This window comes from Rattus norvegicus, chromosome 9 (genome assembly GCF_036323735.1).
Source record: "Rattus norvegicus strain BN/NHsdMcwi chromosome 9, GRCr8, whole genome shotgun sequence".
Lineage (NCBI taxonomy): Eukaryota > Metazoa > Chordata > Mammalia > Rodentia > Muridae > Rattus > Rattus norvegicus.
Genome location: NC_086027.1, coordinates 33,378,635 through 33,450,723, shown reverse-complemented (window position 1 = coordinate 33,450,723; position 72,089 = coordinate 33,378,635). Strand labels below are relative to the sequence as shown.

The 72,089-nt window shown below is 40.3% G+C and overlaps 1 long non-coding RNA gene and 1 pseudogene across 1 annotated transcript; one reads left to right on the top strand and one right to left on the bottom strand.

Moving 5' to 3' along the window:
• The first annotated feature begins 21,889 nt into the window (after window positions 1-21,889).
• Window positions 21,890-67,529, top strand: LOC120094843 (uncharacterized). The gene is made up of 4 exons (XR_005489536.2): window positions 21,890-22,239; window positions 55,921-56,225; window positions 60,753-60,942; window positions 65,030-67,529. It is a non-coding gene; the product is annotated as an uncharacterized LOC120094843 (long non-coding RNA).
• LOC108352020 (60S ribosomal protein L23a pseudogene) lies at window positions 56,449-56,978 on the bottom strand (annotated as a pseudogene).
• Window positions 67,530-72,089: the final 4,560 nt, after the last annotated feature.

Here is a 72,089-nt window from a genome sequence, read left to right as displayed (position 1 = left end):
GGTATTCCAAGTTTTGGGGCTGATGTCCGCTTATCAGCGAGTGCGTACCATGTGTGTTCTTTTGTGGTTGGGTTACCTCACTCAGGATATTTTTCTTCTATTTCTCTTGCTTTCTCTGTCCCTAGGATACCAAGAAATAAACAGGTTTCATCCATGTGATGGCTAATCTTGGTTGTCAACTTGACACACCTGGGAAAGGGACACCTCAATTAAAGAATTACCTGTATCTGATTGGCCTGCGGTTACAGCTTGGGGTGGGGGATTTTCTTGATTACTAATTGATGTGGGAATGGGAGAGCATATATGCAAGAGAACCCGTTGTGAGGAATCCCATACCTTAGCATGTGGGCCTGGGCCATATAAGAAACATGAGCCAGAGAGCAAGCTATTAAGCAGGATTATCTGTGGTTTCTGTGGCAAGTACATGCTTCTGCTTCCCTCAGTGATAGACTGTAACCTGTACGATGTAATAGAGCTTTTTGTCCCAAAGTTGTTTTGGGCCATGGTGTTTACAACATGAAAACATAAAAGCAAACTTTCATTTCCCATCATGCCACAAATCTAAAATGATGGAGCCAGCCTGGGACCAGATTGCTGGACTCATGAGCCCAGGTAAGTGTTTTAGGGATTTTTCTCAGGTTTTCACAAGGATGAACTTCTTATCATTCTCTCCAACTCAAGAGATGAAAATTATTGTTAACATTGATAGCACAGCATTATGTAGTCAGTGCAGGAAGTTACACATCGGAGGATTTGAGACCCAGCTTCAGATTTCTTGAAAATATTATGGCTTCCTTAAAGATCATGTCGCAGAGCTCCATTTTGCCATTTTCAAAGTAGCATCTGGTAGTGAGGTTAATTTTATTTTGATATATATGTCAAGAATTTTGTAACTACCTGTCTGTCCACAGTTGGAAGAACTTTCGGTAAGAAAAGAATAGATGATTCTGTCTTGTATTTCAAAGGCAGACTTAGGATCAGAGTCAGGGAATGAGAAGGCTGAAACACGGTTCACGTTGTAGAAGACATCGTAAGGCAGCTCTGCAAGAGCAAAAGAACTGTCCATTTTCTCTTGAACTAACCGAATGAAGAATCCATTAGCCCACCAGAAAAATTTCTCTTCAGACTGCTGTAAACTCTTTTATTGCACAAAATGTTCTTTAAAGTCCTTTCTAAAACCACATTCCTAAGGATCAACTCAATGACCTTTTCCCCATTAGTCATTCATCTCTGCACATTCTGCCCACAAACCATAATTCCTAACCATCTGTTTGGAGTTAAAGTACTTATTTCTAATTGAAACCTTTGTTAACAATAATTTTTGTTTTAAGTAGCTATAACTTAACCATATATGGGACTTGAGAAATATACTACCTTCTTGTGTTTTTAATTGGTTCATAAACTAATGAAGTTATGACAGAATTAAACAGAATGGGGTTATTTTTAGTTACTTTTCTACCGCTGTGATAAAATACCTGATCGAAAGCAAGTTAGAGAAGAATAGATTTATTTTGACTTACAGTTCCATCGTGGCTGGGAAGGGATATTTGCAGCAAGGAGAAGTTGGCCTAACATTCGGGAAATCAAGAGATCATGAAGCAGAAAGGACCGGGAAGTGGGGCCAGGCTAATAAAACCTCAAAGCCAACCTCCAGAGAAGTACTTTTCCTGCAAGGTTCTACCTGCTAAAGTTTCCATAACCAACCCAAACAGCATCAACTATAGACTAAGAACTATAGAACTTATAGAGTTCAAATACATGTGAGTATGGGAGACATTTCTTAGTGAATCTACCACAAGGATGAAAAATATGAAATTCTACATTTATTGGTGTAAAATAGAGAAATGAAGAAATAAGAAAAGACATGTCATACTCAGGAATTGAAGCAAATAGAAGGAAAGTGATTGACAGCACTAATATGTAGACACACGGGTCATCAGCCTTGGACATGTTAATGTTGTTCGATGATGCCTGGACTTAAATAGTACACTTTCCACATGAGGCTCCTCACGAAAAGAACTCCTGTCTCCTAATGAGTACATTTAAGAGGTTGCTTACTATTTTTTGCATGATAAAATTTACTGTCTCTTGTATTGTCTAGCATGTTGTTGAGGTACTAAAAAAAGTTCTTCCTATAATCCTTTTTGCCTTTAGGAACAAAACCAAAGGAAAGTGATTACTGTGCATGAAGAAAGTGATGGATTAATTATGGCAAGAACTGTATTTGTCTTCATGGGATTTATTTTTATCTCTACTCTTTGATGAATGGTTCTTAGACATTTAGAATATAAGTGACAATGAATATAGCTGCCTCAGCTAGGGTTTCTCTTACTGTGAAGAGGCACCGTGATCATGGCAACTCTTATAAAGGAGTTATATTTACTCGGGGCTGGTGTAGAGTCCGGAGGTTCAGTCCTTTATCTCCGTGGTGGGAAGAATGGTAGCACGGTAGGCAGACATTGACCTGGAGGAGCTAAGAGTTCTACATGTTGATATACAGGCAGCACATGACTGTGTCACACTGGGTGTATTTTGAACATGAGACCGCAAAGCCCACCCCCGCAGTGACACACTTCCTCCAACAAAGCCACCCTTACTTCAACGAGACCACACCTTCTAATAGTACCACTCCCTATGCAGTAAGGATTCAAACACATGAGTCTATGGGGGTCATACCTGGTCAAACCACCACACAGGCTGAAGGAACTGACTTGAAAATTAAGGCTTTCTGTTGCCTTAATTTTAGCTTTTCTTTATAGAAAAACTAACAATGCTGCCCATGACATTGCAGATCTGGGTTTTTCTAGACTCTCTTTAATCTTACACATTATGCTAAGAATTTCTTTTTACAAGGTATTTCCTGAGGCTTCAACCAGTAAGAGACTTCAAAAATCCTTAGATGCCCTAAGGAGCAAATTAGATTCCAACTAACATTATTTAGCAATAACTGAGATTAAAGGATAGTTGATACAGAACCCTTTGGCTTTGTTTATAGTGAGCGCTTAGGCTCTAACTCCGAAAACAGACAGCCCTGTGTATTCCTGAAGGTAAAGCCAAGAGGTTCCTAAAAGTAAAGCCATGAGGTCACTTATATACTGTGCTCCTTAGAGAATCTTGTAATGGAAGGAGGAGGAGAAAGATGTTGAATGTCCCATACAAACTTTGCTCTTTTTTAATCTATTTTACTTTCTGTCATTAGATGTTTATTGATTCACATGCAGCTATAAGAAGACAATACAAGATGTTCCATATAGATGTCTAAATTTAAATTATATATAAAATGACATTTCACAGTAAACACAGCCCTGATGTATGAGCATCTCATAAGTTTTAATTAAAAGACAAAATAAAGAATGTAAAACCCCATTGTGTGTGTGTCCCACCTTTCCTTCTTGTATCTGTGAATGGCGTCAAGGCCTGTTCTGCATCGTGTCTCTTGTAAGTTCTGCAACTTAGGCGCAAGTGCCCCTGTCATATATGAACATGGATTTCTTTGGAAATATTCCCAAAGATTGAACATCTGATCAGATAGAGTTCTAATTCTACATCGGTTTTCTTATTTGTTCATTTGAGTTTGAGTAAAGTGATTGTTTCCATTTGGTTTCTTGATGGTAGTCATTCATGTGACCTCTCAGCTGTCCCTGCTGCTGACCTTCGTGCTGCCATCTTGGATTCTGACCCCAAGAATTTACCAGAACTTACTTGGAACTGTAAACCCAACAAAACTTTCTTTTATGAGCACCTTGATTATAGCATTTAATTACAGATCTAAAAACTAAGGCAGCCAATGAACATTTTTTCCAGATATTTATTGGCAATTTGTATTTTTTTCTTGTAAAACTTTAGTCATTTCACCCTTAATTGATTAAGTTATTTGAGGTGTTTAATATTTGGAATTCTTTACAGATTCTAGATACTAATCTTTGCTGTATATTTATGAAGAGTTCTTCTCATTTTCAAAGCTTTCCTTTCCTTTCCTTTCCTTTCCTTTCCTTTCCTTTCCTTTCCTCTCCTCTCCTTTCCTTTCCTTTCCTCTCCTCTCCTCTCCTCTCCTCTCCTCTCCTTTCCTTTCCTTTCCTTTCCTTTCCTTCCCTTTTCTTTCCTTTCCTCTCCTCTCCTCTCCTCTCCTTTCCTTTCCTTTCTTTCCTTTCTTTCCTTCCTTCCTTTCCTTCCTTTCCTTTCCCTCCCTTCCCTTCCCTTTCCTTTTCCCTTCCCCTTCCTTCCTTCCTTCCTTCCTTCCTTCCTTCTTCTTTCCTTCCTTTCTTTTTCTTTGCTATATAGAGTTTTAAATTTTTCTCTTTAGTCCCATTTATTTATTTATTTGTTTGTTTGTTTAGTCACTTTACATTCAGATCACTGTCCCCACCACCCCTCCATCACACGGTCCCTTTTACCTTCCCCCCAACCCTTCTCCTCTGAATGGTGGAGCCCCCACCCCCACCCCCGTTTATCCCCCAACCCTGGCACATCAAGTCTCTGCAGGGTGAGACATGTCCTCAACCACCAAGGCCAAACAAGGCAGCACAGTTAGGGGAACAGACTCCACAGACAGGCAACAGCCTTAGAGACGGCGCCCACTCCAGTTGTTGGGGGACCCACATGAAGACCAAAAGCTGCACATCTGCTACACATGAGGGGTGCCCAGGTCCAGCCCTTGAATAGTCTTTGCTTAGTGGTTCAGTCTCTGGGAGCCCCTCATGGTTCAGCCTACTTATGATGAAGATTACTTTGAAAAAGTCCCACCCTGGAGTGTGAATGAGTGTATGGCTTTGGGAGGCCCGTGTGGCATTTTTTTAAAAAAAGTAATCATCGTTATATTTGGCAGGCATATTGTTTTTTGTTTTAAATAATATTTCATGTTTTTCTTTCCTGTATGTCAGTTATCTGACCACTACTCAGAATTCTACTTTGATTTTTTTTATCCATCAAGTTTTTTGAGTGAAAGAAACATATTTAGGGACTTCTCGGAGTATTTTTATATATAAAATATTCATATCCTACTGATATTTTTCTAAAGGAAATGAAATATAGAAATCTTATTTTAATATCTCTTTATCCTTTTTTATTTTGAGTTGTCTTAAATATCTTATATACATATATTTAGGGTGATGTCAGACAATGTTGTGGTTTTGCTTTAACTGTCAAATATAATTTTTAAAACCTTATAAAGTTGCATATTTATCCAGTTTTGTTTACTCTGACCTTCCTTTCTCTTTCCTCACATATGCCTCTTCTCTCTCTCTTTCTCTCTCCCTCTCTCTTTCTCTTTCTCTCTCTCTCTCCCCGTATGTCTCTCTCACATCTCAAAATCACTCACATCTTTTTCTTTCAATTAATTTTCATTGTTAGATTTTCCTAGTTCTTAGTATGAGTATATTTTCATCGAACCCTGTAAATTTCACTATCACAAAACTTGGGGTTGTATTAACTCTATTTTTCTTCTGTGTTTTCTTTTTCAATCACTCCTTTATGGAAAAGGAGAGTTGCTGGTATCTTAGTCGGGTCAGGTTCTCCATTCAGCTTCTCTTGGCACCCAGGGTAGGACTTCTCACCCTTGGAAGTCAGTGGTAGCTCCTGCTTCCCACAGGACTCCACTGATCACACTATAGCAATGGTCTCAGCACCACTCCATCAGTACCACTCTGAATACTATTCCATCAGCACCACTCCATCAGTACCAAGCTCCATCAGTACCAAACTCCATCAGCACCACTCCATCAGTGCCACTCCATCAGCACAACTCCATCAGTACCACTCTGAATACTATTCCATCAGCACCACTCCACAGGTATCATTCCATCAGTACCAAACTCCATCAGTACCACTCCATCAGTATTACTCCATCAGTGCCACTCCATCAGTACCACTCTGAATACTATTCCATCAGTACTACTCCATCATTACCTCTCCATTGATACCACTCAAGGATGGTGAAAATCTTTACTCCACCAGTACCACTCCAGGCCTCTTTGAAAACTGTCTCAACAGAGAACTGGGGCAGATTCTGCTGAGTGGTGGCTGGAGGTCTAGGATGTACACATGGTCCACACTGCCATGGTTAGGAGATGAAAACCTGTCCCAAACTTAGGCTTCTCTGACATTTCCTGATTTTGGTTACTTATTAACAACATGGGGAAGCCAGAAGTCTATTTCCCCCACCTGACCATTCCTGTTTTCCTGTGGTGTTTGGCAGGAGCAGAATAATTACTGCTTCCTCATAATTACTTTCTTGGTGGGATACCTTTTTACTGGTCCTTTGACTATAGACAGAGGATTTGTTTGAGCTGTCCCAGTACCCACCGGTGGTTCTGATTGTTGAATTATTTAGCTCCAAGCCTGGGGCTAATGAGGTCAAATGTACCTGGGAATTTACCATTGTTTGCTGCTTGGGTCACTGAGACGCCTAGCCATTCTCCCTTCTCTGCCTTTATGGCTTCCTTACATTTAATTCATTTATCATGCCCAGGTCTTTTAGCCTTAATTAGTGGAAGGAAGATTGTGTCTATCCCATCTTCCTGGAAGTAAGAAGGCAATTATTTTATGTTTTCTAAAAAAAAGTTAATTACACAATTACTTTACAATTTTATCTTATTATTATAATCAGAATCCCAGAAAGCCTAACTAACCCTCTTTGTTTTCTTTGCTGATTTTTACCCGATCTCATTTGTTCCCTTCTGTTTGGTGATCTTGCTGTGAGAACAAATTGGCCTGTCCCGACCTGTGAGGAACCCAGGGCTTCTGTTGGAGATGTTTTTCTCCCGAGATAATTTCTCTCTGTCTCCCTTAGATATTGGACATGGTACCTCTAATCATCACAACATCTTCATCAGGCCTATTATAGTTCAACTCAATTTAATCTGGTCACAGGCTCAGCTAGCTTGTCCTCATTATCTTTCCCTGAAGCTTTACCCTCCCGATGGCAGCAGTGAAATGGCACATGACCTTGAAGCATTCTGTCTTCCTTCCCTCGAGTCATGTAAGTGTACATGAGTGTGTGCACGTATATGTGCATGTATGCATACATGTGTGCATGTGTGCATATGTACACCTGTGTATGTGTATTTGTATATGCATGTGTGCATGTGTGCATGTATATGCGCATGTGTATATGTGTTTATGTGTGCACATTGCATATTGCACGTGTGTGTTTATTTGTACACGTGAGTATATACATGTATATATGTGTGCATATATGTGCGTATATATGCGTGTATATATGCATGTGTGTATGCACATGAACCAATGTATGACTTTGGAACTTTATTGTGGGCTCTCTGGCTCCTTTTGGAAATTGGGAACTGCATGCTTGAAGCATTTATTGCCTTACTTTTTATGAGACCAAGAATTCAATAAATTTATTTTCTATTTCTTTTGAAGAGGGTGTACTGGCAGAAGCTCAAAATACCCTTTTCTCTTTTTCAAACATAAAAATGTCACTCCAACGAATTCTCAGAAACCCATTGAGAATATCGCATAATGTTAAGAATTGCCCTTTTTAAACTATATTGTAGAAATTTAATACCAAATGACATAGATGGTAATAGCTTTTACTAGTAAAAAATATGGTTAAAAAACAATTGAGAAAATCATATATGCTAAAGCCACAGCTTTGAGGAATGTATAATCTATATTAATGTGTGTTAAAGGTTATGAGAACTTGTGTACTAAATGAAGCATTTAAAATTGCAGTTAACTCCTCGTTTTCTAGCTTTGTCACAATGTAAGACACTGGACATAATTCAGTTCCAGTGTCTTTCTCATAAAGAGATAAGAAAAAATTATTTCTTGGGTGTTTAATCACTGTATTTTTTTTACGTCTGTTCCCAGCCGTGGCAGCAGTTTCTTGTGCTATAAGGATGCACGCCTTGAATAGTACCAAAGTGTGTGCGGTGTGAGCTTTTTCACGCTCCCGGTGTTCCTCACCCCTCAGCTTTCTCTCTGCAGAGGACCTATGCTAGGGTTTGAATGAATGTTCCCCAAAGGTCTGTGTGTTAGAGGCTTGTTCCCTGGGTGATGATTTGGGGAGGTGGTAGAATGCAATTGTAGTAAAAAAAAAAAAAAGACACCAGCAGTGGTGAGCCTCCTGCATGAGCTCACAGGAATGACAGATCGACAGACGGGGGCTAACCTCCATTGCTAAGCAGTAGTTCAGTGCTGCCCCTAGCCCTAACTTTATTGGCCCAGAATGAAAAGGACGCCACCCACAACTGCTTTGAGGAGCGGCTGAATGAGTCTGGGGGACTGATCGCCATTCTGTGTCACCATTTCAGTCTGTCTGAGACTTGTTTGCCCCTGGTGATGCTGGGCGTGTCCTTTATGTTTCTGAGCCCTGTGTGTAGATCCAAGGTGATAATAGCTGGGACATCCCTCTGTGCCCCACAAAAGCTCAGCAGATGCGAGGCACCAGGGAAGCAGGGTAATATGCCTCCCGTAGCGCAGTAAGCTGAACAGTGGTCAGACGTTCACGTGCGATTTATGAAGCAAAGGTATTTTAGAACACAGTGCACTTTAAATATTCAACACCAGATATTATCCCGGCTCTTCTCTTCCTGTTGTCTTGCGGAAGGAATAACGTGTAAATCTAATTAAAATAAGTAATCTTGGGGCTTTCCAAATAAACTCAGATTAAGGAAAAGACGGAGCCAATTTAGGTCAGGGTGTATTCAATACGCCGAAGGTTATTGTCTGTTAAAAGCTGACCCTTTACCTGTATTTGCCTCAGAACACTGAAAGCCGCTGACCTTAGGAGAGGAAATGTGTTTATCTTCCTACTTAGCCTCCTAAGTCAATCAGTTCTAATTCCTTTTTGAATTCATATAATCCTTTGCCAGTGAATTATTGAATAATATTTTTCTAAATGTGTTCCGTTGAGAATGAATTTTTGTATGTACAGCTTATTAAATCCCTGTTAATACCTATGATTTTACCACATTAATGAAAGCACCAAACTTATGTTCTTGAAATATGGAAGGGAAGTTAGGATTATTATCTCCATATCCAATTATCTTTCTACCACATCCTTTCTTAGGAAAATAATGAGTGAGGTGTCTCTACTCCTCCATAGTTAGGAACTTGGCATGATGGGAAAGGAGACCCCTGAAGTTATTATAGTTCTTATGCTCTCTGACTTATTCTCTCTTTTCAGAACTTAGATGAAAGCAGAATAAAGAGATGGTCCTCTAAAAAGATCAGACCCCAGCTCGGGAACATTTACGTTGGTGCGATGGTCTCTGATTCCCAGGGCCATGTGATAAAAGCCTTCATACCCGCTGACGGCAGCTGGATCTGCTGCATGCCAGAGTGGGATGCAAACAGCTGTGGGCATTCTCTCCCCACAGCCCCTGGCCCATTACCATCCTGGCTCCCAGATATTTGCTTAGATTTTCGGGTTCTTTGAAGACAGACGTAAGTACCGAGTGTTTGATCTGACAATGTAGTGTTGAATATAAAAAGCTAAGAGATCTTTCTTTCTTTGTCCCAAAATCCATTTGTTCTGTCTCTGTCTGTTTAATTGCCACTTAACCTTCTGGGGCTTGGCTTGGCCATCATCTTCCCTGGAAAGCAGGTGGCTTCGTTCCAGTCAGATTCCACTTTGGTGCACCAGGGACCCTTATCACTCTGTCCAGAACCTCTCCAAGGGAATGGCACTCCCTCTTGTTCCCCTGTGCCCACACAGACACTGTTGGCTCTGCAGAGTATGAACCAATCATGTGTGGTTACTAAGTACCCAAAGTGTAGCCAGAATGACTGAAGGACAATTTCAAACTTTGTCTAATTTTATCTGAATTACATAAACTTCATTTTACTGTAAATTGCATGCTATATACATTAGTAATAAATTACTTTGAATTATTAATATCCTTTAAATGTGAATAACTGGGTGTCATTTAGTTGCTGTATTGAGTAGTGCAGTAGACTGGAAAGGTCTCGAGACCCTTGAGGGTTCTATAAGTACCAGAGAACAGTCTTCTGCATCTCTTACCTAAGCAAGATTTACCTACTGGGGTTGGAAAGATGGCTCAGTTGTTAAAAGCGCTTGCTGCTGTTACAGAGAACCAGAGTTCAGTTACCAACACACACATGAGGTGACACACAATGCCCCGTGATTGTATCACCAAGAGATCCGATGCTCTCCTCTGACCTCTATGGACTTCTGCAAGTACAATAATATACCCAAGCAAATCCTTACAAGTATAGTCTTTATGGGAAAAGACACACTTGTCCACAAGTGAGCGAGTACCAGTGTCTTATCTTTTCCATTATTACCAGTGGTGCTTCATAGCCAAGACTTAGGATGTATGGGTCATAAATTCTAGCTCTGGTATGGAACAGTCGTGTCAAGGGTGGTACAACCTCCCTATGCCACAGTTTACTCAACTTTAAAATGGGGGACAAGAGGCCCGCCCACTGCCATGTGATACAGATGGGTGGAAGACACTCAGAGGCTCACCCAATGTGGGACCCATTATGATTTGCAAGTATGTGGTAGAGAGATAGAAGAGAAAGAGAGGCAGAGCGGTTTGGTTACTATAAAGAGATGGACAGCCTGTTGTGAGTACCCTGCCCGGCCACTTGAGATCACGGGAAGGTAGCAGCAGGAGTCAGTGTCTACGTGGTGCCCCATATTATCATCAAAGGCCATGCATCCATCCCTGGTCTGCGCTGCTGCCATGTTGATGTTCAAACATGGGCTGGCTGGCCCCTAACATCACTGGCTGAAGCACTTGGGAGGGCAGGCCCTATACCTCACCTCAGCAGCACAATAGAGCTGGTCCTGATGGTATGGGCGTGGGTAAGCCAGCCCAAACACATGAGAATGAGAGACCCGGCTACGCCCCTTGCTGGCTGTGGCATTGGGTAAGCTAACCTAGGCAGTGCTGGAGAGCTCATCCTTGTGGTGTGGGTGCAGAAGAGCTGGCAGGCTGACCAGCTCAGCCTCCACCCAGACCCAAATCAAGGCTTTGAGTTGGCCCACTCCAACGTCTACTCCATCTATCAACTGCTGGAGGGTGCGAAGGATCAAGTCCTGCAGATTCAAAGTTGCAGAATCTCCATGACTCAGGGCAACAACAGAATATTGGAGAGGAGTCCTCGTGAGGGTCTGGTATTGATAGCATAGGAGAAACAAGAGGCCTCAAACCAAACCAATGACTCATTGCTCTCAACATTTGCGAGTAAAAATGTTTGAACTGAAGGATATACCGTGTGGCACAATATAAGTGGAAACTTAAGGGTTCTTTGGAGTGACAGTTGTGTTGGATGGTGTTTTGCTGGGGCAAACACATGAAGGAGTGTTTTCCAGAAGTGGACACAGGTGAAAGGCTAAGGAATGTTTTGCTGAAGCAGACACAGGAGAATGGATGTTCTGCTAAAGCAAGCATGTGAAAGGACACATGATGAAGGATTCTTCGCTAATAACATACATGTATTGGTCCATCTTACATTGCATAGTTGAGGTCCATTTGTCAGGATGCCATAGAGAGAAATGCACCAAAAACTTGTGCTGGTGTCCTATGGCTTCTTGCTACTTCGGAGGACTCAGATTGATTGGCAAAGTGGTGTCAGCTGAGACAGATGCTCATGCTGAAGCAAGACTCATGGAAGACACATGATGTTTGCAGGGAGTATGAATAAAACTCGATGGACAGTGGTGGGGACAGAGTTTGGCTCGCTGTAACAAGACATGTAACACTTGTGGGTCTCGAAGCTTCACTTGGTTTTTGCTTCATTGAGATAGGCACAGCCAATAACTTCTCCTGGTGTTTCTTCCTGGTCCCTCCTGCTGACTCACGCTGAAGTTGCAGCCTGGTTTTCTCTGCTAGGTCATGTCACCGATATTGCTAACTCGACTCTACGGAACTGGGCTGCTGGTGAATCCATGATGCGTTTGCGAGTGGATCGAGCTGCCATTGCTAACCTGTGATCTGAACTGCAAATTTCCAGACAATACAGATGGGGCTTGCTCCAAAGAACCATTTCTAAATAGGTCTTCCCCGTATCCTTTCTTTTCCACTTCCTCTGGTGGGTGGTGGGCTAGAAGGGAGGCTAAAGTGTTTAACAACCATCGTTAAAAGTAGACTTTGAAAAAATTAGTCACAACACACTGTGACATACTGCAGCTTCTATGATGAATTTTTTGGTTTGTTTATTTGGTTGGATATTTTGTTTTTATGTTTTTTGTTTTTGTTTGTTTTATTTTTTGAGGTTGGAGAAGTTGAATGGGCAAGGTCAGATATTAAGGGACAGGGGGATCAGTGGAATTGGAGTGCATGATGTGAAATACACAAAGAACTAGTAAAAAGGTTAAAAAACAAAAACGGAGTACCTACATCAGAGAGTTGAGATTAATATTAAATGCCTTCATAGTTTTTATCAGTTCATAAATACCATGATAATGTTCATTAATTAGTTGAGAGGCCACAAGTTCTACTGTAAACTAGTGAAAGACTTGCTTATTGGACTTTTCCTTTTGTATGTGATCATGGGCAGGGGGTAGGAGGAGGTTGTCACACGGGCATGTGTGTAGAAGCCGGAGGTCCATGGAGGACATTCCTCTATCACTCCTCTCTCTCTCCCCCTTCCTCTCCCCTCCCTCTCTCCCTCTCTGTCATGATTATTCATTAAACTTTGAACTTACCGAATGCCGAGGCTAGCTGGTGAGTACTCTTCTGGGATTCTCCTGCTCCCGCCCCCCCCCCCCCCATTGCTGGCATTATACCACACTCAGCTCATCATGTAAGTGCTGTGGATCTGAACTGAGGTGTTCATGCTTGCAAAACACTTTACCTACTAAGACAGCAACTCCTGGCTTTGTTTTAATTGAAAAGACGGGAGCATAGGAATAATCTCTTGTGTACTGTGTGGACACACCAACTGTCAATGAAAAGCTGATGGCCATTTAGAAAAAGGTAGGAAATAGAAGGTAGGGGTTTTAGTAGAGAGACTGCAGCTCTGGGAGATAGTTGGGTGTGGGAGGATTTGTCATCAAGACTCTGAGGAAGTTGGACACATGAAATGGAGGAGCGGTCACCAGCCATGTGGCAGATAGAGAACAGCTGAAATGGCTTAAATAAGTTGTGAGCCAGTCAGAGAACAAGCCTAGCAAGAGGTCATAAGCATTGTCACCAAAATTAAGTCTCTGAGTGGACCTGGGGCTTGGGTGGGAAAGCCAGGAGTTACAAGGATAAGAAAATAAGGAAGAAGAAAATGAGAGAAAAGGCATCCTTCCTGTAGAGAGAGCACTTAACCTAAAACTTCAGGGTTTTGATGCACATTACCCCCCCCCCATTCTTAAAAAAGATAGCATATGCTTGTAAACCCAGAACTAGGTGTTAATATACATTTACTCTATCTGTTTGGGTCCTCTAAAGCACCATGAATAAGATCTATGCTGAGCCCTTTATGGAGTGGGCTGATGGCCGAGAATGCATGTTTTAATTGGTGTTGTTAAAACACAATGTGATAGAACAGAGTAATTTTGGAATATTGATGGAACTATTTTTAACTATTTTTAAGATAACAACCATCCTATCATATATAATATACATTAAACTTAATGCAGATGTCAAACGGTGTGTCTCACAAAGGCTGCCAGTGAGGATGTGGCTAAGAATGAGTTTACCCCAAGGCAATACTCCATTGCTGTTGCTATGCACTAGTGCTGCTGGTAAAAGGCTGGAGCTCTCCCTTGCAATGAAGAGGTAAATCACACTGTTTTCTTTCCTGATTTGACATCTTTTTCAATACAAGTTTGCGGAATGAGGTTTAAAGAACCCTTAACTATTAAGAAAATCTGTTCTTTTACCCTTAGATTGTTAATTTGATTTATTTATATGCCTATCCCCATTTGAGGCTAAAGGAATCAGACAGTTTGTTCTTGGCTTTGAAAAGTCAAGTTTGGTCACTTCCAAATTGGAGGGGAACCTTAGGGTATGTCCTATATTTAGGACAAAACCCCTAATCCTCACAGAGATGCTTTTTCCTCAAATCTCCAAGGCTTAGTAAGCTATAGGATTGAGGTAGAGTGTGTTTTGTTGTGGCTTTCAGTTCAATGTGCTTTTCCCACTGAATTTAGAAGATTCTGGATGAAACTAAAGCAGGCATAAATAAAGGACTCTCCGTAAGCAGGCTTTACCTATTTTATCAGTACTGGCCTTTTAATTAATTAATCTCATTGGGAATCTGGTAAAGATTACTGATTATTACAGTTCATAAAATGCATGTAGTTGGTAGTTTGGTTAGCACTGGTTCCTTAAGTTCACCCAGATACTTACTTAAGTAGTGTTAATGAAGAAAGTCTCTAGTTTCATTTTTAGGAATTATTCCTAACATCACGATCATTACATATCCATTGATTGATGTTCAGCAGTGTCCCCTGGCTAATTCTGACAGATTAGAAGTTATACAGTTAGGGTTCAAGGCTTTTTGTTTTGAAGTTAAGAAAAACAACGTGTTTTCTCCTGATAAGCCACTGGCAATATCACCAGTTGTATGTACTTCACAACCATGTATTTTCTGTGGAGATCGTCTAGATATAAGTGATAGAAAACTGGGAATGAGTTAGCTCTTAGGTGATTTCAAACTGCATAAGGGAAAAATAAAGGTAAGGGATGTTTTGAGATGTTCTTTAACCATATTGCCATTTTAAGAATCAAGTAGGTGGAAGAAATAAATTGTGGTAGCTGGCCAGAGTTTCTTTCAAACATGGATGCCAACATTAAGCATGTGGTTTATGAATCAGAAGTTGCTGGCAGGGATAGTGTAAAACACAAAACTAAAAGGATATTTTGAAAAATTTTAACTCTGGGTTAGACTGCATTCCTCGTTTCTCATTGGGTAAATGTGAAACAATTAGAAATTGTAGCTAAACATGGTGGCCCACACATGTAGTACTAGAAAGTACCAGAATGTAGAGACAGGAAGAGCTCAAGGCTAGTCCCAGCTATGTAAGAGTTTCAAGGGCACAGGAGACACTGCCTCAATATATATATATATATATATATATATATATATATATATATATATGAAATTGCATCCAATAATTTGATCATGATGTAAACTCAGGTTCAAGCTTTTAAAGAACGATACTTATTCATTAGTGTATGGGGGAGGGAGGAAATGTGTAACATAGTGTGCAGGTCAGAGGACAACTCATGGGACTTGGTTTTCTCTTTCTAACTGTGGGTATCAAGGACTGAATTCCAGTCATCGGGTTTGGCAACAAGAAAGTTCACCCACTGAGCCCTCTCACCAGCCCCCATATCCTTTATCAGTGTTTAGTTTGGTTTCCAAGTTCGCTGAGAAGTTTTGCGTCATATTCATAAGGAAATTTTCTATCATTTGCTGTTGTGCTGGGCTCTTACCCAGCTTCATTGTCAGGGTCATACTGTTTCAATGGAATGAGTTTGGACACGTTCCTTTGTCTGAGAAAACATTTTCTAGTTCTGCAGTGCTCTTGTGGAATCCAGTAGTCTGGTTCTGGCATTTTCTCTACTGGGAGACTTCACTGCTTTAGTCTCACCACTTTCATTAAGTTTTCAAGGTTTAAAATACCCTCTTTGTTGAATTTTGATAGGTCATATGTGCCTAGAAACCTATTTATTGAATACTTTTCCAATTTATAAAAGTATAATAGTTCAACTTATTCCCCAGATATTTCTGGATTATGGGTGTGAATATTTTAATACCCTCTTACCCCTCTTATAATCTTATTAGTTGAGGCATCTCCTTTCTTGTTTGGTTACTTTGGCTAAGGATTTGCCAATACTCTTTAGTTTTTCAACAGACCAACTCTTTGTTTCAAAGATTCTTGGCCTTGTTACTTTGCCTTCCATTTTAGTGATTTCTGCTTTGGTGTTTATTATTTCACTCCTTGGACTAATTTTGTGTTTTCCTTGTTTTTAAATTTATAAGACCTTGAAGTGCATCCTTGGGTCACTTATTTGAGTTCTCCATGATTTGTTAATGTCATCCATAACTGTAAGCTTACCTCTGGGAGCAGCCTCTGTGCTAGCTCAGAGATTCGCATAAATGATGTTTTCGTTTTCATTTGAGTCTATGAACATTTTAATTTCCCTCTAGGTTTCTTCTGTGACCCACTGTTCTTGTTCAATTTCTATATTCTTAATATACTTTTTGCAGTTTCCCTCACAATTGATTGCTAGCTTTATTCCATTATGATCTGATAGCACACAAGAAATTATTATTTCAGTGACTCCCTCTTTGTTAACACTTATTGTGTGGCCTAAAATATAATTGGTTTGGGGATGTGTTACTTGGCTGCTAAGAATTTGTGAGCTGTAGCCATTGAACAGAATAGTCTATCTATGCTAGTCAGTGTGATCTCTTGGTAGTTTACCCAAGGTTGCCCTATCAGCTTTTGGTCTAAAGGTTCTATTTCTACTGATAGTGGGATGTTGTAATAGCTCACAGTCATTTTGTCTGACATGTCTATCCTTTTCCATCCAGAAGTGTTTGTATCTTACAACTTGGCTACAATGTTTTACACATTGATCAAACACTTTTAATGTCTTCCTGGTGGATTATTCCCTTTGTTAGTATGTGATGACCTTTTTTTAAAATTTTTTATCTTTATTAACTTGAGTATCTCTTATTTACATTTCGATTATTATTCCCCTTCCCAGTTTCCAGGCCAACATCCCCCTAATCTCTCCCCCTCCCCTTCTATATGGGCTTCCCCTCCCCATCCTCCCCCAATTACCCCATTGCCGCCCTCCCCCAACAATCACGTTCACTGGGGGTTCAGTCTTGGCAGGACCCAGGGCTTCCCCTTCCACTGGTGCTCTTACTAGGCTATTCATTGCTACCTATGAGGTCAGAGTCCAGGGTCAGTCCATGTATAGTCTTTAGGTAGTGGCTTAGTCCCTGGAAGCTCTGGTTGCTTGGCATTGTTGTACATATGGGGTCTCGAGCCCCTTCAAGCTCTTCTAGTTCTTTCTCTGATTCCTTTAAAGGAGGTCCCATTCTCAGTTCAGTGTTATAATGATTGCCTTCGCCTATGTATTTGCTGTATTCTGGGTGTGTCTCTCAAGAGAGATCTACATCCGGTTTCTGTCAGCCTGCACTTCTTTGCTTCATGTGATTACCTTCTTTATCTCTTCTAGCTACTCCAGTTTGATTTTGGATTTTATTTTCTTAGGATATAATTTTTCATTACTTTTCTGTCTGTTTTCCAGTGAGTTTATATATTTATTTGTATGTTATTATTGTGTGTGTGTGTGTGTGTGTGTGTGTGTGTGTGTAGACAACTAGAGTTGGTTGTCTACATCCACCAACCATTTGGGTCCCAAAGATTGAATCTGGATCATCAGTAGTTGGGTCTTGCTTTTTTAATCCAGTTGGCTAGTCTGCTTCTTTTAATTGAAAAGTAAAGCATATTTATATTTAGTGTTATTCCCAAGAGCTATCTATAACCCTTGCAGTTTTGTTGTTTTTTTTAACTTCCTGATTGATGTGTGTGTGTGTCTGTGTACATGTGTGTGTGTGCATGTGTGCATGTGTGTATTATTTATTGCACCTGAGTGCAAGTATATGTACCACAGGCATGGATGAGCCAATGAAAAAAGGAGGTTTTTGGGTTCCGTAGAACTGGAATTATAAGCTAATATGAGCTTCCATGTGGGTACTAGAAACTGAACCAGAGTCTTCTCTGCAAGAACTATAAGTAGTTTTAATTACCATCTCTCCCACTCCAAATTGAGGCACTTTGGGCCTTTTCTTTCTTCTTTATATTAGAGTGTTTTGTTTTGTTTTGTTTTTTTGGTTTATGATGCTGATAATAGTTGATTCTTTGCCAATTTTCATATGTTTAAATGTCAATAGTATAAAACAAATAAAAACATCAAAAGCTAGAAGAAAAAAATCCAAGCTATTTACAAGAGCAAATTTATTGTCCTTGCATCAGTCCTAGCAGAAACTTTAAAGGACAGGAAAACATGTAACAATAAGTTGAAAGTCTTTAAAGTAAATAGTGCCAACTAAAGTTGGTATATGTAATTAAATTATCCTCCCAGATTAATGTGGAAACGTGGGTCCCTGTGTTGCCTCATCACTGGGGGCGCTAGACCGCATTCCATCCTCACAGGATTGCCAGTCTGGTGGAATACACCCCGTTCAGGGACGACAGAACACAGTCTAAGATGGGGGCCACAGCTTGGGTGAGAAATGACACTGGCTGGGGCTGAGGCTGGGGTTCCCAAACTCTCAGACACACAGATGCTGCTGGGAATAATAAGGAGTCAGGAAAGGAAGGCTGGGTGGAGTCGAGGGTGAGGGAGAATCCAGCGTAGCTCAGAGGTGAAGGGCTTTCTCCGAGAGACTTAGGCAGCACAGCTCTGTATGAAGAAGGCTTCATCCCACAGTGGTTCTTGATGAGAGAGACAGTCCTTGCTTGTCCAAACTGTTTATTCGTAGTGAAAAATGACGCATACCATTCACCCCAGTAGACCAGAGATTAAAGGCCTTTTGCCATTATATCTGGGAAGGGACACTAAACCTTCAGGGCCCATCTATGTACCTCATTAGCATGGAGAACTCTGTGCTCCGTGCTATGTGACTAGTTGTCATGATCCTTATGTGGGGTGTCATGGTCACATGTTCCAGGACAGGAACCAGGTCGGGAGTAGATGAAATGCCTACTGGTCTCAAATATGAGACTTACTGGGGTTTCTGAATCCGCTCAACCTTCCCAGTTTTTGTCTGGTGACACGGTTCTATTTGCCCCATAAAGAAATGAAAACTTTTCAATACAAATGTACAGCAAAGCAATTCATGACCACCAAGTTAGCACTGGAGAAAACATTAAAGAAATCTTATGCATAGACAGTCATAATCATGGGACCCCACAAAATAGCAGGACTCAAGGGACTAGTAAATGAACAAATAGGTATTAGGAAAACATGATTTTTGCCCTTCCATGAAAGTGTTTATTCTCCTTAATGGGAAGCACCTTATGGTTTTCTTTATCATACCAAATGTCCAGCATTTCCAGGCTAGCTTAGAGTCATTACTAAATTAGACAAGGGTTACTTTAACTCAAATTCTAAAATAACATGACAATAAATTTGATAGCTCGGACACTATAAAGTGATGTGACCAAGGATCTAGCTTCCTTCTATATGCTCTCAGGGAGAAAATGTGCTATCAGTTCCAGCTTAATGGTAGTCTCTTCAGCAAAGGCTATAAGATGGGAGACTTGTGCTCTGGGTCTGTTCCAGAGTGAGGCTGAGGTATGGCATAAGGTGTGAGGAGTTCTTTGTAGTTTCCCAAGAAGCAGAGTCTAGATCCAGGGGGAAGCAACACCACTACATGTACGATAGAGAGTTCAGCATTCTCCCGCGGTCAACTGGTTCTCGTCTTCAAAACCACCAGTGTTGCTGGTCTCCTGTGGATCTTTTTATTGTCCTTATATTAGTTATTTTCATATTTATTTCTTTGCCTACATGTATGTTTGTGCACCGTTTGTGAACAGTGCCCATGGGGGCCAGAAGAAGGAGTCAGACCTCCGGGTACTGAAGTTACACATGGTTGTAAGCCCCTCTTGTGGGTGCTGGGAATCAAATCCAAGTTCCAAAGCAGTCAGTGCTTGTAACTGCTGAGCCTTTGCTCAGGCCCTCCTGGAAATCTTTTAAGAATTCTTAAAAGGAATTTTAGGAGGCTCATTGAAGATATAAAACAATTCAATCCCACAATTAACAAGCTTTAACCAATAATCATGAGAATATTACAATATCCAACATCAGTAAAATACACAATTTAGTTCTTTAAAGGGCCCATAGGCTATTTACACAGGCATAAACTTACTATGAAGCAAATCTCAAAAACTAAAAAGATTGGTATCATAGTGTCTATGTTCTAACAATCATTAGAACTCAATAAAAAACCAGGGAAAGAAAGACTATGTGTTCAAAATTGAAGGAACAAATTTCTAAATGACTTACAATAAATCAGGAAATATTTAGAACTAAATGAAATGAACATTTTTTCACTGAAACTTGTAAGATACATCTAAGTTAGTGCCTAAAGGAAGACTACTAGCCCTAACACTTGTATTAGGGTGTGAGAATGCAATCATTTATATTATGATGTTAATAAAATAAAAGCAAACAGAGAAAGTAAAAGGATGATTATAAACCAATGTGAATTGGATGAGATGAAATGCCAACATGTACTAGAAGTGTCCAGAACTATCCAGCCAGAGTATTGAATTATTATTCAAATGGAATTCATTTAATAAACTGCTAGCAAGAAAACAGAGCATAGAAATTGCAGATAGAGATACAAGGGAATCAGGAAGGGGAGAGAAAGATTTCAGAGAACTAAATAAGAAATTTTAAAGTACCATTTACAGTAGGACTAGACCATTATTAATAGATATCACTGCTCTTATATCCAATAAGTTAATTCAGTACTTTAAACCTTGTGACCAAAAAATGCATCTGTCACAAATTGCTTTTCCAATTTAATATAGCTGTTATCACGTGATAGGTGGCTCCCATCAGACACACTATTCCAGGTTAGGAAAAAAGGGAAGCCACTTGACAACTCACTATAAGGTGCGAGCACAGTCTTGCTAGCAAGCCTAAGAAGAACTTTGAGAAACAAAGCTCTAACTCACGAATTTACAAGAAAAGGCTTCTTAAACAAATATTAGTTTGAATCCTACAATATATAAATAGCAAGGCAGAGGGCATAAGGGGGATGATGGTGGGAGGGGAAGAAGACATCTGATACCTCTCATAAGTGGTTGTCAGGGAAGTTGGTGGGTAGCAACAGAAATAAATGCTACCTCCTTTCTGATGCTCAAATTTCTTGCCTCTTGTCCAAAGTGTGTGAAGGACATGACACCTCTAACCACTCAATTTGCTTATCAAATGAACTATTAAACCTTGTCCATGTGCGAAGTATGCTGATCTGGGAATTAGAAGGTTCTGCTGTGAGACTGGAGGAAGATGGCAGCCACGTCCTTCCACATTTTTTCCACAAAACACTGAACAACCAGGGCAAAGAATCCATAGGTCACAGGTGACCCCTAGGAGGTGATAAGCCCCAGATTAGGAGAACATGACAGCAACTCTCTAGTAGCAAGAGGTCAGCAGGTCAGCATATGTTCAGAGGATGCAAACCAATGCCACTGTCTGGTCAAACTGACCTTAAAACAGCAAGCATTGGGCTAGCTCAGGGACAGAAACTCCCTTTTTAGCAGAGGTGAGTCTCTGGGTTCTAGACTAGCTGAAAACAAACAAAACAAACAAACAAAAAGCCCCAAACCAAAATAAACAAAAACAGACCAACAACAAAATAGCAAACATCTTCCTAGAAAACTTAGCCTTCCTCTGAGTGCAGCCACGGAAGGTGGGAGGGAGGGATTGTTGTGGTTCAAAGTATCCGCAGGCGCCACAGTCTGAGAAAATGCTGTGAGACTTGGACACTTATTCCTCAAAGCTGACAAATAAAGGTCCCTTGAGGGCAAAGCCAGGACTCTAATGCGGATTGAGAAAAGACATTGGAGATCGAGGAGGGTTGTGTCTAAGTGATAGAAATCTACTGTCAGGTATAGTAGAGACTCGGGAATGCAAGACCTCAGAAGTGGTGAGAGAGAACCCCACATTCAGCATCATAAGCATTTCCTGTTCTTCAACACTTTTATAAAGCAACCAGAAGAGGGCAGTCCAGAGACAGTGATTAATTCAAAAATGATAATTAAAGCTATTCTAAGCCTACTCCTCTTAACAAATGTTCAGGAAATCTAATTATATGTTTAGGAAAGAAAGAGCAACAGTAAAGCGTGGCGTTCAAATCACATTCAAATATATTTTGGGATAAAAGGAAATGCGTGGGATCCTGAGAGATAAAAAAAAAAAAAAAAAAAAAAAAAGGCGTGCAGAGGAAGATGTTCTCACAGCAGCAAGGAAGCACAAGCCAATACTTCCGAATGGGCTAAGAGACAGAGGAAAAGGGAATGTGCATCATGATGAAGAAGCTTGGAAATTACGAGGTGAACATTCAGCAGGAGTTAGGCATAGAAGACAAAAATCTGCTTAGAAACCAGCTTGAACATCTAGCATCAACATAGACTGATGCCTTGCATGAAGTAGAAGGTAAAATGGTACTTAGGGAATCTAATAGCACCCATTTAGTACAGCAAAAACACTCTCCACAGTGTGAAACAGGAGTTTAGAAGAAGGGAATATCGCAGGGAACTCTGGTGTTGCGTATAAGGTGAGTAACCACAGCAGGTCTATGCTATCTCAGTGCTTGTCCTTTATGGCCTTGGGCTGTTCTGTGTGCTTCTTTATCCTCTGTTCCATGATGTGATGCTAGGTTCTGTCACTAGACACTGGTAGAGAGAGACTGTGAGGTGGCATTGTCTTTAAAGCCAAGTAGGTTTTAGTCCTGAGTGGCAGAAAATGCCTGGTGTGAGTAGTTGAGAATCCTTCATTGCTTACCACAGCATAGTGGTGGTCACTGGCAATTGGCTTCCCCATAAGGTTTCTTCGTTTTCATAGGAGCCAGATGTGGATTTATGGAGCCCTGACCTCGAGAGATGGCCAGCCCCAAGTCTTCTTCAGAACCCCTTTCATCTATACAGGGATAGCAACTGCTCTATGAAGCTGTCTCAGACTCCAGAGCCCTCTTTTATGCCCTTTTCTAGCTAGACCTTTACCTGTTAACAGTTCTTTATATTGAATTCCACAAGCTCAAATTACTGGTGTACATTTTGTTGCCCCCTTGACCTTGTCTCAGTCCCTGGGTCTACAGAGGAAAATCTACATATCTATATATGTATTAAATACACACATTTACATATATCAAATTGATTGATATGGTTATATAAACATATATAGTTATATTTGTATATATACTATATAATTTATATTTGTAGATTTTATATATGTATATAGTGAGCCAATTAAGCTTTAAGAGGAAGATTATGTCTTATCAAAATTTTTTAGCTTTTAACCATAAGCTAATTAAGTTATATTTATCTTAAAATATATTCTGAAAGCATCATAGCCAGGAGAGTTTAGACATGTGGCTTGTTTATAAGAGGGAAACCCAGGAGGTTTGGGGCATGCCAGTCAGAGGGAGTAAGAGTAATTCCAGAGGGGACCCAAGGAGAGAGGAATCTGAGAAAGACTAAGAGGCAATGAACAGGATTTAGAACTACACAATGTTGACACAAAGACATGGAAATGTAAAAAGGTAATTTACCATATCAGGGGTATAGATAGCTTAAGTCAAGGGTTCTGATGAGCATGTCAGCAGAAGGTATTGGGAAAAGGATGATAGTTTGGTTCATTTTGTCTTTGGATAAAAATGACAACTGGGTCAAGATTACTGGGGAAACTGAAGATACAGGCATGCAGCCCTGGGGAAAGGTCCCACCCTTGATATAAGGGTGTTTGGTGTTTAACGAGTGTCTACTGCATTCCAGAAGGGGTTGTGCGTGGAGCTGACTCAACACAGTCTTGTACCTTAGTCGAGAATGTGCAGCCTGCTCTGTCCAGCGCCTAGTTGGTGCTCCTGGGTTTTACTAATTGGAAAGCGTAATGTGGACATTTGGATACCTAGCCTAACCCTTCCTGCAGCTCTTACATCCTCTCTGAACTCACTGAGCACTCAGCGATCGTCCTTGTACTTCCTCTGAATGTAGTGAAATCTCAGCTCCTTGTTGACATCACTTCAGGAGCAGACGACAAGCTCTTCTTCCTTTGGGATGCTTCACAGGTAGGCCCTTCACAGCTCTACTCGAAAGGGTAACTCTTTTGGCTGTGGGACTTAGGACACTAGCCAACTTTCAGTCTGACCTCAGCATCCCTTCCCAGCACCCTGCAGCTGGGCTCGATAAAAGGCAAGCACTGTAAGCATCCCTTTGAGTGTCCATTGGGCTTTCTCTTGGGCTCAAACCAAGTAAGAGCCAATTAGGCAAATGGAAAAATGCCCAAATCGTGAAAACAAGCATCTATTCAAACTCTCTTTTCACTGGGGAATGATAAAATTTTACTGGCAATGCTATGAGAAATGCCTAGCAAGTTTGCACTTATCTTACTAACTGCTATTTGATCAGCTGCTGCAAATGTATTGACAGATGTAGAGAAATTGTAATCAAGAAACATGGCTGCCCTAGCAAAGGATCATCCCCAAAGATCATCCAGGTCTATATGATCTGACTGGAATATAGACATGCCTTTAGTATACATCTTTAGTCTCTAACAATGAAGGTAAGGTTAGTTTGTACAAAAAAAAGTCATGTTTAAAAGTGATGTTTAATTGAGAGGCAGATAAAGTGACGAATCAGAGAAAGATTTGACAGAATGAGTCAGAGATAGGATACACCCAACTCTTAAGAGAACAGCACAGAAAAGAGAGGTGACTTGAAAGAGCAGGGAGAGAGAACAAATGAGACACAGGTGAAGACAGAATGAGATGAAGAATAAGAAGGAGCCACAAGATTAGAACACATTGCCAGAGTTAGTATGAGGCTAAGTAGAGCATTTCAGGGAGAAGCTGGGAGAAGCTGAATTGAATCAGTCAGCTTGAAGGACTGGATTATACAGAGATTAGAAACTTCCATACCTAGTCCTTGGAGTAAGAACAGAGAAAGAAATGCCCAAGCCATGTGTTTGCACAGCTTTGGTAATGGCTGTCATTTCATCTCTTCATTTGAAGAAATAAAAGTGGCATCTATAGATAGGCACTACAGAATGGATTGGCATGTCCTAATATTCATTCTTTGGTTCTTAGAAGGAGAAACCCTAATTCAAATGTCAACCAGTTATGTACTAGTTTTGTGACCTCTAGAGCGTCACTTACACTCTCTATGTCTTTGTCTCCTCCTACGTGACATGGACATACAAAAACTAAAAGCCTCTAGTGGGTATTGTCAGTGTGCTTTGAAAAGTGTATGGCCCCATAGTAGACACTATATAAATGTTAACATCATGCACATCCTACAGACTAATATATCTCACGTACACAACTTATCTGGTCTTGATTTTTATATTTGAGTCCTTGGGCTCAGGGTTCCAGAATAGGTGGCCCCACCCCTGAAGATTTATACTTCATTTAAAAGACGAGATTTGTGTTTGTGAAAATATAGTGAAGAAGGATCCTAAGGTGTTTTAAAAAGCAGTTGCATAATCAGGATAGTATGGGGAAGAAGGTGGTCATCACTGGTGCATGGGATTCCTCAGGACCAGACCAGGCAGAAAACAGATCTGTGTGTATAGGAGGGTCAGGATGGAGGGTAGGAGGACGTAGTCAAGGAGAAGTTGAGCTTGAATTTTTCTTATCAACACAATGTCCCCCACTCCCACGCGTGCGTGTGTGCGTGCCTGTGAGGCAGTAGATGTGGGATCCCTTGGAGTTGGGCTTATGGGTGATTGGTACTGGGAACCAAATCTAGGTCCTCTTCAACAGCAGTATATGCTTTTAAACATTTTTTTTTTCCGGAGCTGGGGACCGAACCCAGGGCCTTGCGCTTGCTAGGCAAGCGCTCTACCACTGAGCTAAATCCCCAACCCACAGTATATGCTTTTAACCCCTGAACAATCTCTCCATCCCTTACCAGCTGGGTTTGATGGGAGTGAAATGGGTAGGGAGGTTGTAAGCAAGAGCAGGGAAATAAAGAAGAAGACAAGAATGAAGGAGACCTTCCATAAGAGGCCACGCCTCTGGACCACTTTGTTAACCCACGAGAATAACCAGATCCTCAGGCTTGTTTGTGTAGCTGGGGGATTGTGGTGTTTCCCAGCAGAAGCCTTCAGGAAGTTGAGAGGAAGTGTTCCGGTTAATTCATTTGGCACAGGGCCCAGGACAGAGGCAATGCCCAAACTATGTCAGCATCCTCACCTGTTCACGCCAGAGCAAAGCTGAGAGGTGTTGGTTGTAAATAAATGCGGGAGATGTGCAGGTTGTTTCCTAACTTTTGTTCGTATATGTGGCTCCTTGTGCCTGTGGCAAACAAAGCATAGTTTTTTACAGCCTCGTGATTTGACTTGAATTCTCGCTATTATTTTAGCCGTGATTAGAAGAAACCGGGATAATAAACCACAGGGAGACTGTAGGCAACGACTTCTGAGAAGCTTTAGAAAAGAACACAAGCCAACATTCTGTCACTTTTCTCTCTGATTACAAGTCTCCCTTTTCTCTCCTCTCAGAAGAAAGGAAAACAAAATCTTGACGGCCTTGGTTCAGAAACAGTGCATGGCATTGTTGTAACAAGCACATTCGTTATACCTAAGAAAGCTTGTGGAGAGTGCTAATGGCATTTATAAAGCCACGAGAGTGAAGTGCCTGGGGAGGCGTGCTTGCATTATGTGCCCTTTACACAATACTGTGTGCTTAACTTGTGAAGAATAGACTTAATAATTTGTCGACTTTTGTTCTTTGGTTTTCTTTTTTTTTCTTTTTTTTCTAGACTCTCCACTTTCCTTTGCATTTTTTTTTAAAGTAGCCTTTGCTTAATCCCTGACACGGTCCCTGAAAGTGAGCATTGTAGCTGAAGTTTTGCACCACTGGCTCCAAAGTCCCAAAGCATGATGGGAAACCAAAGCAAGTGGGCAGTTAATGGCGTTTGTTTCAGATGTTTTCATTAGAGCTGGTATCTCTTTAAGCACAGTGAATCATGATGTGTGCGTTTTTCTTTTGCTGTCAGTGTAAACTGAGCTCCTGGACACTAGAGTGACAGGGCAGCTTCACGTTGGCTTGGTAACTCTGCCCACTTGATAGACAAGGACACCAGGCCTTGGTTAACTTGTGCCAGACCACCATAGAGCTCAGGATTACCCAAGAACATGGATTCTGCTGCTCTCTTTCCTTTGCTCTCCCTTGTTTGCATCCTCACTCAATGTTGTGAACGTTCTTTGCTGGGAAATGAGTGGAATTATTAAAAGGTGTCAAGGGCATCCCAGATTTGACAAGGGCCTCTGGGAGCATTTACTCAACTCAGAAACTTGTCCAAGGTGATTGATAAGGACAAGGGAGGAAGGTCTTGCTTATGAACTTGAATCTAGCAGCTTCTGTGCGTTTAAACAAGTCAAGACCTGGCAGATGGAAGTTTTGCAATGCTCCTGTCATGAATATGGTGACAAGGGCCATGCTTGTGAGGTCCTTTCATCTGCTGCCTTCATCAGCACGACTCTGTGCCTAGGGTGTTTTTTTCTGTACAGACTGGAGGCACAGAGGCATAGGCTCTGACGGTTTTTCCAGTTCAGGCTTCTGATATATTCATGATTTTGAATATAGACATGAATCTTCTTTCATGAATGTTTGGCGGCGGCCATTCTGATCATTTTCTTCTGGAGAATCTGTGATATTTCCTGCTTTCGGCCACTGCATAGCCACTCCTCTTTTTAGAACTTACTTTACTTAACCATGTCTTTTCTGCAACGTATGTGCCAAGGGAAGGGAAGGCCTTCACCTCTCTAGTCTGCCACTTAGTGACTCTGCTAGTATGGTAGATACCCAATCATTATCCTCAAAACATGGATCAAAATCAGCATAGATCCTGCTTTGCATCCTTCTCACAAAGCCTTGTCAAACCACAGTTCAGTCTTTGGTCTTGTAGGCTTAGTTTCACATTGGGCACTGCTCAATACTGACTCTGACAGACAAGACATGGGGATCTGTTATGTCATATGGGTTTTGTCTTTGAGTCAAGCTCTAGATGTTGGTTCCTGTCTTCCTTGTAGGCTCTAAAGAGCATCTGGTGAAGAGATGACGGTTTGGTGTGCTTTGTTCACTTCATAACCTCTGAGTGTCAAGTCCCATCTTTGGACTCACCTTCTACAAGCCACTCTTTCCCTGTGGCTCCTACTGTACTGTGGAGATTAGTTACTCCCAGTTCTTCTCTGTCTTGCCTTAGTTAAATGCCAGTCATGTCATGGATCTGTGTCATCCACAATGGGAGTCACTCTCCTGGTACTCTGATACATTCATGTCTATTAAGGTATTTGTCTTGATCTGGGAAGGTATCTGAGTCAGTAAAACACTCGCTTTGAAAACATGAGGACCCAAGTTCAATCCTCAGAGCACACTACAGAAAAGAAAAGGCTAAGCATGCTTGTAATGTCACAGGCGTGTAATCCCAACCCCAGGAATGTGTAGACAAGAAGATCCTAAGCTTGCTGGCCAGGCCAATGAGAGGCCCTGTCACAAAAGAACATGAATAGTGACTGAGGAATACAATCTGAGGTTGTCCCTGGCCCTGCATAGGCATGTACAAACATGTTTGTGTGCACACACACACACACACACACACACACACACACACACACTATTTGGTCTCTGATCCGGTCTATCTACTAGCGCCTCCATATTCCTATTCCGTGATGTGTCTTTTTTTGAGTTGTTCCAGTTTCTGAAGCTGGACTGACAACCCAATTCCCAACCCAGTGGCCTATGCTGTATTTCATCATCTCCTGCCAATTGCTGAGAGGAAGAGGAACAGAGGAAGAGATAGGTAGATCCCAGTAGATTGCTGGCCAGGCACTGTAGCCAGGTTCAGCAAGAAACTCTGTCTCAAACAAATAAACACAACACTGGAGGGCAATGGAGGAAGAAACATGGTGTCAACTTCTGGCCTCCACATGCACATGTATAAGCATGTGTGTGACCCCCATCACGTACATACATACACATGTACAGGCACAACATAACATCCCTTAAAAAGGGAAAGGAGGGAATGCCATGGGAGGAGAATCAGATATGTGGGGTTGCCATGGAATCCTCTAGGACAAGTCCTGGAGGCTATCAGTGCAGGTTATAGAGGAGTCTGGACCTGGAAGAACTTGGTTCTGATGGTCTGCATTCTAAAACATTTTCCTTTCTATAAAAACGAAAGGAAAACTTTTGTCCTTTCCTGACTTTCACAGACTAGAAACAAAGCACACACAATAAGGTCAGTGAAGACTTAAAAGGATTAATAAGTGCAGGGGTGAGCAAGATGGCTTTGTTGACCAGTTTCCTCTGTACCTGGTGCTATTCCCAGTGCCTGACATGATGACCCAAACTGAGGAAGTGATAAACAGAGGATGTTCAGGGTACACTCGGCTGGAGGCCTCCTATGTTTGGCTAAAGAACAGCTGATCTGTAGGAGGAAGGGCATTCTGGGGACAAGCTTTGCTTTTCTTCTGGCTGAACTTTCAAATTCTGGTATAAGCTTACAGAAATGTTTATTCTTGGTCTTTTTAGAGAGAGTTCAAGGGAGACAAAACCAACCCCCTTATGATTCTCTTTCCTTTCTGACCTCTTTTTTTCTGAACCAAGAAAAAAAATGCTGGGGTTTCTATGGGTTTGTTTTACTTTGAGCCGACTGGGTTATTATAAGAAGGATATTGTTTGTCACAGGTAGTGGTGAAGTGGATGGCTCAATGAGGAAGTATATACCAGGAAAACAGTAGAAGAGGTTTGCTTGTGTTTAAGAGCTAGAGGTTACACAACTTGTTACCTGAAGAGGCCTGGGAAGGCTTCTGGATGTTTCTAAAAAAGGGAGAGGTAATGAACTTTGAGAGTTAATTTGCAGGCAGCCTTTGCAAGGCCTCTCCTGTTTCTTTGCTCACTCTATAGGCTTTGTGACAGAAAATAGAAAAGTATAGACACTTGAAGAACAATGTGCACAGCACTCTTTCCCAGTGAGTACTTAAGCTTAGGACTCTGTACTTTTCAGCACAGAGGCCCTAAGAAATAAGAAAAAATATTGACAATTCAAACAAGCTGGCATAAAAGCTCGTTAGTAACTAATATATTAAGCATTCATCACAGCATACCATTGAGTGGTGGTCTCCATTGTTAACTCTGGGGAATACAACATTTCAATGTCATCTTTAAAAGGGGAATGATGAAAAAGCAAAAGCCAAATTTCAAAGCTGAAATGATCCACTGTCCAGATCCTTAGAGGCTCAAGAAGAAAGTGCTAGCCAGTATCAGACTGCCCTGCTTCCTTTTGAGAAAGAATGTTGGCAGTGGAGGGACTAGAAGAACAGGCTGGCCAAGGTGGAAGCCCTGGGGCACACTGAAGCAGCCTCCAGGCTCATCAATAGCAAAACTATACTGTACAGGTTTCTTTCCAAATGAATTGATTTGAGCTGTTCTTGTCACATAAACCAAACACAAAGTATAGTGATACAATATAATGAATATATTGGCTTGCTTAACTAAAGTAAATCTGTTTCTATCATCTTTTATCTATCACCTACCTACCTGTCTCTATCATTTACCTATTATCTAATTATCTATCTATCTATCTATCTATCTATCTATCTATCTATTCATCTATCCATCTACAGTTATATATGTACGTATCCATCCTATAGCATCAAGTTGTGTACCTTAAATATATCATTTATCTATTTATCCCTTATCCCTCCAGCTATCTTCATTTATCTATGTATGTATACATCCATCCCATAGCATCAAGTTGTGAACCTTAAATATACAACATAAAAATTATTTTTAAAGAGCTAAAAAGAGGTCAGCGAGATGCCTCAGTGGGTAACAGTGCCCACTGCATAAACCTGTCAACCTGACTTCAGTCCCTGGAACCCACATAAAGGTGGACAGAGAGAATGGACTCTATAAAGTTGTTCCCTGACCTTTGTACCCCACACCCTACCTCTCATAACTATGACAACAATAAAAACAAAATATTAATAATAAATTTTAAAAGCCTACAAACTATTGAAAGTAGTCTCAGAAGGTTTCCAAAGATGTATACTTAGAGATATTTATATCAACTTTTCATAAGAACTCATTCTTCACGAGCATTAACAACAATAATGGCTTAAGGAGTATTTCCCATCTCTTACATTTCAAGAGAACAGCTCTTATCCAGAGGCAAGAAACAGTTTATGCTAGATGATCCATTAATCCCTGAACCAAGACCATAAATGAAATGGTTTATGGAGAAAAGAATTAAAGAATTTACAGTCTTTGTCAAAACCTCAAAATAACTCCCATTACTTCTCTGTTTCAAATAAAGATTCATAGGCAGATCCAGAGAGTAATGATTTTCAAATTAAAAAGTTTTATGTGCTTTTCAAATAGAAGAATAAAGCAAGGGAGGTCAGGCTCTTTCTGAAGGAAATAGGAAGAATGTTCTGGAAGGGGGCTATAAAAACACAGCAGGAGAGAACAATCGTTTGAGGAAGGCTTATTGAAAATATTTACAGATACAGTAAAGCCACTTAGTCTTAACTCTTCATTAGTGGATAATGACTCCCCACACAACTTACACAGAGTGGAGGTAGGGTCGAGAACTTAATTATGAGAATAAGTCATACTTGTCATTCGCAAAGCCGCTTGCAATCCAAAATAGTTTCTCTAGATATGCTTCTCTATTGCAGAGGGAAAGAGACATTTTCTTCAGTTGTGTGCCCTTTGGTAAGCTTCCAATGCTGTAAATAATACCTCATGTGTGGTTCCATAAGTAACCCTGAAGCTCAGTGGTATACACACACACACACACACACACACACACACACACACACACACACACCCCAGTGATCATCACTCTCTTAGTTGTAATTGTCAGTTTGACTAGCATATAGTTGTCTGAAAGGAAATCATCAATTATGGAAGTGCTCCCATCAAACTGGTAGCAGTGATATCTGAGGGGTAATGTAGGGCTAAGAAAGGTGTCTGGTTAAGGGTCTCAGTAGTTGGCAAAAAAACTGAATCAAAGATCGTGGTTTTAAAATGTCTTATCTAGATTGTTTTTCCTAAACAGATACAGAATCATCATTGATTCAGGTTGGAAAGATGACTTAAAATTCATCTAAACTTTTTGGTAACCTTTTCACTGAAATGCAAGCGCACATGTTGAAAAGTCTACAAGTCCCTTGCTTCATGATAGCTTTTCAATTAAAAAAAAATACACATGTTAAGTACAGGACATTTGTGGAATTACAGATGATCTCTTGGGCACTTTACAAGGCACAGCCCACCCCACCCTCTTAAGGTCAAATGTTTGCATATCTACCTGATAAATCAATAAGCTGAGATCTGTGATGGATGGAGTCCGGTCTACCCAAGAGCAAAGTATTAGTGAGAACATGAAAGGACGGTCTTATGTGGTCTAGTCAGGTGCTTTCATACCAGTTAAGTTAACAAATCAACTAATTGCTGTCAATTTAATCCCATCTAATTTAACAATACAAATTAACTCAATAATGTAAAACTACCATAATGGTCCCCCAAAATGTTTTATTCAAATTGTTCCATAAACAGAAAATGGAAGAATGCTCCAAAAATCTGTTTATAAAGCTTGTATTAACCTAATAGCAGAATAGGACAAAAAATTATCTATCAATCTTCCCTTACACATTACATATTGCATATTAACATGAGCATTCGCAATAAGATATTTGCAAACTAGATTCAAGACGAGTGCATCATGACCAAGTTGGCTTCATTTTCACAGTTGCAGGGTTGCTTCAACATGGGTTTTAGTCCAGGTTCACTAGAGGAACAAAACCAAGGAGATGGAGAGAGAGAGAGAGAGAGAGAGAGAGAGAGAGAGAGAGAGAGAGAGAGAGAGAGAGAGAGAGAGAGAGAATATGTATGTGTGTATGCATGCATAATCATTAAAGAAGAGATCATGAATGAGAGAGGAGGTTGGGCTCACAGAGGAGGAATTGTAGAGTTGTACTGGGGAGTGTGGGGTGGAAATGATGTTAAGACAGCACTCACATATGACATTCTCAAAACAAAACTTATTCATAGAAAGACATGCTTAGAGAGTTTGTTGCTATAAAATTATTTTAAAAAATCCAAAAAAACTAAAAACAAAACACTAACTTATACCCCACACTAGATCCAGCACCATAGTGCCCCAAGATATCTGGTAGACATCTTCATCTCAGTCAGCGAAGCGTCTCACCCACTCTGCTCCATCCCATATCACACTGCTGATGGCTTCTCTCTGAGCCTGGCAGCAATCTCTCTACCCATCTAGTTTCCAAGGCGGGCTTCCATCATGCCAGAAACACACATCCCAAGTCCATGGCAGCCCAATGTCTCTAGCCTCCGCATACTCACTTAAACTTAAATCACTACATGAAAGAACACACAACACAATAACCTCCGATCCAATTGATAAGATATAATTACTCACCTAAAGATACAAAGCCTTGTACACATCCATACCTTAAGAATATTTATAACAGCCTGTAAATACACAGAGTGGAATCTTAACATCAGCCTCCATGTTCTCTCGGAGGCTTCCTCTGCCTTCCTGTTCCAGTCTCCTCCTCCTCCCTCAAACTTTTCTCCTGCCCATCCTTCCTTCTCATCCAGTGACAGGCCTTGATCTATCTTGTACCTGCCTTCACCTGCATAATGACATCATCCCACAGGAAGCATCCATTAGGATAAAGTTACATCATAGGTATCCAGCAAAGAGTTTATATTCACATAACCATTTCAACTCAATAATCAACTAAATAACAAATGAATAAGAAAACAAAGATAATAGAATAGATTTTACAAAAATGACTTAAGATACCAAATATGAAAATTAAGATATTTCTATTTCACATTCAAATTTCCCTATTAAGGAAGTGCTGCTGAAATCAACAAGACGACAGGACCAATCGCTGACACAGTAGGAGAGGGCAGATTAGAAACTGGGGCACAGGATCAACAGAAAGGGAGATGTGAAAATATTTTATTTTAGCATGGTAAAACAGTCTTATATCTTTTTTAAAAAGATTTATTTATTTTATATATGTGACTGCACTCTTGCTGTCTTCAGACACACCAGAGGAAGGCCTCAAATCCCTTTACAGATGGCTGTGAGCCACCATGTGGTTGCTGGGATTTGAACTCAGGGCTCTTAACCACTGAGCCATCTCTTCAACCTCTGACATCTTTTTCTTAATTAAACCTCTTCTTTCGCGATTTCCTGCAAGTGGCCTCCACTTGTTCTCACCTCCACCTTCAGTCAACCCCTCTCTTCCCTGTTCACTTCCCCACCCCTACTAATCTTCCCACTCAGATTCCTTTGTTTCTTTGTGTCCTCCTGAGTTTCACAGGGATGTCTCTGTGGCCTTGGGGTTGGTAATCTTATAGAAGACAGTGACTCCTGTGCCCCAGAGTAAATCAGTAGCACATGGGCCATCAATCAAGGGTAGAGTTCCATGAGACCTTTCCCTGCCTATACCTTAGCTACAACGAGAGGGCCTCTCTTGCACAGACCTAGTGAAATCTGCTTTAAGTTCTGGTTATATTTGCTACGTCCTATCTAGAGAATGGGACTTCGCTGTACTTTTCCCTTATCTTCTGTTTCTTATGCTCTTTCCATCTTATGCAATATTCCCTAAGCTTTAGAAGACAGTATAAATGACTCAATTTAGACCTGGACTCTCATCTGTCTTTATTCTTACCATCTAGGGTAGCCATGGGTGTCTATAGTCACTAGCATTTACTGATTACTTATGAAAGTAGCCTTGACTAAAGGTATAAACAAATAAATTACAAAACACACATACACACACACACACACACACACACACACACACCCTCTTTTTTTTTATTAACTTGAGTATTTCTTACTTACATTTCGAGTGTTATTCCCTTTCCCGGGCCAACATCCCCCTAATCCTTCCCCCTCCCCTTCTTTATGGGTGTTCCCCTCCCCATCCTCCCCCCATTGCCGCCCTCCCCACAACAATCACGTTCACTGGAGGTTCAATCTTAGCAAGACCAAGGGCTTCCCCTTCCACTGGTGCTCTTACTAGGATATTCATTGCTACCTATGAGGTCAGAGTCCAGGGTCAGTCCATGTATAGTCTTTAGGTAGTGGCTTAGTCCCTGGAAGCTCTGGTTGCTTGGCATTGTTGTTCATAAGGGGTCTTGAGCCCCTTCAAGCTTTCCAGTTCTTTCTCTGATTCCTTCAACGGGGGTCCTATTCTCAGTTCAGTGGTTTGCTGCTGGCATTCGCCTCCGTATTTGCTGTATTCTGGCTGTGTCTCACAGGAGAGATCTACATCCGGCTCCTATCGGCCTGCACTTCTTTGCTTCATCCATCTTGTCTAATTGGGTGGCTGTATATGTATGGGCCACATGTGGGACAGGCTTCAATGGGTGTTCCTTCTGTCTCTGTTTTAATCTTTGCCTCTCTATTCCCTGCCAAGGGTATTCTTGTTCCCCTTTTAAAGAAGGAGTGAAGCAATCACATTTTGATCATCTGTCTTGAGTTTCATGTGTTCTACACATCTAGGGTAATTCACGCATTTGGGCTAATAGCAACTTATTACTGAGTGCATACCATGTGTGTTTTTCTGTGATTGGGTTACCTCACTCAGGATGATATTTTCCACTTCCAACCACTTGTCTATGAATTTCATAAAGGCATTGTTTTTGATAGCTGACTAATATTCCATTGTGTAGATGTACCACATTTTCTGTATCCATTCCTCTATTGAAGGGCATCTGGGTTATTTCCAGCTTCTGGCTATTATAAATAAGGCTGCTATGAACATAGTGGAGCACGTGTCTTTTTTATATGTTGGGGCATCTTGTAGGTATATGCCCAAGAGAGGTATAGCTGGATCCTCGGGTAGTTCAATGTCCAATTTTCTGAGGAACCTCCAGACTAATTTCCAGAATGGTTGTAACAGTCTGCAACCCCACGAACAATGGAGGAGTGTTCCTCTTTCTCCGCATCCTCGCCAGCATCTCCTGTCACCTGAGTTTTTGATCTTAGCCATTCTCACTGGCGTGAGGTGAAATCTCAGGGTTGTTTTGTTTTGCATTTCCCTTATGACTAAAGATGTTGAACATTTCTTTAGGTGTTTCTCAGCCATTCGGCATTCCTCAGCTGTGAATTGTTTGTTTAGCTCTGAACCCCATTTTTTAATAGTGTTATTTGTCTCCCTGCAGTCTAACTTCTTGAGTTCTTTGTATATTTTGGATATAAGGCCTCTATCTGTTGTAGGATTGGTAAAGATCTTTTCCCAATCTGTTGGTTGCCGTTTTGTCCTAACCACAGTGTCCTTTGCCTTACAGAAGCTTTGCAGTTTTATGAGATCCCATTTGTCGATTCTTGATCTTAGAGCATAAGCCATTGGTGTTTTGTTCAGGAAATTTTTTCCAGTGCCCATGTGTTCGAGATGCTGCCCTAGTTTTTCTTCTATTAGTTTGAGTGTGTCTGGTTTGATGTGGAGGTCCTTGATCCACTTGGACTTAAGCTTTGTACAGGGTGATAAGCATGGATCGATCTGCATTCTTCTACATGTTGACCTCCAGTTGAACCAGCACCAGTTGCTGAAAATGCTATCTTTTTTCGATTGAATGGTATTGGCTCCTTTGTCAAAAATCAAGTGCCCATAGGTGTGTGGGTTCATTTCTGGGTCTTCATTTCTGTTCCATTGGTCTATCTGTCTGTCTCTGTACCAATACCATGCAGTTTTTATCACTATTACTCTGTAATATTGCTTGAGTTCAGGGATAGTGATTCCCCCTGAAGTCCTTTTATTGTTGAGGATAGTTTTAGCTATCCTGGGTTTTTTGTTATTCCAGATGAATTTGCAAATTGTTCTGTCTAACTCTTTGAAGAATTGGATTGGTATTTTGATGGGGATTGCATTGAATCTGTAGATCGCTTTTGGTAAAATGGCCATTTTTACTATATTAATCCTGCCAATCCATGAGCATGGGAGATCTTTCCATCCTCTGAGGTCTTCTTCAATTTCTTTCTTCAGAGACTTGAAGTTCTTATTGTACAGATCTTTTACTTGCTTGGTTAAAGTCACAATGAGGTACTTTATATTATTTGGGTCTATTATGAAGGGTGTCGTTTCCCTAATTTCTTTCTCGGCTTGTTTCTCTTTTGTGTAGAGGAAGGCTACTGATTTATTTGAGTTAATTTTATACCCAGCCACTTTGCTGAAGTTGTTTATCAGCTTTAGTAGTTCTCTGGTGGAACTTTTGGGGTCACTTAAATATACTATCATATCATCTGCAAATAGTGATATTTTGACTTCTTCTTTACCCATATGTATCCCCTTGATTTCCTTTTGTTGTCTGCTTGCTCTGGCTAGAACTTCAAGAACTATATTGAATAAGTAGGGAGAGAGTGGGCAGCCTTGTCTAGTCCTTGATTTTAGTGGGATGGCTTCAAGTTTCTCTCCATTTAGTTTAATGTTAGCAACTGGTTTGCTGTATATGGCTTTTACTATGTTTAGGTATGGGCCTTGAATTCCTATTCTTTCCAGGACTTTTATCATGAAGGGGTGTTGAATTTTGTCAAATGCTTTCTCAGCATCTAATGAAATGATCATGTGGTTTTGTTCTTTCAGTTTGGTTATATAATGGATCACGTTGATGGTTTTCCGTATATTAAACCATCCCTGCATGCCTGGGATGAAGCCTACTTGACCATGGTGGATGATTGTTTTGATGTGCTCTTGGATTCAGTTTGCCAGAATTTTATTGAGTATTTTTGCGTCGATATTCATAAGGGAAATTGGTCTGAAGTTCTCTTTCTTTGTCGGGTCTTTGTGTGGTTTAGGTATAAGAGTAATTGTGGCTTCATAGAAGGAATTCGGTAGTGCTCCATCTGTTTCAATTTTGTGGAATAGTTTGGATAGTATTGGTATGAGGTCTTCTATGAAGGTCTGATAGAATTCTGCACTAAACCCGTCTGGACCTGGGCTCTTTTTGGTTGGGAGACCTTTAATGATTGCTTCTATTTCCTTAGAAGTTATGGGGTTGTTTAACTGGTTTATCTGTTCCTGATTTAACTTCGGTATCTAGTATCTGTCTAGGAAATTGTCCATTTCCTGCAGATTTTCAAGTTTTGTTGAATATGGGCTTTTATAGTAAGATCTGATGATTTTTTGAATTTCCTCTGAATCTGTAGTTATGTCTCCCTTTTCATTTCTGATTTTGTTAATTTGGACACACTCTCTGTGTCCTTTCGTTAATCTCGCTAAAGGTTTATCTATCTTGCTGATTTTCTCAAAGAACCAACTTTTGGTTCTGTTGATTCTCTCTATGGTCCTTTTTGTTTCTACTTGGCTGATTTCAGCTCTGAGTTTGATTATTTCCTGCCTTCTACTCTTCCTGGGTGTATTTGCTTCTTTTTGTTCTAGAGCTTTTAGGTGTGCTGTCAAGCTGCTGACATATGCTCTCTCCTGTTTCTTTCTGTAGTCACTCAGAGCTATGAGTTTTCCTCTTAGCACAGCTTTCATTGTGTCCCATAAGTTTGGGTATGTTGTACCTTCATTTTCATTAAATTCTAAGAAGTCTTTAATTTCTTTCTTTATTTCTTCCTTGACCAGGTTATCATTGAGTAGAGCACTGTTCAACTTCCACATATATGTGGGCATTCTTCCCTTATTGTTTTTGAAGACCAGCTTTAGGCCATGGTGGTCTGATAGCAGGCATGGGATTATTTCTATCTTTCTGTACCTGTTGAGGCCCGTTTTTTGACGAATTATGTGGTCAATTTTGGAGAAAGTACCATGAGGAGCTGACAAGAATGTATATCCTTTTGCTTTAGGGTAGAATGTTCTATAACTATCTGTTAAGTCCATTTGGCTCATGACTTCTCTTAGTCTGTCTACGTCTCTGTTCAATTTCTGTTTCCATGATCTGTCCATTGATGAGAGTGGGGTGTTGAAATCTCCTACTATTATTGTGTGAGGTGCAATGTGTGTTTTGAGCTTTAGTAAGCTCATACATTTACGTATGTAGGTGCCCTTGTATTTGGGGCATAGATATTTAGGATTGAGAGTTCATCTTGGTGGATTTTTCCTTTGATGAATATGAAGTGTCCTTCCTTATCTTTTTTGATGACTTTTAGTTGAAAATTGATTTTATTTGATATTAGAATGGCTACCCCAGCTTGCTTCTTCTGACCATGCTTGGAAAGTTGATTTCCAGCCTTTCACTCTGAGGTAGTGTCTGTCTTTGTCTCTGAGGTGTGTTTCCTGTAGGCAGCAGAATGCAGGGTCCTCATTGCATATCCAGTTTGTTAATCTATGTCTTTTTATTGGGGAGTTGAGACCATTGATGTTGAGAGATATTAAGGAATAGTGATTATTGCTTCCTGTTATATTCATATTTGAATGTGAGGTTATGTTTGTGTGCTTTTCTTCTCTTTGTTTTGTTGCCAAGACGATTAGTTTCTTGCTTTTTCTAGGATGTAGCTTGCTTCCTTATGTTGGGCTTTACCATTTATTATCCTTTGTAGTACTGGATTTGTAGAAAGATATTGTATAAATTTGGTTTTGTCATGAAATATCTTGGTTTCTCCATCTATGTTAATTGAGAGTTTTGCAGGATACAGTAACCTGGGCTGGCATTTGTGTTCTCTTAGGGTCTGTATGACATCTGTCCAGGATCTTCTGGCTTTCATATTCTCTGGTGAAAAGTCTGGTGTGATTCTGATAGGTCTGCCTTTATATGTTACTTGACTTTTTTCCCTTACTGCTTTTAATATTCTTTCTTTTTTTTGTGCATTTGGTGTTTTGACTATTATGTGTCGGGAGGTGTTTCTTTTCTGGTCCAATCTATTTGGAGTTCTGTAGGCTTCTTGTATGCCTATGGGTATCTCTTTTTTTAGGTTAGGGAAGTTTTCTTCTATGATTTTGTTGAAGATATTTACTGGTCCTTTGAGCTGGGAGTCTTCACTCTCTTCTATACCTATTATCCTTAGGTTTGATCTTCTCATTGAGTCCTGGATTTCCTGTATGTTTTGGACCAGTAGCTTTTTCTGCTTTATATTATCTTTAAGTGTTGAGTCGATGATTTCTATGGAATCTTCTGCTCCTGAGATTTTCTCTTCTATCTCTTGTATTCTTTTGGTGATGCTTGTATCTACGGCTCCTTGTCTCTTCCTTTGGTTTTCTATATCCAGGGTTGTTTCCATGTGTTCTTTCTTGATTGCTTCTATTTCCATTTTTAATTCCTTCAATTGTTTTATTGTGGAATTCTTTCAGGGATTTTTGTGATTCCTCTTTATAGGCTTCTACTTGTTTTTTTATGTTTTCCTGGAATTCTTTCAGGGATTTTTGTGATTCCTCTCTTTAGGCTTCTAATTGTTTTTTTATGTTTTCCTTTGTTTCTCTAAGGGAGTTCTTCATGTCTTTCTTGAAGTCCTCCAGCATCATGATCAAATATGATTTTGAAACTAGATCTTGCTTTTCTGGTGTGTTTGGATATTCCGTGTTTGCTTTGGTGGGAGAATTGGGCTCCGATGATGCCATGTAGTCTTGGTTTCTGTTGCTTGGATTCCTGTGCTTGCCTCTCGCCATCAGATTATCTCTAGTGTTACTTTGTTCTGCTATTTCTGACAGTGGCTAGACTGTCCTATAAGCCTGTGTGTCAGGAGTGCTGTAGACCTGTTTTCCTGTTTTCTTTCAGCCAGTTATGGGGACAGAGTGTTCTGCTTTCGGGCGTGTAGTTTTTCCTATCTACAGGTCTTCAGCTGTTCCTGTGGGCCTGTGTCTTGAATTCACCAGGCAGGTCGCTTTCAGCTGGAAGGTTTGTCTTACCTGTGGTCCCAAGGCTCAAGTTTGCTTGTAGGGTGTTGCTTATGAGCTCTCCATGGGAGCAGCAACCAGGAAGATCTGTGCTGCCCTTTCCGGGAGCTTCCATGCACCAGGGTTCCAGATGGGGTTTGGTGTTTTCTTCTGGAATCAGAAATGTGGGCAGAGTGTAGTCTCTTCTGGTTTCCCAGGCGTGTCTGCCCCTCTGAAGGTTTAGCTCTCCCTCCCATGGGATTTGGCACACACACCCTCTTGACTCCAGGGTTACCAGTATATGCTTGTATATAGGGATGCCCTCTTGGGATGGATAATTTATCAGATCATTTATGTTGGGGTTGGTCTGGTGCTGCTATCTATTCAAATGCTAAATACTCTGTTCCAAGTATAAACCTTGCCCTCCACATTATCCCAGACTTGTTAATAAAAGTTGCTGACAGCCTGTAGGTGGGTAGAAGAGAGGTAAGTGGGACAAGAGTTCTTGGGCTTGGAGTCTTAGGTAGGGACCATGTGGCAGAGTAAGGAGGAGGAAAAGGGAAGTTACCAGGGAGTGGTCTAGACTAGGAACATGTAGCCAAGCAGGAGCAGCACAAATGGAAGAGATTCAAGTAATTATGGGGATTTTTAGCAGGGAAGTAGGCAAGTTAACTTTGAGGGTTGATTTATGCCCAGCTGTAATTCTAAAAGGCTTGTTCATAAGGTCTGTGTGTCCTTTATTTGGAAAATAGGTTAAGGAATAAGTGCTGCTGTAATGGTTTCCTGTATTAATTAATATACACAGAATATTAATATTCATTATATACACTCATCCATGGAGGAGACTCATTTTCTCTTTCTTAGAAGTCATTAATCTTCATTTGTAGCTCTTCATCTAAGGGTGGAGTCTTGTGAGATTCCCCCCACCCATGTTGGCATTTCAGCTGGTATTGCTGTCATTCAGGTCTTATTTAGGCAGCTATGTTGTTAATATTTTGTGGGTGAGTCTTCTTGTTCAAAAGCACTATCTCAGCAGATCCTCTAGCTCTTCCAATCTTTCTGCCCTCTTCTTCTTCAATGCTCCCTGAGCATCAAGTGTAGGAATTTTACTATAGATCATCATTTGAGGATGGGCACTGCACGGTCTGAATTTTGGTCAGTTATGGATTTCCAAAATAGTCTACCCAGAAAACAAACAAAGAAAAAAGCTTCTTTGACGAGGCCGTGAGAGCTATACTTACCTCTGGGTATAGGGATACATGTTTAGAATGAAGTTATGAATTGCCTGGTTTATAAAGGTGGCATAAGTAAGTTCTCCTCGGGGGTCTATAACTGCTACATATAAAAAAGTCAACAACAACAACAATAATATAGAAAGTTATATTTGAAAATGGTAGAAATGAAAAAATTAGAGGTAAAAACTTTGTGATTTTGATGAAATACATTTATCAGTTAGTTTTTCTACATCTTGTTTAAGTAACTATGTATATTACTAAAGAAATATTTGCCTTACATCAGTTCACAAAAAATGCTAGAACAGTCCTTTCCTAGAATGGTTGTAGTTTTAGTTTCTAAATTAATGCCTATAGTTCATATCAAGGTACTTTTTATATATTAGGTGATGAATAGTTGAGCTTAATCTATTACACTGGTGCATTCTTCCATAATTTAGAAACGGTCCTTTCACTCTTTGGATTACTTTGGGCTGAGAAAGGAAATAGCATCTTAAAGGAATAGTGAAGAAGTCGGTGAATATAGTGAGGGAGGGAGAGGGTCTTGAGGGTCAGGGTAGGTAGGCCAGATCAAGAAAGGTGTTATGAACCTTGGTACGTTTTATTTTATTCTAATATAATGTAATTGCTTCAAAGATTTAAGCATATATTGCAGGACCTGATTTTGAAATAAATGGTGTTTATTGTGTTCTAAGTAGTTCAGGAAGTTCACCCCAATAAAGGTCGCAGCAGCTGACCATGCACTAGGAACTAACTTTGATTCAGCTGTGCATTGTTTTTTCCAGTGAGGAACATTTTGGCCCATGATACAATAATTCTCATTAACCTTTTCCTTCTCTCTTGAAGAGACAATAAAACGAGGCCAAGGCACTTTTTCGGATGTTAGCTTATATGTGTGGCTGCCTGAAAGTTGTTGCCGAGGCTATTAGAAATTCTGCCTGGTGCTTCACGTGCCTCTGGCTGCCTTCCTTCCTCCACTTCATCGCCAAGGTAAACACTGTGCTAGTACCAACAGGGAAAGGCTTAAGAAGGCTTCATGGCTAAGAGAAATTACATCACGGTAGTGGTTATTACCTGCTGGACTTGAAGTACACGAAATAAAACAAACATGGAGAATCTAAGGCTGAATCTTTACACTAAAGAAAATCATCAGACCGTAGTTATTTATCTATGCTTAGCATAGTTTAATTAGCATAATGTTCTCTAGGCTCATTCACATTGTGGCAAATGGCAGACTTTGCTTTTTAATAAAAAAGCTGGATAGTACTCAATTGTGTGTTTATATATGCCTATATAATAAATATACATGTTCTGTGTATTATATACAGCAGGTATGATAATATTTGTTTTAGTCTAGCAGCTTCATATTCTCAGGTATTATATTTAAGTGTACAGTATTATCCACATTAAAAAAATCCATTCATCTGTCAATAAGCATTCAGTTTGGGGTTGGGGATTTAGCTCAGCGGTAGAGCGCTTGCCTAGCAAGCACAAGGCCCTGGGTTCAGTCCCCAGCTCCGAAAAAAAGAAAAGAAAAAAAAAATAAGCATTCAGTTTGTTCCCATCTTGTAGCTACTGAGAACACTACTGCAATGAGCTTGGACTTGCAGCCATTTTCAACACACTGGTTGCTGTTCCTTTGTATAGAGACCTAGGAGGGAGACTTTGAATTACCTCTTCCCCCACACCCAGGCATTCCCAAACTGTTTCCAAAATGCCCACTTCTGGTGCCGGATTTAGGTTCTCCTTTCTTGCCAACATCTGTTACCATTATTAGTTTGTTCTTTTCTATTAGTCAATCTAAGTGGTATGAGGTGGTATCTTATCAAAGGTTCCATTTGTGTTTTTCTTATAATCAGAGTGGCTGAGCATTTCTTAGCATTCCTGTTGGTCATTCATAAAAACATTTTTTACTTTAAAATTGTTTTTATTTTCATCTCTTTCTGTCTCTCTGATCTTTCTCCTTCTTCCCCTGCCCCTCCCCTCGTGTGTGTGTGTGTGTGTGTGTGTGTGTGTGTGTGTAATTGGACTTGAGGCAAGCTCAATAATAGGGAATTCATGCCTACACTGTAAACCTAACCAAACACTGGTAGCTTGAAGGGACATAGACCCTAGAAAAGAACCTGCTACCTCCATTTCCCTAAACCGGTATGACTTCTAAGTTATAGTGACAGGTAAATGTAGTTCTCACCACTCATCAAAGAAAGATCATTTTACAATAGATGGAGACTATTACATAGGTCCACAACTGCTCAAAATACAGATATACATACACACACACACACACACACACACATACACACACACACACATTCTGATGACATATTAGATGTCCTATTTCAGGTCTCTAGCCAGGTAGATACAAGCATGTGTCAAAAGAAAGCCAACGTCTTGGCAACTCCGGATGTCAAGATCCAATTGCAAAACCATGAATGATATTTTAAAAAGACAGTTTGCCATCCCAAGTATCATCAACCCCACTGTAATGGTCCCTAGCGAGAACAGCTTAGATGAAACCCAAGACACAGATTTCAAAACAGCAATTACCAACATGCTCAAGGAGCTCAGGGAATCCAAGGAGGGCAAAAATAATCACCTGAATGAACTTAGGGAAGACCTGAGCAAATCTGTGGATGAAGCCCAAGAAAACACAAAGAGCTGAATGAGACAGTGAGAATCATGATATGAGAATTGAATTCATCAAAGAGAGAGAAATACGGAAGAAATACGGAAGTGAGGTTGGAAATGAAAAAAATAACTCATTTGGTCAAATAAGGACTCAACAGACAGCTCTCTCAACAGAATATCAGGATGGAGACAGAATATCAGGGCTTGAAATCACAGTAGAGAATTGGATCGTGTGATCAAAGAAAATGATTTAGGAAAAAATAACTCATGAAGGCAATATTCAGGAACTTTCAGAAACCGTGAAAAGATAAAAACCACACAAACGATAAAAATAGAATTAAAAATTAATTTAAAGCCAAAGGCATAGAACGTATCTACAACATAAAATGATAAAAGTGAATTCTCCAAATCTAGGGAAAGAAATGGCCATTCAAGTCCAAGAAGCATACCGAACATTAAAAAGAACTAGAAAAGAAATTTTCCATCCTGTGTTATACTTAGAATGCTAAGTATACAGACTAATGGGGGTGGGGGTGAGGGTCTTGGAAGATCTGAGGAAAAGCAGGCCGAAGATCCGAGCAGAGAATGTTCAAATGAAAAAATACAAATAGATCTGGTTAAACTAAATGGGTCACCAAACTGGCCCCAAAGTCATGAATCTGAGAAAATGACTGACTGGTGAGTGGGATGGGGTGGGGTGGGGTAGAGGGGATGGTGAGAGGGATAGGAGACAAGAGGAGCATGGGAGGAGAGAATGTATTATATACATGCATGAAAATGTCAAAGACATAAACCAAAAAAAGAAAAAGAATTTTAGATAGAAAACTTTTAGACTGTTTCAGAATAGATTGTAAGAGAAATTCCACAGTAGCATAGTTACTTTGGGCTAGTTTTGTTGAAAGACAATTATTTGGTTAACCTATATCCAGATTAAAATTCCGCTTAAATTGTAAAAAGATTTTATTTAAAAATATATATTTTAAATATATTTGTAAACTGCAGCAGTTCTTAATGTGCACCTTGACTTTCAGATCTTTAAGCATGATGGGTTGGGTGAGGCGATGGAGGTTATGTAACGTGCGTGCTAAAGGCAAGTGTTCAGCTGTGCATACACATCTGTCATCCCAGTAGTGGAGACGGAGGGGACTGTCAGGGTCAGGGCCTGTCTGGGATACACAGGGAAATGCCTTATAATAAATACGTAAATGAATAAGATAGAAGAGAATAATGATATAAACTTAACAACAAAAGGTTACAAGTTTCCTTTCAGTGAACAAATTCTGTTTAATCGGTGTCATCAGTTTGGCATAAGCACCCTAAGGTAAGAGTCGAGTTTTAGACCTTATCTCTACAGCCCTTTCAACACTGGTGAAATATTGACTGTTTGATGGGACTAGTGTGAATGATCTCAGCATCCCTTAAATTCATTTTGCTTGTTTTGGCTTCCACACTGGTCTAAATTTCATTCCGAAGGTATTCTGTAAGCTTTTCAAAAGCTTGATTTAATTTTAATGTTCCAAAGTTATAGTATTTACGGAACTCTCTTTGTTAGAATGGAGGTAGAATGTGAGTCTCTGTACCCATTCATTCATGATTTCTCTGCTAGGGCTGGAGAGATGGCTCAGCGCAGAAAGTGCTTGCTGTGCAAGTATGAGGGCGTGAGTTCGACTCCAAGCACACCCTATCCTTGTGTGGCGGCTCCCATCTGTAATCAGAGGTTATTTCTGCAGGAAAATAAGAATATCATCTGGGCCTGATGACATGCGCCTCTCACCACACCTTAATGCATGCACCTGTCACCACACCTGATGGCATGCACCTGTCACCACACCTGATGGCATGCACCTGTCACCACACCTGATGGCATGCACATGTCACCACGCCTGATGGCATGCACCTGTCACCACACCTGATGGCATGCACATGTCACCACGCCTGATGGCATGCACCTGTCAACACACCTGATGGCATGCACATGTCACCACACCTGATGGCATGCACCTGTCACCACGGTTATGCAGGAGGCTGAGATACAAGGGTAACAAGTCCAACCTTGGATACAAAATGAGTTTAATGCCAGCCTGGGTAATTTAGTGAGCCTATGTCTCAAAAGAAAAGGTACCAAAAAAAATGTGGGTGCATCTTACTAGTCTCTGGTTGGCTAGCTAATTTCTAATCACGCAAACCATCTCTAAAAAAATGAACAAAGAAACATGTTCTCAACTGAGTTTTTTTTTAAAGTGTTAGGTACTGTGTTAGATACTGCAAATAAATACAGAGTTGATCATCAAAGATGTTCTTAGCTTTACAGACCCTTAAGATCTATCAGTGAAATAAGATATTAAATCAGGAGTTAATTCTATCTCAGAAGCAGTTCCATTTCCCACAAACATCCAGTTTATAAACTACGAGCTCCTGCCTTCTATTAATCATACCTGCCCCTCTCAGGCCCCAACCTTTCTCTCACAGCTCTCTGGGAAATTAGCATCCTCAGAACTGTTCTTGGTTTTCTCTTTCATAATATCACATGGTCCTTTGCAGTCCCCAAATTGTAAGCAATTACCAGTTTATCTTTCTGCCTCTGGCATTAGCTATGATCTCCTTATAAACAGGAGCTCTGATTTCCTTCCTAGTGAGCCATCGCCATGTTGAAAAGCTCACACATATGTTGAAGCTCGCATACATGATGAGGTACTAATGCAATTATGAGGCTAATGCAATTTCGTAGAAAGGCAATGCACAATGGCCCTTTGCCTCAAACAAAACTAAACCAAACTAAAATACATACATGGGACTCCTTTATATGTCACTTTTAAAAAGTAAGTAAAATTAGTGAGAAATTCAGAAAATATGGAGGAAAATACCCATGTCCAAAGACTTCTTTTCTGCTCTGTAGAAGTTTGTTCATACTGACCGATTTTTCTGGAGAAAATGCAAGTCAGTAAGGAAGACATTAGAATTTTATGTGGTAGTATCTTCCTTCTCGGATTGGTACATCATAACTTCTGCTTGATAGTTTCATATGCTGACATTTCCCGGGCACTAATATTTTGTTCTATAAATTCCTTGGCTACCTAAGATAGTGCACTACTTTAGTGGGACTTGTTTTCCAAATGACTCTGAAGAATTTATCCTTACTGAATAACATTTATTAAATACATATTCTGAGGAACTTGTGACTTAAAAAAAACTCAGTATCTTATTTGCTTACTATTTATTTATTACTTATATGCAAAAACAACTTGCAGTTGCACTCATATGCCTTTGGCTAGAGCATGTTACCAAAAATGAGTGGTCTGTAGTTCTATGTCTGAGTATTTCAAGATCTCTTATACAAAAGAATCTGCCACTGCACACACATTTGAAGAGACAGAGAGGGGAGCCAGATATGTTAAGACCATAAAGGCAGATGGGTCTAGTTGTCCGTTACTGACCTGTACTGTCATCTGGCCTTTGCCTGAAGTCTTGATCTCACAAAGGCGAATTTTCTTGCTATTACCGGGTCCTCTGTGGTGTTTATTAGACCCCATCAACACTGCGAAAGGAAGCCTGCAATTCAGTGCATGTAATTCAAAAGAATTTCTTCAAGACTTCTTTGAGGGAATATAAGGAAGTTCCTTTGATTTCTACCTTAAAAGAAAATTGGATCTTAAATTTAACTCTGCAGATACACATCTTTCGGACCATCACAAATAAAGCAGGCAGACTGCCCTGAGGACTCTTGCCCATTGTCCTGGCCGATTGCATTCACTATACTACGGGAAATGAAACACTCTTACAGCTATCTGTCTCAGAAATTGCCCCAAGAAGGAAACCTACTATCTCCATGATTATCTCGGATTGGGAGCATGGAACAATGCATTCAGATAGACAAAGGAAGAAGGGCCCTAAAGATACAGAATGAGGAAATAGAACTTTTCTATATGCTATTAATGAAATAATGTTCTTGGAAAACCAAAATCCTTATTGAATATGCATAGATTACATGAGGCAACAGGATATGACTGTGATGTTCAAACATTAATAATCTTATGGATACAAACACTTACCAGTTAGGAGATGTAATAGAAAAAACTCAAAAACTTTAATATATGTTTTAAACATTTACAATAAACAAAGACATACAAAATATATTTAAGGGGACACTTAAAATATAACCAAAAGTTTCAAAACTAGATCTTAATTAATAGAAATTATTTATTTTTATAGAACAACTCAATATAAAAGTTTTGTTTTATTCAGGTTAATATAATAAATACAACAGCAAAAAAATCCATGTTCACAAGCTGCATAAATTGATTTTAAAGTTCATACTGAAAAATTAGCATAGGAGAATAGTTTAGAAACTTCATGATGAAACAGATGACTAATTAATTTTACCAATTTCATAGAGAGAAATATTTCTGTTTGTAAAATGGTAGTTGTACCTAAGCTGTGAATGTATCATCTAGATCAACTCCCCCCGACCCCCAATCCAAAGCTCTGGGAGCATCTTTGATGAGGACTGAGAAGAATATAAGAGTCAGCAGGTGAGACAAAGAGCTATAAAATGCAGACCTCTAGACACGGCATGACCATTACACACATCAACACCTGCACAAGACCTGGATAAGATCAAGCCATTTAAAGTCTCAGCATGAATGATGGAACAGGGTTAATGGTCCTCCATAACAACTCCCTCAAGAAGAAACTTTTGCAGTTAATGGCTGCTGAGGAAAGGACAGTCATTTTCTTTGGGGATATGTCTACCAGTAGATTGTACTTGCCTCAGTGGATGGCCCTACATTCATGCGTGTGGGGGCAGCATTAAATAGACTCGGGGGCTTAATAATTAAAATAATAATTATCATCAACAAAAGAGGACATGAAGTTGGGAGGGAGTTGAGACAGAAAGCATTAACGAAGGTGAAGAAAAATAGTGGAAGGTAGATATACTCAAATGCATTCTATAAATGTATACAATTAAAAAAATCAGTAAAATGTTTACTCCTTTTAGGTTTGTTTGTTTGCTTGTTTGTTTTCAGACAGGGTCTTTTTACATAGTCCTGGCCACCCTGGAACTTACTATGTAGACCAGACCAGCCTTGAACTCTAAAGATCCGTCTGCTTCTGCTTCCCCAGTGTTGTAATTAAAGGTATGCACTACCCCTTCCAGCCACCTAAAAGTACTATTTACAGCAAAATAAAGTTGTGCTTTCTGCAAGAAAAGCACTGTAATTTCAAACATAAAATTACCCACATATATGGAGATTTAAGATAAAATTGAAACCCCAAATAACCAGGAAAACATGGCCTGGAGCAACCGAGAGTGTACTTATACTTCACATCCTACAACAGACTATTCTAGAGTAATCAACTTGGGCCAGAGACCTAATACTGAGGATTATAACTGGCAGGGAACTACTGGAATCCTTAAATAACCAGTAAATGAGGTATAACCAAAATTCTAGAGCCAGGGGAAGATTGATACATTCAAATACATTAGAAATACTTGAGTGTCCAAAACCACTGTGTCCTAGTCACTGTTCTATTTCTGTGAAGAGACACCATGATCAAAGGTAGTTATTATAAAAAGGGGAAAACATTTAATTGGCTTGCTTAGAGTTTTAGAAGGTTAGCCATGGTCATCATAGTGGGAAGCTGACAGGCATGGCACTGGAGCAGTAACTGAGAGCTTTATATCCTGATCACAGGGAGAAGTCAGAGAGAGACTAGGGCTGGCATTGGCTTTAGAGACCTCATAGTCTACCCTGGAAACATATGTCTTCCAATAAGCCACATCTCCCTCAACAAGAAAATACCTCTTCCAACAAGAACACTCCTCCCACTAAAGAAAGCACCTTCTTCAAAACAAGGTCATACTTGCCAATCCTTCCAAACAGTTCATCAGCTAGGTACTAAACAGGCAAGTGTGTAAACCTATGGGGACCATTCTCATTCAAACCACCATGTATTATAAACAAAATCAAATGACAGATATGAACAAAACATTCACTACACTCAAATAGTTCCAGGAGCCAGATGACCACTGTCTTTACTGAGTGACATGTTGAGTTTTTGATAGACAATTATAAGACTGCTATCTCTCATCTTTGAATAGATCTTTGAAGAAAAGATTAACAGTCTAATACAAAATGAGCAATGGTTGTGCTCTCTTCACAGAAAAGGCTCCCAAATATATAATTTTGTAACTTTGGGGATAATAAGAAAAATAAAAATTTAAGTTTCATTGAGATACCATCTTTGGTGAAGTACAGACAGTTTGCATACAAGGCTTTGAGATACGAATTCTAAAATATTGTTGCTGTGAATGTCAAATGCTATGGCCTTTGGGGAAGAGATTTGGCATTCTGTATCAACATTATACACGCATATACCTCAACACAGCAGCAATTCCCACCTGTGGGGATTGGAGACACATTTCCACAAATATGGGGATGGCAAAGAGCCAACAACATATGTAGAAGGTTATTCGCAGAAGGATCATTTATAATAGCAAATTACTGGAAATAGCCCAATTGCTCAACCACCAGCCACTGGTAGCATATATTGGGGAACATTCACACATGGAATGCTATTTACTCTAAAAAGTATAGATTTGGAAGAGCTCTATGAATTGATGTGAAGTAATTTCCAGTGTATGCAGTGTAATTTGGAATTCATACATATTATATTATCTTTTTTCTATTTTTTCATCTTTATTAACTTGGGTATTTCTTATTTACATTTGGATTGTTATTCCCTTTCCTGGTTTCCAGGCCAACATCCCCCTAACCCTTCCCCCTCCCCTTCTCTATGGGTGTTCCCCTCACCATCCTCCCCATTACCGCCCTCCTTCCAACAATCACATTCACTGGGGGTTCAGTCTTAGTAGGACCAAGGGCTTCCCCTTCCACTGGTGCTCTTACTAGGCTATTCATTGCTACCTATGAGGTCAGAGTCCAGGGTCAGTCCATGCATAGTCTTTGGATAGTGGCTTAGTCCCTGGAAGCTCTGGTTGGTTGGCATTGTTGTTCATATGGGGTTCATTTGTGTCATTTTTTATTTGTGTGCATAGATGTATATTGGTACGAGTGAATGCCCTGTCTTCAGCACCCTGTGGAGGCCAGAAGAGAGTGTAGGGTTCTTTGGAAGTAGAGTAAGGGTGACTGTGAGCTCTTGGGTGAGTGCTGGGAACCACACTTGGGTCTTCTGCTCTTAACCCCTTGAACCATCTCTGTTATAGTCTCCATTAGAGAGGAAGATGAGAGGGGAGAGCTACACTCTCTGTGAGTGTAAGGATAATTACAGAGAATGAAGTTAGAGATTACCCTGTTTTACAGATGTGGCAATAGAGGGTTCTCGTTTGTGACCAAGACCTTACTAGACAGGAGTTGTTGGCTAGGTTCACAGTAAACTTGACATAAGCCTAGATTTGTTACTGTTATTGCTTATCAACTATCTCGTGATAATTACACGGTATTGTGAGTAGGGAGATACTAAAGGTATTAAGAAAACCTTGCTGGCAAAGAACTTAGTGGTGTCTGTGCTTTGCTTTCTGGTTATGGAGCTGGAGAAGATACAGGAAGTGTAAGAAACAGCAAGTGTGGCAATAGCACGCAGTAGGAGAATCCAGATGAAGAAAAGCTACAGGGCAAGGCTCTCAACATTTTTCCTTGGATTAAGTTTTTAAAATTAAATTCTAGGACAAAGAAACTGCTCTACTACCCTCCTCAACCCTGAGGTGTTTCTATTCTGTATAACATCGTAAGATAATTTCACATCATTTGCATTTATGTGATATATAGCAACTTTCCCTGGAGACTACAAAAAAGTGGCCAAATTTAAAAAATAGAAACAAATGTTCTTTTTATTTTTTTTTTTCCCGTTTGGTCTGCAGCTAAGCTGGAACGCTGCTGTAGAATCCCCTGAAAGTCGCAAGAGGCTTAGTGTCAGCGTCCTAAATGTCTTTACAATACCTCAAGGAGACTGAGGAAAAAGAATCCAGAGAGATAAAGACAGGTAGGCAGGCAGGCAGACAGACAGACAGTACTCTTAGAATAGGAGCTTTGAGTGTCTCAAGCTGTTCTCAGTTTGCATTAACGCAACATGTCTGTGTTTGAAGAATCTTCTCCTGCTAAAACAGCTACTGATGCATGTAGGGTAAGTTTTACCTCATCACTCTTTCCTCATTAGTAACTAAACAGTTACTAGATTTGTGGTTTGAGCTGCTCCATGGCAACATAACTCAGTGGCCTTTCTCCCTGACTTTGTTTCCTCAGGCATTTGTCACAAAGGCACTTGCTACTTCTGCAAATGGCAAATGTGTAACTTGAAGTATCAAAACTTATCTACATCTGTGTAATTTATGACCAGGGTTTGGTTCCTGTGTAAGAAAGAGAAGTGAGCCATCCCTTGTAATTAGTGGTCCACCAGCTTAGTAGTCGTGCAAACCACGGGGAGATACACCCCTCCCCACTTAACATTTCTCTTCTATTCACCTCCTGAAAATAAAATGTGATCATCTATGTTTAGGGAAAGGCTTAGACAAATGGCAAAGCACCATGACTTCTGACCAGGTATTTGTATTTGGTTGAAGCTCTTGACATTTGCATGCGGTTAAGGTTCTGACGGGATGGAAAGAAAGTATCTTACATTTTTCCCTTTCAGTTTTATTCGGGGTGATGCCCAGCTCCAAATTATAATGTCCAGCGAGGGTAGCAGAGCTGGAGTGACATCAAAGACACTGAAGCTTCTGGAGCTCGAGATTTACCTACATTCATAATCAAATAAAAGATAATATTACAATAATACTGACTGAAAATCAGATGCCCACGTGAGTGCTTTCTCAGAATGAAAAAGAAACAATGTATGTGTAAATCATTTTCAAGAAATAACAGTTTAAAAAGAAGAGCTAATGATTACCACAGAGGCATTCAGAAATAATATACTTATTACGCAACTGACTAATATATTTAATCACCGCTTCCCCACAATCTTAGTCACATCTTCATGAACCATTAACTTTGTAATACTTTCTATAAGGCCCAAATCTTCCAGCATGATTGATGGAAATTTATAGACCTTAATCAATTATATATTTTCTTGATTTTTGGTAATATTATGAAATTTTAAGAATTGCTTCAGAATTTGGAAAGAAAAATTCTACCAAGTTTCCTTCAGATGCAAATTCAAAAGTTTCTGGACACTTGTTACGTATATGTGGGGTTTTATTTAGGATTTCTATCTGTGATGAAATACCATGACCAAAATTCAAAATGTGCAGGAGAGTTTATTTGGCTTAGACATTTCAAGTCACTGTCTATTGAGGGAAGCCAGGACAGGAACTCAACCAGGCAGGAACCTGGAGGCAGGAACTCACTCAACCAGGCAGGAACCTGGAGGCAGGAACTCAACCAGGCAGGAACCTGGAGGCAGGAACTCAACCAGGCAGGAACCTGGAGGCAGGAACTCAACCAGGCAGGAACCTGGAGGCAGGAACTCAACCAGGCAGGAACCTGGAGGCAGGAACTCAACCAGGCAGGGACCTGGAGGCAGGAACTCAACCAGGCAGGAACCTGGAGGTAAGGGCTGATGCAGAGGCCATGGAAGGGTGCTGCTTACTAGCTTGCTCCTCATAGTTCGCTCGGCCTGCTTTTTACAAAACCTAGGACCACCAGCTTGGGGAGTGGCCCCACCCACAATGGGCTGGGTCCTCTCCCATCAACCACCATTTTTTAAAATGCCCTAAGAGCTTGCCCGCAGCCCGTTTTTACGGGGGTATTTGTTTCCATTGAGGTTCCCTCCTCTCTGCTGAACTCAGTTTGTGTCAAGATGACATAAAATTAGACCGCATGCTTGGTGTACTTGAGAACTTTGTTCTGACTGGGAGTCAATAAAAACCAAACGCTTGGTTTTGTCTTTCTGATAATTAGAACTGTATTTTATATGCTAATGTGTGCCATATCTCATCTCCTTTGACTACCTACATCGTTCTTGCCTGGGAATTGTTGGTAATTTTGTAGCTCATGTTCAGTGACTTACCGTAGGGGAGAATAGAATTTTTCTCAAAACATATCCAAGGGAGTTTCCCATATATTGAACTGACCGTAACGCTCATAAATATAATCTAGTGAAAACAGTGCTCTCTACCACAGCTCTGGGACCTTGCCTCCAACGGGAGAAAAATGATTTTTAAGAAAGTTGCAGTAGAGGGGTTGGGGATTTAGCTCAGTGGTAGAGCACTTGCCTAGCAAGTGCAAGGCCCTGGGTTCGGTCCCCAGCTCCGAAAAATAGAAAAGAAAAAAAAAGTTGCAGTAGAAAATATGTGATTGTAGATAATCAAAAATTTAAAAAAAAAACTTACTTCACGAAGTTTGAAATGCATATTGATAGCTCATTAGAAAATCGTCATTAGACTCAGGTTAAACTCATCTCCAGCTGTCACTGCCATGGAACTGCCTTTTCTCAACCCAGCGGCCCTGTTTCCTGGCTGTCTTTATTCTTCCGGTAAGTGGAGCGGAAAGCATCTTCATTGTCTTTTACTGCATTTTCGTTCACTTTTGGTCACACACAACACTACAGACAAGTGAAAGAAGTAAACTCTTTGGGCCCTCGTGGCAGGGGTTGTATGATTTCAAAGTTGTGTCTGATTAGAAGATCTCTGAGATGCGCATAGCTGTACAGAACAGTATTTCAAAGAACATTTTCAAAAGTAACGAGTTTAATACCAGCCAAAAGCTTGCTATCTGGGGGCAGGGGGATTGATTTTGACATTAGAGGAAGCTGGGAGTGGGGGTTCAATGCAGTATCCACAAAGGCAAAAACTGTATTAATGTAGCACTATAAAATCCAACAAAAATATTTGCGAAAAGTAAGGGTAAATATCATGTTGTACATTTTCCTCTCCCCAGGGAGGATGCTATTTATCCGGAGTAGAATTTTGGTGGAATGTTGCCTGTGTGAAGGAGGTGGCAGGTGGCTGCCATTTGGAGTGTGAAAAACAGAGTCATGTGGATATAATTCTGAGGAAAAAAAAACTCAAATGACAGAAATGAATTTGGGAATAATTTTTTCTACTTCGTGGAAGTTATTTTGAACAGAAATTTAGGGAAATGATGGAATATAAGAGATAGTAAATTATGTCTCAAATAATAACCGTCAACATAGAAAGAGAGAGATCCCAACATCTGACTACACAGACAATGAAAGGTCTCCATTTTGAACCATATTAAATAGAGACACTTTCTACAGTCATTAGTTATCTGTACATTTAAAATTATCTCCTCACAAAATATGCGTCATAATTCGTTTACTGGACACTTGGCTAGCATGTGTAAGGATCTAGGTTTAATCTTCAGGGTTGACATGAAAGAGATGATTCTCACAAAAATGTTCCGAAGTCTATCACGAGAAATATTGCTATCTGTAAAGCCCAAAGAAATGTGTGCGTATAAACTTTCAAACCAATATATTAAGAACCTGCAGGCTTGTGTTTTATTTCTACTTATGCCACTGTATTAGATACTTTCCAATTGCTGTGATTAAACACCATGATCAAGGCACCTTATAAATGGAAGCATTTATCTTTCCAGAGGATTAGAGTCCGATGTAACAAAGCAAAGCATGTCAGAAAAAAAAAAGGAAAGAAAAGAAAAAGGGAAAACAACAGCTGAAAGTTCACAGTGTAATGGCAATCAAAGGCAGAGAGAGCACACTGGAAATGGAAGAAGTCTTTTGGAACCTCAAAGCCCATTTCCAGCAATACAGCTCCTTCAACAAGGCCACACCTCCTCATCCTTCCAAAACAGTTCCACCAACCCGGGACCAAGTATTTAAACATATGAGGATATGAGAACCAAATTTATTCAAGCCACCATAGCCAACAACTGACTTTGAGGTAAGCTGTTTAAATCAATTGTCAGTGTTATCATCTGCATCATGACAATTCTGCTATACAATGTATAATTATTTTAAGATCCAACATCTTAGGAGTCTCTGTATGTCTACGTGAATGTTAATATTCTTTTACTTGGGGGATGGGTTAAACAGAATGAGTCAGGATTACTTAGCTCATAGCTAATGTAACAAGTGGACAAGATCAATGACTCTTAAGATCAGGCTTCCTCTCTCTTTTTTTTTATGGTGAAAAAAAAAGTGTATATTTAGATTTAGCCATCTGGACTCACTTTAGATGATCCCAATCTTGTTGGCAACATCTAGAGAATCATAACCAGGAGTCAAGCAAACATATGCCTTCTCTCCATCAAGCCTTATCAGGGCGTTGACTTTGGCAACATCAACATCATAGTTTCTTCATGGCCTGTTTGATCCAGTGCTTGTTGGCCTTGACGTCCACAATGAACACAAGCATGTTGTTGTCCTCTATTTACTTCGTGGCTGACTTGGTGGTCAGTGGGAATTTGATGATAGCATAGTGGTCAAGCTTGTTTCTCCCAGGTGCACTCTTTCCAGGATATTTTGGCTGCCTCTGGAGCCCTAGGGTCTCGGGCCGCTGGAAAGTGGGTGACGTTTGGATCTTCTTTTTGTGACTGTGGACGCCTTTCAGCACTGCCTTCTTAGTTTTCCAGGCCTTTGCTTTGGCTTCGGCTTTGGGAGGGGCAGGAGCTTCCTCCTTCTCTTTCGGCGCCATCTTGGTGACCACTTCAGGCTTTCTCGTCTCTCTGTTAGCGGTATGTTCTGCTTCTTTTCCCTTTTCCCTCCAAGAAGATGACTTTACCTCATATAGATGGAGAACATTAACGGCCATTAGACCCCATTTTCTTCCCCAGGAAGCTACAGAACCCATTTGCACTTGGATTTCTTGCCTCTTCCTTTCTTGTTCTGATGAGCCCGTGTCCTTTCTCCAAGAATAAAGAACAAGTCCTTCTACTGGGCTTGTAGCACCCTTCCGTCACCCTGAGAAGCACGGCGTCTTTTCCTTCTGAAATAGCTCCATGTATCCACCCATAGCTTAGGTTCCCATGTATTTGTTGACAGACACCCTAATTTATATGTTCAGCACGGACTTATCTGAGCTCCAAGCCACGTGAATAAACTATAGGATTATAATTTACATTCCTAAAATTCTTAAACTTAGACTTTATAAAGTCAAACTCTCCATACTGCCTCTCACCTTTCCCAGCTTGGGAATAGCACCGTGTATTCTGTCTCCATCTGTAGCATCTATTCTTAGTTCAAGCGAGACACCTCGGCTTCATCCCAGTTCTTATTGGACGCCAACCTCTAAGCCAACCAGCCCCGTTGTTTCTCCCGCTGAATTATGTTGTACTTCAGGTTCCTGCCTTTTTGTTGCCATGGTAAACATCTTTGTCAACACACTATATTTTTCCTCCACTTAGGCGTCTGTAACAGTTTAATGGATTTCCTGCCTATACTTCACCCTATTTATATCTCACTAATCTCCCAGAACTCGAGGCACAGAATAAAGGAATTGTTATGAAACTAAAACTAGATATAAATTATTCAAGCAATACAGAAAATTATGAAAAGCACTGTCAGGCCCTTCTGAAATCTCGCTGCATGAAAATCATTAAATGAAAGTTTTTGTAAAGTTTTTCTCTGTGCATATTTTGGGGGGAGTAAACTAAGATGGTATCTGGATAAGTAAATTGAGCTGATCTTGAATCATAGCAATCCTCCTGCTCCAGCTTCCTGAGTATGGGATTTTAAGAGCATGCTACAATGTCTGCTCAGCTTTATGGTGTTTAAGTAAGTACAGCATAACTTATTTTATGTAGAGATAGTCTATAATTTTATTTTTCTAATAGTTATTTCTTTAAATGTCAACATACACTTAATATATTTCTAAAAGAGGACAAAGAGTATACAAATAGAAAAAGGGAGTGGTTACGAAAAGTAACAAACTTTTCACATCCTCTGTCTTCTGAAGTCTTCCATTTATGGCTCCTAATGGCTTCTGCTTCTAGGTTTGTGAGTCTAACTTGATTAGCTGTGATATGTTAGGTCGCCTATATTAAACATTGTTGATTTCTTTCAGTGATAAATGGAGATTTGGTGCACATCTATTCCCCTTGATGGTCTCTCTCTTCTCACAACCACGACTCCCACCACAGCCAGTGCTTCCTTGGGAGCTATCGTTGTACATTTAACAGCGCATGTCCCCCTCTCTTTCTGGTTTCCCTGGGTGTGGAGATGCTATGCTGACCTTTTCATGCCTTCACCTTCTGGCTTTCTTACTTTGTAAAATGTATTTTTCACATTTATTTTAGGAAGACTGAAAACAGTTTCTCTTGCACCGCCAGACTTTCCCATTCTTCACTTCTGAAATCTTCATACAGAACGATCTCTCCATTATTGTGGGGTTTTTTCCATTATTGTACCTATAGGATGTGTTTGGTTGGTTCAGTACTGAGCCAAGCAAGCATGACATGATAACAATTTTTTACATGTATAAGGATTTTTTCTAAATACACAAATTTAAAATTTTCAATCTATATACTGAAAAAGGACTTCTCCCAATATCATAAATTCATAATGTGGTTCACTGCTTACCTGAGAAACTATTACAGTGTGTGTGTGTGTGTGTGTGTGTGTGTGTGTGTGTGTGTATGTGTGTGTGTGTGGTGTGTGTGTGGTGTGTGTGGTGTGTGTGTGTGGTGTGTGTGTGGTGTGTGTGTATGTGTGTGTGTGTGGTGTGTGTGGTGTGTGTGTGTGGTGTGTGTGTGGTGTGTGTGTGGTGTGTGTGTGGTGTGTGTGTGTGTGGTGTGGTGTGTGTGTGTGTGGTGTGTGTGTGGTGTGTGTGTGTGTGGTGTGGTGTGTGTGTGTGTGTGGTGTGTGTGGTGTGTATGGTGTGTGTGGTGTGTGTGGTGTGTGTGTGTGTGTGTGGTGTGGTGTGTGTGTGTGTGTGGTGTGGTGTGTGTGTGTGGTGTGGTGTGTGTGTGTATGTATGTGTGGTGTGTGTGTATGGTGTGTGTGTGTGTGGTGTGGTGTGTGTGTGTGGTGTGTGTGTGAGTGTGTGTGTGTGTGTATGGTGTGGTGTGTGTGTGTGTGTGTGTGTTTGCATGTGTGTAAGTGTAAGGTCCTTTCCCAATACACACAACTTAAATTTAATTTTTCCTTTTCTGAACAACCCTACAATTTGTGCTTGTGGTTTCTGGTCAACCATCGAGTGATGGAATAGCTCCTCCCACCTTCTGATGCACTTTTAAACACTGATGATGTGTTTGGGGGTTGCACCCTGGAGTTGATCTTACTGCATAGAAGTTCCTTTAGGTCTTCATTATCAGCCCATATCAGACTCCTCATTTCCTGCGTCCTCCATGCGTCTCATTCTTACTTAGTTACCCTGTTTTCCGTGTTCCATCTTTAGTAACTTCATAGGAAGTAATGTGTAGAAGACAAACATTACAAGCCTCTACACATAATTTCATTGCACCATGATACGTGTCCAGTAATCTGATGGGGTAATGAAACAACTTCAAAGTTCACAGTTAAGTGTTTTGAAAGCACTTTTCCTTGCACGCTAACAGTTGGTGTTGAAAGCATTTAGAGTCTTCTCTTTAACCATAGCGCTGGCCAATCTCTCAATGTTAGGTTTTGGGACCAGTGTTCGTTTCATCTCCTGTACTAGGCTCTCCCTGGCTCCTTCCAATCAAAATACCCATAATCGTATCAGCGACAGATGCTTCTGTCTATAATTCTTTGAAACTTTTCTCTGTCCTTATGTCCCTGCTTTCAGTAGTCACCCTTAGTTTTCCTTTTTAAGAAATTATTTTTGAGAAGTCCATACATAAATACGAAATATTTTAGTGACATATTCTCCATGCTGCCTTCCAGTTTCCCCTAGACTGCACTCAATATGTCCCCACCATATCCTTCTTTTTCTTTGTAACACACTGAGTCCAATCACTGCTATTTATTCGTGAGTGAGTATGGTACCACGTACTTATTTCTCCAGTCCCCTCCCTGTTAAAACATTTCCATCCCCAGTATTCCTCCCATCTACTTCCAATCTACCTAGATTCTGTCTTCTGTAAAGTGTTTACTCTGCTCACCCGTTCTAGATTTCTGACTTCCACGTGCACATAAGCACAGAGGGCATTGAAAGCTGTGGTGCACATGTGAGAGAAGATGCAGCGTTCCTCTTACTAGGCCTTCTCCATTTCCCGATACATCTCATGGTTTCAATTTTGTTTTACAGCTTCTGAGTGTCCTTTCTTGCTTCTTTCTAGCCATTCGTGTCACTGTACTGACATCTTGCTGGGCGTTTGTGACATCTGCTTGCTTAAAATCGACATGGCTGCCAAGAAATTTCTTTCCTATTCCTGGTATTATCTGTGTTTCCTTAGGGCACTATGTCAGGTGTATTTTGACTTTTGTTTGTCCTTGAATGTCAGGCAGTGTATGATTCTTTTTTAATTTGTATTTATCTTTTTGTCTTTAGAATGCTGAAAAAGTAGATTGAGAAGTTTGACTGTGTAGTTTCCTTCGAGGCGACTGGCTGAGAATATGGTTGCTATGCTGAAGAAATCCGAAATAAAACAATAGACTTGATTCTAGCTAAGGCGTCAACCGCTCTACTTTGGCTCTCCCAGTACGATTTCCTGTGATGAGAACTGTTTTGGGACAAATAGGTAAGGGGTATGGGAAGACTTCTACCACAACACTTAGGTTTTGATGTGCCATGGGCTGGACTCAGCACATCACGCACATTGAATAAGCACCGTTCCAGAGCTAGCCCCAACATTTCACGTCTTCGCACTTTTTTAAAACTTTCGATTCTAAGTTAGCATGCAAAATAAAAGGTTTCATCACGGCACCTTCATACTCTCTTCATGTTTTTACAAACCCTTACTTGGTATTGACTCCAGATTCTAACCACCCATGACACTTGCCTTCTGCATGTATAGGAAGGGCCCTTCCTACCCTACACCCTTCATTCTCTATTCTTCCATAAATGTACCAATCCTCTTTTTTGTCTACTACTGCCCTGTACTTTACTCTCTTTGATCTTTTGTTACACTTTTGCTGTCACTCGATCCCAATGTTGAGAGAGAGAGAAAGAGAAGAAAGAGAGAGAGAGAGAAAGAGAGAGAGAGAGAGAGAGAGAGAGAGAGAGAGAGAGATCGGCATCTGTGCACAGTCTGCCAGCTTGAGCCACCACCAGAGTCTGCATTCTGTTTTCAATAGGAAGCAATCCACGGAAATTCATGTGACATTAAGAAAAGACATTCAAACATCTCAAAGTTTTAAGACAGCTTTATTACGCTGTGTAACTGTGTTTCTTGCCATTGCTCTGAGCCCTGCATTTCTGATTTAACGCTCATTATAATTTTTAGCCATATGGTAGTTTTTAAGATCTGATTTTTGTTTTCCTCGTATGGACTTTAATCAGAGTAAAAATATTTTGAAAATACATTATGGTAAAAAAAATTGCTTCATTTGAGAAATACTTTGAAAATCTATATTCTCACAAGTTATTCCATACCACAGCACATTGTTTCTATTGCCTTTTAAAACAAAGGACCTCTGTTTTAGAATGCCTGGGTCTCTTTGTACTGGTGTATAACATTACTATCTAGAATTAAACACAGAAGGAGTCACCACTTACCATGAGTCACACCTCAGGGTAATTGCAGTCTTCACTGAACACTTGCATTTTCTACAAAACATCTAAGGCATGCTGTTGCCATTATATGCCCTCCCTATATGCTGGGTATTTGGGGGGTGGAGGGGTCCAGAGCTGAGGAATGGACCCAGGACCTTCTGCTTGCTAGCCAAGCACTCTACCACTGAGCCAAATCCCCAAGCCCTGTGTATGGTCTCTATGCTTGACTCAAACATTGGCTGGACACATTTCTGGATCACATTCTTCTTCAGAGTTTAGTAGACATGGCTTCATTGTACTGTAGACTAAAATATTACTCTGGAAAAGAGTAAGCACGGCCTGCTGTTGTTCTGAATGGTAAGCAGCCACTGGTCCTTCTATGGCAGAAGCATCTTTCCTTTATCCTTGAAATTCAGCAACAGGAAGGGAATCAGTTAGAACTGGTAGCCTCCAGTACACCTTTGTACGACGCTATTTATTTTGGGCGTACTGCCTTACTATTTTATCCCAGTATTATTTTTCTATTTTTCGTGGTAATAATTATTCCAACTCACTTACTGGATTTTCGACTCAAGGACAACGGTATCCTTTAAAGTGTGGGTATTACCTTTGTCAGTCTTCTGCAGCTATTACCGTCCATTTCCCTTAATATGCTCGTCTTTCTCTTTTGATTTTCCCGTGCTTATCACAAGCCTTCCTGTGCATAAACAATTTATTTTTCAACCATGTCCATTCAATTCCTTTCCGCATGTAATTTATTCATTAGTTCCATAATGGTGCTGCTGTAGCTTCGATATTTCTCCTTATATTTTCAATTTTCATTTTTACCTCGTTCTGTGTTGTTGTCATCGTACATTTGAGTTCATATTTTATGCGATTCATGCTTTTATTAAGTGTCTTTATGGTGTGAGGCATTAGTTAGAAGTTGCCTGAATTCCTTTTTCTTTTCTTTTATCAGCAACATAACAGAAGTTTAATTTGGAGAGGGTTTTTTTTTCTTTTCTTTTTAATTAATCATTCCATTCGTTTACATCTCAAATGATCCCCCACTTCCTAATTACCCCCCCCCACAAAACTCCCATCCTACATCTGCTTTATCCCCTCCCCCTTTTCTCCATGAGGGTGCTCTCCCCACCCACTCACCTTCTCCCGCCTCACATCCCCATACTCTGGGACATCAAACCTCCACAGGATGGAGGACCTCCCCTCCTTTAAGCCCTTCCCGCTGTGGTTTCTTTTGTTGCTGTGGCTGCTGTGGCTGCTGTGGCTACAGTTGTCTTTGCACACTTCTCCTGCCTTTATCTTTCATCTTGGTACTTCCAATGAACTCTTGTGTCTCTTTTCGTTCCCTATTCTGGCACAGACTGGCACGATCCCCCTAAAGTACCATCCCCCTCCCTGCCCACTGCGCATGTTGTTCTCCGAGTCTGAGGATCTTCCTCTGTAACACAATGCTTGCTACTCCTATGTCCTCGCGTCTAAGCCGCTGGGAAGTTGGTGTTCTCAGACTGACAGAAGGATAGAAAGTGTTTGGGGATGAAGTACAACTTAGTAGTTTAAATATTCTATCTTCTGTTGTTGTTGTTGTTGTTGTTGTTGTTTAATGTTTGGTCTTCTTATTGGAGTGTTTAACATCTCCTGTTCCAGTTCTCTGTTTGGTTTTACTGGGGAGCCCTTTTGTTTTCTCTGACTAAAGTAGTTTCCTCCATAGGTGCACACATTCAGAAAGTATCTACTATCTTGAGGAGTGTTCCCACAACTTAGTGCACTTCTCTGTTAACATCTACTTTGGTTTTCCCAAAGTTCTATGCTCAAATGTGACATTTTGTAAGCAGGATACAGATGAATTTCTCTTACTGTTGTCCTATTTAATAATCTTTCTTTTAATAGCTATTATAGATAACTTTATTTATAGTTATCTATTTTTAGTTAACTTTATCCATTTGGGCTTATTTGAACAGGATATTGGTTTCTGTTGATCATACATTTTCTTTTCTTTTCCTGATTTCGATGAAATTAATAAATGTTCTATCTAATTTTTCTCCTTCCCTTTCTTCTGTTTTTCTTCTTCCCTTTCTTGCTCCCAATTCTTTAAGCTTTTCTTCATGTTGTTCTGATGCATTTGACTGTTTGGATGATGTTAGTAACTTATGTGCATGAACATTTTGGAGGCCAGCAGAGGTAGATCAGCAGTTAAGGGCACTTGCTGCTCTTGGAGGGGACCTGGACCCGGTCCCAGCACCACATCAGGCAGCTCCCAAGTGACTATAATTTCAGTTGCAGTACATTTAATGCCCTCTTCTGGCCTCCATCGGTACTGCATGGAACATACACACAACACATCTTTGAAAATAAGAATAGGGATGACGGGAAAAGTCGGAAAAGACAGAAAAGATGGATGATGGAAAAAGTTATATAAGTCTGAAATAGTCATACTATTAACTATTTTCTTTTAAAAACTATACACATAAGTCTTTTATGTGTATATATATAAAAGTATATGTGTGTATATTATATATATGTAAAGTACACATGTATATATACTTTAATTGAAATTTTATTATCTGGGCTGACAGTGCTCTCTCAAGAGCCAAGAGCACCTCAAAAATATTCTAACATCAGATGTGAGAAGCCCTCTTTTGATTTGTTCATTAGGTTTATCCAAGCAAACCTCCCAAAACATACGAGCCATTGCCATTGCTAGTTCTTCCACCTCCCACCCACGATGGAAAGTAAATTCCTATTGCTGAGGTCATTGGGTACTTCAGACCTTGGTCCAGATGCCCTTGAATTGGAACTGACCTGAATGCCTTTCTCCATCAGGGTTAGTTTTCGTGGTACCAGAAAGTGCCATACAAGTTTCAAAAGGAGGGAAGCAACCTAGGTCCCTATGCAGTTATGATGCTCATGAACCACAGATTAACCAGAATGGCAGGATAACTCTGAGGGGGCACACACCTTGGTGGTAGCCAACAGCTCTGATACTGGAAACCTAGGCTACGACTCAAGGCTAATGAAGTCATGGGTCTCGGGGAAAAATCTTCAGTCACTACCCTACTAAACCAGCATAATTCCTAAGTACATTCTAATTATTTTTTTTCTTATGTACACAGATAACTGTCTTCTTCACCCCTAATCAAGGAAACTTCTCTTTGGAAAAGACAAGGATCTTTACAGAAAATCACAACCAATCAAAATGCACAGTTGTGGAGTACAGTCCTAACGAATACGTCTACAAAACAATTCTCTTTTTTATAATAGATATTTTATTTAATTACATTGCTAATGTTATCCCCTTTCCCAGTTTCCCCTCCAGAAATTCCCTAATCCTTCCACCCTCCCCCTGCTTCTATGAGGATGCTCACCCACCCACCCACTCTCATCTCCCCACCCTGGCATTCACCTATGTTGGGGCATCAAGCCTTGGCAGGACCAAAGGCTTCTCCTCCCATTGGTACCCTACAAGGCCATCCTCTGCTACATACATGGCTGGAGCCATGGATCCCTCCATGTGTCCTCTTTGGTTGGTGGTTTAGTCCCTAGGAGGTCTGGGTGTGGGGGGAAGTCTGCTTGGTTGATATTGTTGTTCTTCCTAAGGGGTTGCAAACCCCTTCAGCTCTTTCAGTACTTTCTCTAACTTCTCCACTGGGGTCTTGGGGATCATGGTGGAAGAAGGGACTGAAAAACTAAGAACCAGAAAAGCAGACAGCTTGCTCTGAGACTGTCTGCTAGTAATGTCAGAAGCTACACTCATAAAATCCCACACACATGGCTGTCTTAACATGAGCCAACAAAGACAATAGACTTACTAACAAGGGTAGAGGAAAGTCCACGAGGTCTCAACCCAACACAAAGAACTATAGGCAACTAATGAATTTTGAGTACCAAATAAATAGTCTTCCTCAGGGAAGAAGACACCAATTGATCTAATTAATCTAATACCAAATGTTTTCAGCCTTGAAAACATGCATACAAGTAACATTGTATAGACTAAGTAGGTTATATACATATACATCATATATACATCATATTTAGGAATATATAAATAAACTTAGGAATTTATATGTTATATTTAGAAAATATAATTACATTTAGGAATATATACATATACATATATATACATATATATATATATATATCTCCATTATGAAAAAGAGGCCTTGAAGCAAGGGGCAAGGAGGATCAGAGAGTTGAAAAGGAAGAAATGATGCAATTACATAATAATCTCAACAATAAATAAGTATAATATAAAGTTTGACTACCTTTCACGCACAGTAAATTATGTAAGTTAGCCTATTTATATTAACAAGTGTGCATTTAACGAATTCTTATGGAGTAAAAATACTGAGTAACAAACTCAGATCCAACATAGAAGTTGTTCCTAAGTCCACATGCCCCTTCCCAGTCTCCTCGCCCCCAAAGCTGACGTTCTGCCATCTTTATGGTTTTCCCCATTGAAATGAAATAGCGTAACGTGAACTCTTTGTGTCCGGCTCCTCTTGTCCAATGTTTGCTGCTAGGCTTGTGTGCTCTTGGGTGTACTTGTGGTCCAGGTGCTTGAGTATCCATCGTGTGAGCTCACCACACCTTGCTTATCCATTGTGCCCCTACTGCATGGTAGGCTGTTTTCAGTTGTTTGGTCATTATGAGTGACCCCATTGTAAGCACACTTCACTCCCTTTGTGGATTATGAAATCACTTTATTATAATGAACTCACAAGTAATATCATAAAATTAGATTAAGGTAGCTGGTCAAGTGCTTGCCGGTTCCTAACTCTGTGCATCCCAGTGAACTTCTACACATTTAGAAGAGCCATTCTAGAACCATAGAGCTTTGCATAGTGTTTTATTCCTTCATTGTAAATTTCATTATTGTGCCCTTATCCATCACAGAAAAAGGAAAAAGTTTATGGGTTTATGACTCAGAGTTAAGTATTAGAGCTACTGGATCATAGGCTATAATGATCAATATTTATTGCTGAAATTTTTAAAAGGTGAATTTGCCGATTTATATTTCCATGTCAGGTGCACAAACGTTGGACCACACACTCACCACAACTTCACTCCAAACAAGGAACTTCTTGTTTCATTAGATTTTTACCTGTTACAGGGAATTGTTGATGTGGATCCCACTTTAATTAAATTAGTAGACATTGTGGTCTGTCTTCCCTAACATCTGGCCAGGGTATCTCTGAGTTCCTGTGTTCTGGTTTCACAGTGATGAGTCTAGGTCTAGGTGCTGGTTTGAATAGAAATGGCTCCCATAGACTCATGTGTGTGGATGCTTGGCCCACAGGGAGTGGCACTATTAGGAGGTGTGGTGTTGTTGGATTTGGTGTGACCTTTTGGAGGAAGAGTGTCACTGTGGAGGTGGACTCTGAGGTCCCAAGTCTGACCAATGTGTCACAGTCTTCTACTGCCTGGGCATCAAGATGTAGAACTCTCGGCTCCTTCTCCAGCACCATGTCAGCCTGTGCGCCGCCATGCTTCCCGCCACGATGACAATGGACTAAACCTCTGAACTGTAAGGCAGCCCTGATTAAGTGTTATCTTTTTAAAAATGTTGCTATGATCATGGTATCTCTTCACAGCAATAAAACCCCTAACTAAGACCGTGTGGATGTATTTTTTTAAATAATCTTTCTTGTTTTTATAGCTTACTTCCAGCTAAAGGAGTTACACTTTTATTTAATTTAGGAACATTCACAGCTCGTTTCAATCAATATTTCCTTGTGATTAAACTTTCTAGTCTTTCATGTGGGCAGTACTGCTTGCCTCTCTGTTTCTGATACATAGAGTCACTTAATACATTTTTTGAGCCCAGATACATATTTTGCGCCTTTCCTTTTACATTTTTATGTATTTTATTCTTTGTTGGATCAGAGGAAGTATGTTAAAGCATGAACTAACTGGTGTACTTTAACCAGAGTAGATGAAATGCAGAGTGCATTGTATTTATTTTAAACTAAAATACTTATGAAATATCCAGTTTTACTATATTTGGAGTATATTTAGAGATGGATTATCTTTTGATGCTCCTTTGAAACACATTGTAATGTGCAGCAGTAGTAGTTTAATTGAAAGAAAAGGAGTATTTGCTCATAAAAGCATTTTAAATGTTTTTGATCAATATGAAATTATATCTTGTTTCTAAATTCTAGTAGGGGGAAATTTTTCATATGAAATGTGAAAAAGAAGTAGGAGGAAATGAAGAACAAAAAGAGAGGTAGAGAGAAAAGGAAAGACAAAGAGGGAGGGAGGTATTGGAGGGGGGGGGGCTGTCCCCATGTCCTGCAGGAACCTTTGAGTCTTTCCGGAATTCTCTCAGCTCAATTGTTGAAAGGTGTCAGGTTAGTGGTGGAACCTGTTGCACACATGGCCTACACACTCCACAGGAACATATTTGGAGGGAACGATATGGGCCACGACCCTGGTACTGTCCTGGACTGCAAGTCATCCTATAGAAGGTCTGTCGAAGGCCGTGTTAGAGTGGATGGTTAACAGCTCCAGCATACAAGACTTCCCAAACTATTCCCACTCAAATCCTGAGGCAAGGCATATGGTTAGGCACTAAGGAATAGAGCAGACAGATGGAAGGACTCTGGTCACGTCCTGTGTCTTTAACTTCTACTTTTTGTGCCCTTCCCATTCCTTGCTCATCTATAAACTTAAACAGGAAGCAAGAACGGATATCTCTAAGGCTCACCTGTAAGAGAATGGCTGATTCGTAATTATTGATCCAGCTATTTAATCACATTAAACAAGAAGAGATTTGGCAATGGGTTTATGAAACGATGCTGATGGCCAGGCTTCAGTCGACAGGGCTGTGTTTTCTGAGTCACTCAAATGTTCTCCTTAGTTCCTCTTCGTTGATTTGCATCAGCCAAACACTTGAGGATGGGAAACTGAACTTTGACAAACTCCCGGATGCTGAAGAAATATCTAAGTGAGGAAGTCAGTGCTGAGTAGTTGGGGTTGACTCATAGCACCTCTACTTCTGGGAGCTGGAAGCACAGCATAACACTCTGTAATTCGTGAGACAAGAGTAAGTCAATCACAGTCAAAGTCTCCAGAGAAGAAAGACGGGTGTGGGGGGGATGGGTTCCATCAGAACTCCTGGAGAGTTGGTGTTACTGCCTGAGAATTAGCACAACATGGGCTATGGTTATTTTAGTTTCTATGATGCTGGAAATAATTTACTAGGAAATAATTGATTCTTCTTGTGATTATTTTTCAACAGGGAGGGAGAGAAATCACATTTACTTAGTCCCCTGCACATAAGATTCCCCTTGCATTAGTACTTTCTAATGCATTGGTCTCCTTTTAGATATGAACTGGAGATCTGAGACAAATACTTTGGCCAACATCTTTGGCCTTAAGTGAGATGTTTAGGATTGAAACCTGGCCCTCATAGTATACTGGGTAAAAATAGAAGCAGCATCAGGAAAGAGAATTAAGTCAATCAAATTTCTAAAAATATAGTACATGGCCTCCAAGATACATGGTTAGAGAAAGAACAGAAGGATATCATAAAATACAACTACACTAATCAGCCAGTTGGGTTTAAGCTTGGGTGTATAACACATATAATAATGGTTGTATGCATGTGTCCAGGGACCTGGTTGGCATCATGAGCCCTACAAGGTCAAAGTAGCAGACATAAGAAACACACTGAGGCTTAAGGTCATTGCATGATTGGCGCCACTCTCCCAGAGTGTGTATGAACCACCTGACTCCAGTTATTCTACACACATGTCTGGCTTTTCTTTATTTCCTTCCTACCCCTTATTAGTGTCCAGGGATAGGGTATAGCTATATAACATTACATCTATTGTCTTCTAAGAGCCAGTTTTACCAGGGGAAAAATTATATTACTAAATAGTTAGCAGGAATCTTGATTTTAGATAGAGATGTCTAATGAATTTTTACAAGTCAAACACTTCCCTTTTTGTTGAGACTAGGAGGAAGCTGGACCCAACATGGCTGCTCTGATCACCATTAATGCTCTCATGTGCTTTCGCTCTTTGGTTTGATTCTGTTACCCTTACCGTAAACATCCCCTTCCTCTTTGCAAAAACAATCCATCTCAAGTAGGTTTCACTAGAGCTAATACAAATGGATGAAATCTCAGACGTGAGCTTATTTTTTCCTATTTGTACTATTGTTTCTCCATTTCCCTAGGTTTCTAGAGCTGAGGCAGAAGTCCATGACATGAGTTTTGGCTCAATCCAATTGCCATCTGCTCTCTCTCTGCCCTTAATCCTTTGCCTATTTTCTCCCATTCCCTCCCACCAAAATGCTGTCACAAGATAAGGCTTCCTTTGCATTTGCTCCTGCTGCTGCTACCAACTCCGATACCTTAAGATCCTGCCCTGTGCCATAAGCTGGTGTTTTCCCTGCGTGCTCCCACTCAGCTGTCTCCCCTTGCCCTGCTCACACCAACACATTTGCTCAGTCTTTACACTCTTCTTTTGTAATATCGCTAATGCTCCCACAAGGAAAAATGTCTACCAAAATAAGACCCATGCCATTCCCTTATCCTTTTCCGACCCTTGAAACCTATTTGCTTTTACAGCAATTCTTCCAAGCCTTGGTGTTCCTATCCATCGATCATTAACCTGAGTTTCTGACATCATAAATTATTATAATTATACTCGGTTGCTTGGTTAATTGTCTTCATGAATAGTCTTTATGTCACTGCAAATAAACTCCCTAACCCCTTTTATCTAAACTGTGTGATTAAATAGTTGTGCATGTCTGTATTTGCTATAAAATCCTTTCCAGGAGTCTGAATGTCATAAATATAGCAGAAGAAACTATCAGGAGGATGAGAGGCCGTTAGAAAACGGAAAAGACACAGTACCAATTCTGCAACTGATTAACTGCTTCTCTATTGAGCACAGGATGTAAATGAGGACTCCAGCCTGAAAGCCGAGTGCTCATCTTGGGGATTAAGTTCCTGCAAATGTGCATGTAGGCAAATGTATTGCAGTCGGGCACAGGGTTCCAAATTCATTACTTACTGCAGAGCGTAGCATGTACTAAATTGGATCGAAGGAGACTGAAGGAGAGATTGTAGGAAAATAAAGTAGTCTTACAAAATGAAAGACCCAGTTTTTCATGGAAATTGTTTAGCAGAAGCTATTTGACGAGGTGTGTGGAAGGAACTGGAAGGAACTTGGGCTGTCTCGTTGCTTTACAAACGATGTGCTTCAACTTGACAATAAATCATCTTAGGAACCTTTTACTGAAAGAGATGTCACTATAAATTAGCTTTTACATTTTTGTCTTAAGTAGTATCATCATAAAACATTTAATCAAGACACTAAACCTATCAAAGTAGGTGAGTAATTTGAGTCATAGATTTTCTTTAAAAAAAAATACTTTTCTTTCATGTTGCAATTTTATTTTGTTTCTCCCTGTACATAAATTTCGACCCATGAATTTACCAGATCCTGTTGTAGTAGCAGTAAGTAGATAATCTGTTCTGGGGTGATAACATCCAAATGTTGGTAATCATGTGTACTAATTAAATATGTTGGCTGAAGACCAACATGAAACTAGCAGCGAGAATTTCTTGTTTTAGTTTGTTCTGCCACAGGAAGGAAGTCATTATCAGCATGTAGCTGTATTTAGTTGTTTATTTTCGCTCTTGCAGGCTTTCTAGATATGTCTCAATTCTACATCAAGTGTTAATAACTAAAATGATTATGATATGTCAGACTCTACTTTCAGGGTGGAACTTGATCTTCATAAGCAAGGAGAGCAGAAAACAGAAGGTTCATCCTGAGAGGGGTACTGGGTGTTACTGTTGCGATCCATGGGTTCCACCTTTGGTCGTGTTCTTCAGTACCTGCCTGCCTGTGTCTTGGTGGCAGGCCTTTGTTTTTGTTTATCCAGGTTCTTTGACTTGCAGGCTGTATGGATGATCTTCTGCCTGCCTCTGAGCTTTCCTTGACCTGGCGACTGGCTCAGCTGGGCATCTCTGACTTTGTCCTTGATCTTAATTGTTTACTCCCTGCCTCTGTAATTACAGAGGCCTTACTCCCTGCTGCCTACCTCATTCTCTCCAGCCCATTTGAACCAGGCCAGGTCTGTCCAGCCTCCCACCAGGACCATGAGATAACACACACAGCAGGGAGCAATGAGTTTGATAACTCATGTGAAGGCATT